This window comes from Haemaphysalis longicornis, unplaced genomic scaffold (genome assembly GCF_048455015.1).
Source record: "Haemaphysalis longicornis isolate Haplotype H1 unplaced genomic scaffold, Haemaphysalis longicornis Haplotype H1 scaffold_9, whole genome shotgun sequence".
NCBI classification, from domain to species: Eukaryota; Metazoa; Arthropoda; class Arachnida; order Ixodida; family Ixodidae; genus Haemaphysalis; species Haemaphysalis longicornis.
In genome coordinates this window covers 167,100,272-167,164,342 of record NW_027526460.1, presented here as the reverse complement: position 1 = coordinate 167,164,342, position 64,071 = coordinate 167,100,272, and the positions used below count along the sequence as shown (strand labels likewise).

The 64,071-nt window shown below is 49.9% G+C and overlaps 1 protein-coding gene across 2 annotated transcripts; it reads right to left on the bottom strand.

The window, feature by feature from the left end:
• Window positions 1-3,594: 3,594 nt before the first annotated feature.
• On the bottom strand, window positions 3,595-40,691 carry LOC144153037 (centrosomal protein 43-like). Of its 2 annotated transcripts, none has more exons than XM_077684669.1 (8): window positions 40,456-40,691; window positions 31,015-31,209; window positions 25,734-25,847; window positions 22,007-22,095; window positions 14,276-14,349; window positions 9,479-9,512; window positions 7,491-7,581; window positions 3,595-3,826 (listed from the first exon to the last, which is right to left on the bottom strand). In XM_077684669.1, the coding sequence occupies exons 1-8, from the start codon at window positions 40,555-40,557 to the stop codon at window positions 3,737-3,739; spliced, it is 789 nt and encodes a 262-aa protein (XP_077540795.1). In that variant the 5' UTR covers window positions 40,558-40,691; the 3' UTR covers window positions 3,595-3,736. The 2 variants fall into 2 exon arrangements, with proteins under 2 accessions (XP_077540795.1, XP_077540794.1); XM_077684668.1 differs by having other exon boundaries at window positions 14,276-14,352; window positions 40,456-40,685.
• Window positions 40,692-64,071: the final 23,380 nt, after the last annotated feature.

Below are 64,071 nucleotides of genomic sequence, written 5' to 3'. Positions count from 1 at the left end.
TTTTATTTTGTCAATTCTGTCAATGATATCACTTTTATCGCAAACTACCCGCACCGGGGATACTGAAGAGAACAGGTGAAGGAGTGGCCACTCTCCAGGCACTTCTCCGGCGAATTCCCTACGACGTCACAGAATCTCGATTGTGTGACTGGCGGCCACCGACCCAAGTCACCGCCAAGAAACCTGACTGGACGACATCGCTCGAATGCCGAGGTGCGCTTATATACACGCTGAAAATTCTCTGTTTAGTGCTGGCCTATGTGGTGTCACTCCTGCCCATAACAGGACACTGTAGCACGGAATTTGAGCGTAATTTCGGTTAAGAGACGTCATTTGTGGCTAGAATGGATCTGAATGAAGCGTTCTTTCGTGTTAAACAAAGTTGTAGTATTCTGTCTTCATGGCTCCTTCAATAACAGCTGCACCACATCAGTTAATAGATAGAAAAAAAAAAAAAAACGAGCTGTTGTCATGATCATACCAAAGGGGTTTGGGGTGGATTCAATTCAAAACACCTGCATCTTGTGATGCACCTAGTGTGGCCACACAGCTTGGTTTGATTTGAGGTGCCAAATCATGACCGCTACTGAAGGGCAATAGAGCAGTTGATAGCTTAAGGGGGGACACTGCTTTTAAAAACGCTTTTCTAATTTTTATGCAAACTCTGTGAAACATGCCAGTCTTGCTGCTTTTTTCCCACTTATTTTAAATATGCCATCATTTTGTCAGTTTGCCAATTAGGTCCCAAGATAATTAGAGATAATTAACCATTTTCGGAGGAACAATAGACAAAACGGTGCTGGTTATAGAACTGTAATCTGTACAATTTTCCAACACTATGAACAGAGAATCGGTTTTTTGGTGCACCACTTGGAACTAATTTCACAGCTCATTAAACTTTGGTGGCACCAGTGGCGAGAAACCATTTTGAATGCCCATTTCAAACACCAAGGTTTAATAGTGTTGGAAAATTGTAAAGATTACAGTTCTATAACCAGCACCGTTTTGTCTATTGTTCCTCCGAAAATGGTTATCTCTAATTATCTTGGGAACTACTTGGCAAACTGGAAAAATGATGGCATATTTGAAATAAGTGGGAAAAAAGCAGCAAGACTGACAAGTTTCACAGAGTTTGCTTAAAAATTAGAAGAAAAGTGTTTTTAAAAGCAGTGTCCCCCCTTAAATAAGCGTCGCAGGGTGATGGTGGAAATGCAGTTGCCATTTGCACAGTAGTTGAGAAAAATTCATGTTGCAACTCTGTTGTCTGGATGAATGTGGAAGACACATCACTCCATACACAAAGCTGCCACTGCTGATTGATTGTGCTAGTGAATGAATCGAGCAAAGCACAGGGACAGGTTAGGGTTAGGCGGCGAACATGGCACAACTGTCTTTTAATGGCTGCATTAAAGCGTTAATGCAGGCTGTCTTTCGTGGTTGTATTGCCACGAAAACCTCCAGCGCAAGAATTGCTTATCTGCCACGGTGGCTCGGTGGCCGAGGCTTTGTGCTGCTAAGCCCCAGGACGAGGTTTGGATGCGGCCACAGTGGCTGCTTTTCAGGCAGAGTTCTGCAGGTGGGCAAAATCAGGCCACAAGAGCCCTCCACTGTGCCGTGCCTCATAGCCCAGGGGGGTCTTGGGCAGGCAATGTTTGTAGCTCTTGGCAAGGCTGCACTGAAGCCCCTCTTCTGCCCTAATCCCTCGGCACAGCTCTGGATGCACCTTGGTGGAAATGGCAGAGCAGTTGTGTCCCTGCACGTCAGTACGTTCATCCAGTATTGATGCTGGCAGCCCAACTTCTACCGTAACAAGGGCTGGGAGGAGCGCAGAGGAGAGAGATTGATCTTACCAGACCACCCGGACGGTGAAGGAGTAAAAAAGCCCCTGCGCAGTATTTTGGCCCCGGTGTAAGCTCACAAGCTGTTGCGGCAGCCATGCTTTCCGTGGTCGACATAAGCCTGCTCGCCTTAAGCGCACTACTTTGCTACCCGGTGTTCAGACAGCATGGGCCCAATTGCACAAGGCAAGCTTCCGCCTGTCTGCCCTGACAGCTGCTGACTGTCCGCAGAGGCAGGGCCTTCCTCCTTCCCACGGTGCAGCTTGTTCTCTGCTGCACACAGGCGCCCCTGCCCAGGCAGCACGGGCTGTCAGCATGGACTCTGCTGCCCACAGAGGGGGGAGAAACGCAATTCGCCACACAAGGGAAGAGCTCCCCCCTTCTGATCTGGTGAAAGAAATGAGCAGCCATCCACACCAAACACTTTGCACTTTTCTGGCTCCTGGCAAGAAGAGAGGCTCCTGGCACCTGTCCCTGAAGGACTAGCTGTTGCCCAGCGATGGCTGCAGTTGCCATACTTCGAATGAACGACTTTGAAGCTCTGGCCTTCAGCCCACATTCTGATGAGCGACCAAGTACGATCCTTCCCGTACATCCACAGAGGCAGGGTAACTTGCACGGCGTGCTTGGAATGCTCTCGTTTCTGGGAGCAGAAAGCGGAGCAAAGGCGAAGGGCCTAACAAAGACTCTTGCCCTGCGACAGGGGGCTGGCACACAGGCCATCAGCAAACACGTAGGGTCCTTCCCTTTCAGGCTGCATGATTTGTTAAAGTCAAATGCAAAAATCAGCTGCTGCTTTTACAGTCACTAGCTTGCGAAAAATTGAAACTTTATTAACATCTTTCGAAAATTCTGCTTTCATTTTGCTAAATAAAAAAGCTATGACCCAGCCCTTTTGCAGTACAACTTTTACATGTCGGATGTACTCCAAGAACAGTGAAAAAAAAAATCAGGTTGTTGAACTCGCACAATCTTTGCATACAGTTAGGACCAGCAGTAGTTTACTTCACAATGTGATGACTGGGAAAACCAGTTTCAAATTGCAGTGAAGAATGACATCAATGTGGCCATTTGCTGTGGGTTTGCCCCAGGATGTTCAGGAACTTCCTCTGAAGTCTGCACTTGTGTTCTGGGCACTGGATTAAGCAATGGACGGATCAAACCCGCTTTGCCACCACACCTGAGAATCGACAACCAAGCTATTCACTGTGGAGACATTTTATATCCCGATTATTTGCTTATTCCGAGCGATTCCGCTTTCTGAGGACAATGGCGTTTTGGAAAAAAACTGAATTCTGTGACCATATATGTGGCACGATGAAAGATGTCTTTGACAGGGGTGGGTTTAACGCAACTCTCCCATCTATTGTTGGGGGAGATTGTACTGAGCAACACCTTGCTTTTCCTAAAAATGTACCAATTCAAGAACAAACACAAATCGAAGGCGGGATGTGCATGGGGGAAAAACAGCAGTAACTTAGAACAGGTGCAGGCTTTGCCAGCACCACCAGGGTTTAAAACACCCATGTTTGCACAATGTGTGTTGGTGCAGACACGAGAACAACATTTGGGCGCAACAGACGAAGTACAATTTGTCTACGTGCACTGCGAGCCCATGTGCAGGGAGCACTGCCACCCAATTCCAGCAGGCAGCATGCTTTCACTCGAACAAAATGCGCGGGCCCAGAATACGTCCCCACCCGGCCGCTCTGCCTCTGCCCTGGCTGCGTGCTCGAGCGACAGTTGAGGTTGTGCCCAGGCATCCGAGAGAGTAGCGTGAACCGGAGCAGTCCCACATGGCAGCGCACAGGCCCACAGATTGCGGCCTTGATGCCCCATCGGAGTGCCACAGGGCCTGGTTCTCCCTGGGCCCCAGGGGAGCCCCTGAGGAGGAGCAGTCAGGGGGGGGCTGCTGCAGGCTCGGCATAGTCGCACCCGTCCAGCTCACTGGACCGAGAGACGCTCTGGTCCCCCGTGCGGTCGTCCGCCTGCACCAAGGACAGCAGGGTCAAGTGCCGCTTTTCGGCCCCACCACTGGCATCGCAAGTGCCTGCCACAGCACAAACGTTCCCTTGCCCTTGCCACTCAAAGGCCAAGCACGGAGGGAATAAACCACCCTTCTGCTCTAAACAAAAGCTCACACATGTTCCCACCCTTCCCGCCTTCATTCAACAGCCAACTGTAGCGAGACTTCCTCTCTGCCCTTTAGTTTTTGCATGACACTTCAGTGCCCACTTCAGTCCATCTTCATGTGGCCGTGTACAGCAAAATTGGCCACCTTTTAACCCTTGGTAGTTCGACATCAGACCCTGCCCGACAATGCAACACAGCCGTAGTGGTCCGGTGCCAGGCTCCGCCTGACTTGAATGTTCAAGGTTAACTTTTACGGTTTTTCTCACTGCAATATGCCCACATTCTTGGTATACGTGTTGTGCCATCTCTTGAAAGATAAGCAAATTTTGCTTGCTGAAGTTTCCTTCTGTTTGCACAAGGGTGCACCATAATGTTCAACACAGCCCCCTCTGGATCCCACAGCATCTTCACCTGTGCACTGTTTGCTGAGAAGCGTGGCCGCTTTCTCACCGCACCAGTTCTACGGTGGTGCACTCAGTGAAAGCAGTGATGACGTCAGCAAGGAAGAGAATTCTGTGCCTCCAGCAGATAGTGATGCCACAGAAGCGAGTGACAAAGACCACGACAGCAGTGGAGATCATTACTGTGTCAGCTACACATTTGGTTGTGAGACAATGAAATGGTGGCGAAAGCTTATTTTTTTTGGGCTTCTAGAGTTTTTCACTGTCAATAGTTTTATTTTAAGGCGCACACAGCCCCACAATCATGGATAGGAATAGTAATGACACCTGCAGTACTGTCGCAACCTCATCCAGAAGCTGCTGGATGACACGAGGCCTCGAGCCAAAAAGCGGGGCCCATCTGCATGTATGGAGTGCGAGGAAAGGCTAGGTGGGACGAGCCATTTCATCTGCAAGCTCCCAGGCCAAAGCAGCAAGGACTGTGCTGTTTGTAGCGATGGAAAAACAAAAGGAGGCAGGAGGGAAACTGTGTTTCTCGGCAAAACCTGCAGTAACAACCATGGCCTGCAGCCAGGAGAATGTTTCAAACCATTTCACACGCTGCTCAAATATCGGTGAAGGAGTTGCAAGCAGAATGCAACAGGAAAAATAAGTATCCTGCGAGTTTTTCCTGCGCGGTTCGTGTTTTTATTCGCGGCACCAGAAGCTCGCAAAATAGTTTCGTACTGGGACGGCCAGAAAGTGGGTAAAAGTGAAGTTTTGGACCCGAAAGGGCTGTAACTGGGGCATGATGATGCCAGTGAAGCTCTCCTAGGCATTCCTTTGCCAGCTGTAACACCGCAACAGGATTCGCAAACATCGCAACTTGTTTCGTGTCATCTGCTTGGTGAAGGTGCAGGGCACATTCCCATCCATCGTTCCAAGTCTCTTGGATCCCGTCGGACCGCCCCAGCCACAGTGAGTCATGAACGGGACCATCCCCAGGCAATGACCAGCTGACATGACCAGCCACGAGCCAATGAGATGACGACGCCGATCCCGTGCCCAGTTCTCCGGCACAACTCTAAGGGCTTAGTTACACAGTAAGTGCACCGGTGACGCAACACGATTGGGGGTGTGCCCCTCGCTTGGCGTCACTGGTGCACCTACTCTTCCACTGCTTCTCGCTGGAATTTTCATCCTTGTCCTGCCCCTCAACCCAAAGCCCCAACCCAAGAACACATGCGTTTGCATACCAACACAGCGTCATTTCAAAACGACGCCCCTTTTTTGAAGAATTCTGCCCCAGAAGTACAGTTAAAACTGTGTGACAAATATTTTAGCAATATGTATTCACAAGTTCATAAAAACTTAACTGGAGGTTTTTGTAGTGTTGCATTTGAACGTGGAAAAGAAAGCTAGAAGCAATGTCACGGGAGCCCAGCCCAGCCCAGGAGCCCAGATCATGCGGCGACCCCAAATGCCAACAAGTTCATCTCGGTTTTGGTGCAATACTCAGCCAGATAATAGTGCAACCCTTGTAGAGCACAGTGTGCATAGCCACTTTTATTATGACCCTCTCCGGGCTTTTGCTGCGCTAAAAAAAACGCAGGAACGGTCATTTTGGCCAAAGTCAGTATTTTCTAGTGTACCTGATGTCTGGCACGCATGTCTTCCCTCACTGCCGCTGGATGGCGCTACTCGTCCACTTTTGTGGAAATACCACTATGCGAACAGGCATGTTGCGCATGAGCGGTTGGTTCAACACCAACTTTTGCGCGGCCAGGAAAGGACAATTTGTCACAAATCATGCATTCGGTTTGTTTATGTTTTGTTTTTACCGCCCAGCTGCGCCCGTTTGTGCTATCTGTGTCCCAAGTGAGGCACGTGTTCCACTATTTCTTCCTCATGCTGCATGGGTTATCTCATTTGATAGGGAGAATGCTTTGCCCTAGTGTCACTAGCCTAGAATAACCTTCTTTGATCGACAGTGTTCTCGACGTAATTCGACGGTTCGGGAAACAACCGCGCTGAAAGATAAATACCCGCAGAGCAGATGCCACGGCAGTCGATTCGCCGACACTCACCTGCACACGTCACTTTGTTGACTGCTGCTTTGCCGCCTGTGTATTCATTGAGTTGTTAAGGGAGCACAAGTTCGCTCCACTAAACTTGTTTTCCCTTAAAGACAGCTGCGTTGTCTTTGGCTGCATGACAATATGCCTTTCCCCAACAAAGTGCCAATGTGGATCAGTTTGTTTAGTGGACCGAAACAGCAAAGGACATGGCAGTTCGGGAAAGCACGCCTGGCTTGACTGAAACCGAGGAAACCACTTGGTACGTGGTGGCGGTGTATTCAGTCACTTCTACGCCGCTACGCATCACTGCTGCCTCGCTTGCTTGCGGTTTATCATGATGCAAACAGCGGCTGTTTGTGCCATGGAATCGATGGAAGGGAAACGATGAAGGAAAATGTGCCGTTTGATTAGCAATTTCTCAGCAACTAAGGCATCTCGCGGCACCGAATCAATAGTAAAATGGCTATGGGAAGGTCAGACCGTCATTTGAAGCCAACTTGCTGGTCGCCTTCAGTGTCCCTTTAAGCACACTGATGTGGCAGAACAATGCAGGGTGCACCAAAGTACCCCGACGAGCTAATCCTGGGGGGTGCCATCAGCCACAAGTGCCACAGAATCAGCTGGTCTGCAGGGCATGGTGACAGTACCGAACCGATGCTGTCTGTATGCACGCAGGTCAATCCCAAGATTTGGCTGCACCGTGTGGGTAGCGGCATGCAAAAGTAGAGGGGTTTGCAGTACCTAGCCTTTCACAAGGTTTTCCCAGAAGAGACAGCTTCACTTTGCCAAGCAGCAAAACATGTGCAGGCCAGATTAAGATCACCTTCCCCGATTCCCAAAAATAACCCTTTCCTTGGACACAAATTCCAAGCTGTCAACGGTGCAATGTGTTGGGCACACACTAATGGCTGTGCACTGCGAATGGGTTGCCTGGCAAGTACGGCCAGTGCATCGGTCTCCCATCAGTCGGGGCAATGGCAAAACCAGGCACAGCTGTTACCTTGGCAGCGTGCAACAGGGATAAGATCAGGGCCACTGCAACCGAGGGCCCCTGCACTCACACTGGTCGAGAGGCTGCTGTCATCCAGGTGGGACAGCTCCTCTTGAACGCTCTCTTCCGAACCGCTGGGCTCGGTCCGCCGTGATGCCGTGCTGCAGAGTTGGGAGGTTGGGGCCGCCAAAACCGACACGCACATTGTCAACAGAGAACGTGAGCAGAGCCCTCCCGCACATGTTCTGAGCCACGTCTGTGGCGACCGAATGCTCTGCTGGGCTGGCTGGTCCACAGTCGCAACAAGACAAGCGCAGCAAGGCCAAAACTTCCTTTGTTTCACCTGTACACCTGGCGACACCTTACACAAGTAACGCAAAGAAAAAGAGATCAAACACGAGTGAAACCAGCGATTTAACTGGGGCTTTCCAAATGTCGCCCAAGGAGCCTGCCAAGTAGTACATGGAGGGAGCCCTGTGGCTGAATGCACTCTCGATGTGCTTTTTGTTCCCTTGCACTCAGCAAGCAAGTGCACAGTATTGCGCATTTTGATTCTCTGTGCCCAAAATGAAGCACAGCCCGCACGGCACCCATCTTTGTGCGGCTTGCTGCCCTCCAAGTGCCCTGGTTCCTGCAACGAGGTGCCACGCTTGGCCACAAGCGGGGGCAGTGCTAGGCGCCTCGTCACTGGGCACCTGTCAGACACAGATGCAGAGGAGCAGCGAGGCAGGCCCCAACTGGCACAGACCATCGGCACGCACAGCATGGCCATCCTGGGAGCCATTTGCACAATTGCACCCGGGCTGGCAGCTGCAACGTGCTCACAACTGGCCACACCAGGCCCTTTATTTCGCAGCTACCACAAGGAGCATTAAAGGGCGCATCGAGACAAAAGGCAGGTTTGGCTTATTCAAAAGACCGTCCCATTAGAATGGCCCTGACGCCACTTTTAATGTACACTTCACTCAAATAAGCTACACAATGAGGAAAAAAGAATAGGCACGTGACCCACAAGCTATTTTTCCGCGCCAAACTTGAGGTGTATTATGGGCAGCCCATTGAAATTGGCTGAGCCCGGAAAAAATCGAATGGAAACTAAACAGGAACCTCCAAGGGTGCAGAATGAGCTATTTGCGCTTAAATTTAGCACATATCCTTTTTATATGCAGTAAGAGTGGCGGGGCAAACAGTTTAAGTTACAAAGAAACATCTAAACGCAGGAAATGGTTAGTGCGGCCCTTTGCCAGCCCACACTGTCTAAAGATAGCCGGTGGGCGTGTTGGGCTTCTGACGTGACACTGGCCAACTGGCACAAGCGGCACGGCCACTTGTGATCCTGTTTGTCGAGTCGTACCTGATCACGATCACTATCAACGATCACACATGAGCCCTATCACTAACAACGATCACTATCAACTGTAACAAAAATATGGCAGGTATACAAGTCTGGTCACCTGCTGAGAGCAAACAGCGGTCCTTGAGCATTATGCTGCACCACCTAGGAACGTGGGCAATAGAGAGCACGTGAGATAATGGCTGCCCTGGTCAACATGCTACCTTTTGTTTTAGCTCCCTGCCCTGCATTTCTGATGTCCCAAAACGTACAATTCAGCTAGAGAATTGAAATCTAGGCTTACAGTGTTTAATTTGTCCATGACTAAAGCGTTGTTTGTTGTGGGACAGCCGCTGAGGGAACTACACGAGAGCACATCCTTCGAATAAACCGTCCTCGCCTTTGTCCGGCTGGCCCCGCTAAGGGCTGTCCCTTGTGTTGTCGTCGGTAGTTTAGCGCCCCCTTCCTCAGGACGCCCCGCTTGACCTATGGCCCTGCCTACTGCTCGTGTGAGGGGCGGCTGCATGGAGCGGAGGCATCACAGCTCTCCATCAGGGACAGGCGGCACCAGTGCCATGCCGAGGCTGCACCCCAGCTCCTTGAGCGCCACCTGGGCGGCCGTGACAGCCTGCCGCCCCGGGCAAGTGGCCGCAGGTGGAGAGGCAGTGCCCCAGCCACCCCCTCACAGTGGGCAGTGCCGCAGCAAGGACCGGGAGGCAGCTCACCTCGGACCAGAGTGGGGCTCTCCCTCAACGGCCACTGCAAAAGGCAAGAAGAGGACAGGCCTGCTCTCGGCACACAATCACCACCCCAGGCAAGCAAGGGGCTAAGCTTGCAGTGAGCATTCACTTTGGCACCCGCATACTGTAGATCAGGTAAAAATTGGCCCTCCTAGATGGGTGGGATTTTATTTATTTATTTATTTATTTATTTATTTATTTATTTATTCGTTTATTTATTCATTCGTTCGTTCGGTTGTTTATTTATTTATTTATTTATTTATTTATTTATTATACCCTCAGGGCCCGAAGGCATTACAGAGGGGAGTGGGTAATACACAAATACGGTGAGTGAAATTAGAGGCAATATAAAGCACAAAACATTTCCTAATTATACAATGTTAGCTAAGTAACAAAGCAAATAAGTACAGTAAACAGTAATTAGAGGCAGGTAAGTACAAAAACATTCCTGATATACAATGGTAGCTAAGGTGTTTTTGAACAATACCGGATTTTGTATACAGGCAATGGAGTCGGGAAAGTGGTTCCAGTCTGTGGCTGTCCGCGGGAAAAATGACTGTGAGAAGGCGTTAGTCCGTGCATGGGGTATCCTGACTGAGTGGTCTAAACGAGCAGAAATGTAATGAGGTGCTTGAATGAATTCACTGTGTAGTTCAGGGTGATAGAATGTTTTGTGGAAAGACACAGACGAAGAACTTTACGATGAGACGCTAGAGATGGTAGGTTAAGCCTCAATTTCATGTGTGTGACACTGGAGGTATGGTTATAATCGGATAGTATGTACGGGCCGCGTTATTCTGAACTAATTCTACTTTCTGAGTCAGGTTGACTTGGCTTGAATCCCAGCGTGATGCCGCATATTCACGCTTCGGCCAAACCAGCATCTTGTAAAGTAGTGTTTTAGTGAAGAAGGTGCTCTTGAAAAATTACGTCGAAGGTATCTTAATGCCCAGTTAGTGTTGTTGACGACATAATCCGTGTGAATGTTCCATGTAAGGTCAGCTGAAAGGTGAACACCTAGGTATTTGTAACATGACACATTTTCTAGAAGGGAGTTATTAATAGAGTACGAAGGTAGCTCTTGACGAGTTCGGCACACACGCATGTACTTGCACTTGTTAGTGTTTAGCTCCATGCACCAGATTTTACACCAAGATGTTACAGTGTTTAGATCTGCTTGTAATGTTATGACGTTTGGAAAGAAAAGACAATCGTAGATCTCTGCAAAAAGCACTCACGTCACTGTAGCCCATACCCAATTTTAGAAGCGTCCAACAAGTTTACGTAATCGTTATTGCATCTAAGAACACAACAAATCTGTCCAGCTTTCGCTTATCCACACACACCCGCTCACAACACTACCAGAACATTCAAACCACTGAAGCAAACACGGCAAAATCAACGGGAGGCTGCGTAGTCCAATGCACCGGCTCATTCCACCAACGAGCGGAGCGCCGACTGGTGGCGCAACCCGTCCAGCTGCCCGGTCCCTATAATTGGGTTTAACTGTATTCTCATCTGCTGCAGTATATACACTGAAACCTTTTAAATCCCTCCGTTCATGGAACACGGGAAACTAAAGACTACCTGTGCGTTAAAAAGAAGAGCACAACCAAAATTTGCACAAACTAGTATGGCAAACACAGTATGTAGTTTCAGGCACCTGCAGCTGAACCTGTTTTTGTTCGATTGGTAATACGAGACAACGCAAAGAAAATTTTATGATTAGTTAAGAAATACTCGATCGAATGCAACCCACAACTTCTCTCAGGCCTCTGTGTATTCTTGTATTTTGCAGGGTTTTTTTCCTCAGGAGTTTGTTATGGTCATTATTTTTACTCGCAAGTGCGTATAGGGCTACACACGTATATACTCTCAATTTTTCCTCCGTGTGTTGCACTGTTTCTTATATGGTCTTTCTTTTTGCATAAAATATGTGTAAAAATGTACTACTGTTCTGTAATGATGTGTTTTCGTGCGTATTTACGTCTATTTTTTGTAGTTGCTCAATAACAGCTCCTAAACCGCTTCCAAACTGTAAACGGACCTGAGAACTTGTCAGGCCTCGTGACTATTTGCCTCAGCTTCCTCTAAATGCATAAACTCCAGGTCATGTTGGGTGAAGATATTCTCTTCAGCGCACATTTCTTTTTTTTTTTTTCTATGGCAAATATTAGGCGCACATCTATTTTCAATCAAGAGGAAACTACGCGGCACAACTAAGGAATTCGTTGTGCACGCAAGCATTAACACAGGGACTTGTTTTCCTTTTTACAACTGCAACTCAGTTTGTGCTGCAGAAACGCCTGCTGGCACGATGGACTCGTTCGCAATCAAGTGGCCCAACCCAGCGCTTTGGTTGTGTCACCTGGCCCCAGTTGTGTGCCAATGCTTCGCCTCAACTATGCCTGGCGCTTTGTGTTTGCCCAGTAAAGTTGACAAGCACGGTACTAGGTTAAGTGGTTTGGAAAGGTTTTGCCTCCATTAATTTCTCTGTACATAGTGCAACAAACAGGATGGAACGGAGACTAGGCAAACAGTTGCGCTCTGTTTGCCTGCAATCATCCTTAGAATGGCTAAAAGCCTGAACTGCAACGGCTCTTCCTTGATGGGGCTCACGTTTGGCGGACAGATGCAGCAGCCCCTGGCAGGCCACTTCTGCGCATCGCTGCTCTGCTCAGACGCGTGAGAAACGTGCGTGCTCTCGAGAAGTGTGCTGCCCTCTTCCCTCGCCTGCGGCCACAGAGAAAGTGCACAGCCGCCAGCCAGCAGTGGAGCAAAACTGCGCTGATGGAGCCCAGTCCTGCCGGGGCGAAGCAGCGTGCCCTCTGCTCTCAGTGAAGCCCTGGTCGTTCCCAGAGCAGCTTCGAGTGGGCCCCTCGTCAGCCTGGCTCGGGAGCTGTGCTGCACAGTATACTGTGCACGTGCTCTTGCAGTCGGCTGCAGAGCACTGCGGAGTGCACCTGTGCATCTTCCAGCGAAGGCCTTGGGCGGCCAACCGACGCCACCGACAAGCAGCACAACCAGGGCAAGCCTACTGACGGTGTCCGGACAGGCGAGCCTCGTTGCTACTGGCCCCTCCTTCTGCCGCAGCAAAATTTTCGTCGCGTTTCTGCGGGCTTTTCTTCCCCGGCACGCGCTGGTACCACCTACCCTTTCAGCCACTAAACTGCCACCAAGGACGCGAGCCTCCCTCCCCTCTCGACATTGGGCGCCCCGGTGTCGAGAGAAGTATCCCAAGCTGCCTCTGTGCGACCATGACAGTCACTGTGCTGGTCCGGGAGACAGGGAACACATCTCCAGGGCACGCATCTTGCAGTCCAGCAAATGCAGCGCCTCGCAAGCAGTGCTCGAAAGGCAGCACACCCTGGTGTGCACACGCACGCCTCAGCACGTGCCTCCCAAAGCTTGCCGGCCCGCTCCTGCCCACACCAGCTCAGTAGGCAACTAGGTTGGCCCTCGGGAGAAGTCTGCTGTTGTGACCAGGGCTGCCACTTGTGCCCATGGCCAGTCATTCTGGCGCCCAAGAGTACGCCCAAGTTGCCTGCAGCTGGAGCCATGCAGCCGCTCTTCCGTGGACGCAACAGTCTGCCTGACGCGGGTGAGCACAGAGCTGCCTTCCCCGCTGCTGCTGCTGCACGAATGTCGGGCACCAGGCCTCTTCGCACAGGGTGGAGCCGCATCCCACACCGTTGGGGCCGGCCAAATGACACCGCGGCTTTGCTGATCCCACAGCAGGGATGCGCAGTCCTGGCCTCGTGTGATGCCACTCCTGGGAGGCTGCCTAAGCACAAGAATTTCGGTCCGTCCGTCTCTCTCTCGACTCATCCAGCCAGCCAAAAGTTGTGGGAAACCTTGGACAAGTAGTTTACGGGCAGGCGAAACCTTGGCAGATTACTAAATCAGGTGCCGTACCTCACACTGCCCAATGCTCCAGAGCAAAGATGAGGCATTTTAAAGGCAAAACAACAATGCATAACTGCTGGTACTGAGCAGTGTTTTTTGCATTGAAAATGCATATGCACTTGATATTTGCGATAGCAATTAATTAATGCATGTTGAAAATGCGTGTTTCGACCCAAAAAAAGCCCACAACTGAGCCTAGAGCCTTGGTGGCATTCCAAGAAGTCCAACAGTAGCGGAAGTGTCCAATAGATGGTGCACAAGCAGCGCAAATGTGGGAAAATTGAATTGAGTTGAGCACGCCACCCTTCTGTGCTTATCGTGGGAGCAAGCAATACGGGAGGGAAAGAGTGCGACAGGTGCTTGGGTGACAACAGAGAGACATGTCACGGATGGCTAAGTGAGCTGACACGCGGCCAGTTCTCCTCCCCCGTGATGCAGTGCTTGACCCCGCATAGCCTTTCAAAAGCAGCAATGCAAGTTAAGCACCCTGTGCCTACTTGGAACAGCTTGAGTGGCCCTCTGAACAAGACAATCCATTTCCACTAACCTGGGGAAAAGTGAAGCATGCAGTGTACAAGTGTATTCTCAGCACCTTGGCTTGGGGGGGTAGAGGTATGCAGCTTTGCCATAAAAGCCTCTTGTCTTTGAAGCACGAAGCACAAACGGCTGTCCCGGTGTTTTGTCAGTACGCGCTACGTTCTAGCGCGAGGCACAAACGAGTTTCCCAGTTCTTCAGTACCGTGACTACATGAAACAATGATGATTACGACAGCAGCCCCCCAAAGTGCCCCCCTTGGGCCAGAGTGTGGGAGGCCATGTGGCCCCGCATCCCTCGGGGTCCCCCTCTCCCCCCGAGCCTGGTCCGAAGGAGCTCACCTGGCGGCGCTGGGGGGTCTGCCGGCAACAGCGGGGGAAGCCGGCCGCTTGCTGCTGCCACTGCTGGGCTGCTGCTGCTGCAACAGAGGAGGACGCAGGCAGGGCTGCTGGTGAACACATTCCCCACAAGGGCCCCTTCTGTAGACTCCACGCCCAACGCTTGCGGGACGGCGACACTTCACCGTAACTGGGGCTTCACAGCAGAAACCTTTCTCCACAAACCGTCGGCAGGGCCTTCCGCGTTGCACCTGGTCTGACTGGATGCTACAAGAAGCGCTTGACGGCTAACCTGTGATTACAGTGCCTAGGTGCACCAAACATTTCTCGATAATTTCAGAAGCCCAAATGACATAAGATAAACGGCATTATGACGGCAGTTAAAGCGTGCACAGAGGAACTTCACACGAGAGCAACCCCTGGACATTAGGTTCTGCACTCGTAGCCTAACCTTCAGCATTGACAAACATTTGTGCAGTAGCTGTGAACCATGCTGCGAGAGAGGTCCCCTGCCACTTGCCTCTGCACACTCAAGCTGACGAAAGGTGGTGCTGCCCACGTACCCTTTTCGAGCTCTCTGGACCCCCACTGGGTGGAGCCCAGCCACAATACCAAACAGACCCTGGGTTCCCCATTCCTCCTCCCTTGACGCAAGGGCAGAGAACGCTGTTTAGTGCCCCTCACAAGTTCTCTCGCTTATCACGAGCTCGCACCCTCTGAAGAGAAGATCGTGCCACTTGCAGCACCAAATCAAACTGGTTGACAGCGCTGGCTGCGTCTTTTCTTCCATGCCACTGCCCTGCAGAACAGTTTGCACTGCCTGTCTCCATCTTTTTGCGTAGGTGAACGGGCAGCAGGCAATACCACCAACTCGCCCAACCCGTCAAATGAGGCAGCTGCAAGTCCCCTGGCCGCCCGTGTGTGTTTTTCTCTCCCAGGTGTGGGCGTCGCAGTGTCGCGGGTTTTTACTGTCCAGAAAGAAGGGCTGCCCCTGCCTCCTCTTTCCGAGCATCGCAGATGGAAAGTGAGCTTTTAGGCAAAAACGACATAGTTCACACCGCGGCCGCCCCCGCCTGTTCTTTGGCGATGCGGACGGCCGTCCACTGGGTGGGGAGAGCCCGGCCCCAGGGCCACTCCCCCGCAAGGCGCCCCCCCGAGACCCGAGCGGGGCTCCCCACCTGCCCCCTCGCAGGGGCAGCCGTTTCGAGAGGGTCCCCACCTCCCAGCGCACCGGCCACCAGGCACTGGGAGGAGCAGGAGCTGCCCTCCTTCACACGCGCTCTGCACACACAGGATGCACTGCTTCTCCGCTGTTCTCGCCAGGCAACACAGAGACCCCTCTCGGTTGGGTTCGCTCAACACCAGAGTGCGTGCAGGGTACTGCCAACCACCACGCACCGTGGAATGAGGCGGGGAACAAACACCGTGTCACTTAGACAGGCTCACCAGCAATGTGTTCTCAGCAAGCGTGAACAGCTAGTGGAAGCTAGTGGACAGTAACATGCACTGTCAGCTAGGCTCTCCTACACTGTAGACCAACCGCTCATAGTGCCAGACCGGATGTAACGCCGGTTTTCCTGGCCCCTGGTATGCCTCCCATAGAACTCAATGCATGAGTGTACCACACATAATGCGCTTGCCTGAACCAAAATACCATTTATATAGCGGTGTTTTGGTGGGTCCACTGTATCATTTTAGGGTCAAAAACAAGAAAGAAAAGAGACGGATTCAGCCATCCAACGCAGCCTGTGCTCCCTTCTCTTATCTTACTTAGACACAGAAAAGATAAGAACTGGCACACCTTAGTTTGCGCATTCCACTCACATAGTAGCCACCACTGCCCTTGCTCTCAGCACAGCTCTGAAGATGGTGGTATTGAGGCACAGCCAGTTGCGATTGTAGCCTCGCGCAGATGAGCGAGCACTCTTTTCCTTTTGCAACATTTGGAGATAGTGAGCCAAGCCACAGTGCTGCAGGTATCCACTACCTGTACCTTGTGCTGATAAGCAACCCCGCCTTTAGCATCGTGAACGCAAGGCACAGATGACAAGAGAAAAAAGTCTGCATTGCGTTCCTGTTACGTTGTCTCACTGCCATTAAGCTACACTGCTTCCCTCCCCCTGTGGCATCTGTTCTAGATGCTAAGAAACGCGGATCCCTAAAATGTAAGGGTAAGTTAAAAAGCCCAGCTCGCAGCTTAGAAGGCCGTGCAGCAGCGTCTGATGTGGGAAAAAAAAGACAAAATAAAAACGATACCTCCGTTTTTAAGTGGTGTTCATTTAAGTGATGAATAAGGAGGATTGACTGAAAGGTAGCTTGCAATGTGGTTGAGTTGACACACGTTTTGTTTGTATAGTGTGGCACTGCTTATAGAGCAGATTTTCGCAGCTCCCACGACACACATCACAAGCAGTCTACGCTGTCCTTAAACTGTCCACTCTAGCGTTTCCTGGACAGGCAAAAGGTGTCTCTGAACACTACTCACGCCACCTCCGTGTTCTTGCCCCTTTGCCCGGTGAGCCTGCTCTGTTTCCCGCAGCATCTGCTTCTTTCCCGCAGCATCTGCTTCTTTCCCGCAAAGGTAATCAAAAAGTGCCTACAGCAATCACCTTGCTCAAAATGGCAACTTTTCTGGCTTCCTTTCAAGCATTCACTTTAACTCTTTCGTGACCGCGCCTTTTCAAAATCGTTCAATTTTAACGATACCTTGGGAGCCCCTTTTCATAGCGTTCTAGGTGTTGCTGGAACAAGTAAAGCTATTTGGAGTTAGCTCAGAAAGTGCCCTTTCAAGATCAGTTTTGTTTTCATTTTTGCAACAAAAACTGTGATTTTTGACACATGTTGGCATCACGTGGGTGTAGAAACGGGGCGTGGTCATCGCGCATCACTGCTACCAACGAAGAATGCGTGCCACTCGTAATTACTCTGCATGATTTCCATGAGTGAAACTTAAGCGCAAACGTTTTTCACAGGGACGAGAAAGGGAACGACACAGGCGCCTACTATCAACTGAAAGTTTTAATGAAAACGAATACACATTTATACCACCCCCAGACCGAACAACCCAGCACGTGTGCCCTTCGCACATGCGTACGGCCGTACAAGAGAACCGCCCCATTCCCTTCTCGTTTCTCTTCTCCTTTCCCTCATCCTCTACCCCCTCTCCTTGAGAAGTTGCACTTCTTTATCTAAAATACTCAGCGACGGGTGACTTATACAATCGGGACCCTTTATCCGGATATGGCACGGTCTCTGTGCTTAAAAACTACTACCGTGTCCGTGAAGTGTGGCTGACAACGTGGCTGATAACCGCATTTAGAACAGTGCTGCGCCAGGTGTGTGTAGGGCTTTCCTTTCAAAGAGGAATGATGCTCCCTCAGGCGTACATTTAGACAGCGGCCGGTCTGGCCGACGTACACCCGGCCACAGGACATGGGAATGCAGGCCTAGCTTGTTCTCGGCCTGTATAAGTCACCCGTCGCTGAGTATTTTAGATAAAGAAGTGCAACTTCTCAAGGAGAGGGGGTACAGGATGAGTGAAAGGAGAAGAGAAACGAGAAGGGAATGGGGCGGTTCTCTTGTACGGCCGTACGCATGTGCGAAGGGCACACGTGCTGGGTTGTTCGGTCTGGGGGTGGTATAAATGTGTATTCGTTTTCATTAAAACTTTCAGTTGATAGTAGGCGCCTGTGTCGTTCCCTTTCTCGTCCCTGTGAAAAACGTTTGCGCTTAAGTTTCACTCATGGAAATTGCGAACCAACTAGCTTGTCTCTCCATTTTACTCTGCATGAGCGCGTTTGGTTCTTGGTATCAGGGCACGAATGGTGAATCAGAAAATGATTTTTAATCGTCACGCTTGCACTATGACAGTAATATTGCTCGAAATCGCCTGAAAATGTCAAGCGGTGCCTATTTGTAAAGCTACTTTATGATTTTAGGCAGTTTTTATTGCCTTTGCACACGTTGTCCTAAGTTGTGTAGTAGTTCTACTTACCACAGGACCATTCGCGAACAGTTTACAACAGTTTCGGTTTCGTTTCTGCGTCGCGAAATTCATATTTGGCGTTACTACTAGTTGCCCAACTTCAAGCTTAAATGCCGTGGCGCCTTGAGCATCCGCGACTGATTCTCGAACAAAGCACGCCGCTCCTGACTTCCCCCAACCCTAACCCGATTTCTGCAATACGAACTCCGATGCAAGTCAAACGATAACACCCAGTCACCAGATATCTGTTCCGACGAGGAGAGCGCTTCAAACCTGCCTTACACAACGCCAGCTGTTCCCCTGCCAGTTTCGTTTCCATACGAGGGTACTATGTCCGGAGGTCTAGTGATGTTTCTTAGTTGAACTGTCTATTCGGACGACGGGGCAAGAATATATAGGAGAGGAAACGCCCATTGCGGCCAGCGCGATCGAGCGACCAGATAATGTCACAATGATAACTACGGCGACCTACCCAGCTCCGCAGCTGCGGCGGCGAACAATTTGACAGCAGCACCTGGTTGAATTTATTAAATGCAATACTGTTGTTTGCAGCATTCGCCACAAGGCGTGAATCGCTATGCGCTAGAGCTGCTGCGCGATGCAGGCATGGAACGCGAGTTTATCTCAGACATAGCGCACGCGCGTCATCATCCCGCAACGTCAGTGATGCTGGCACTTTTCAGTGCACTGTCGCATAACCACATTAAATTGGCCAGTGCACTCAACTCGCTTCGAGCACATCGCATGCGAGATAAGGCCGTGTGTTTACAGGTTTTACTTTTCTTTTTTTTTTTTTTGTGTTCACAGGTTTGTATTTTGGGCTTGCTGCTCGCGCAAGATTGTTTACGCATTAAAATAAAATGCCCCTTTTATTCGCTTGTACCGTCCGGCTTAAATTTGACAGAAAATTAATCGCGAAGGCGGGCTCTTCAGCCAACGGAAGCGCAGACACTCTTGCTTTGGCCACGGAATGTTTCGGCGGCCCGGCGAAATACTCACGTGATGCCGCGGCCGGGTTGGACTGGGCGAGCACGAACAGAACGCGCACTTGCCGTGGTGATGACCGCGCACTTCTTTCGCTTGCCGCCAGATGCCGGAAACTTGACGTTCGCCAAGTGCTTGTGACGTTATCAAGCTGCCCCAGGAAGCTCAGTTTCCCCTCCTATTTTATTCATGCTCCGTGATTAGGACGGAGTCTCCAATAAGTTTTGTACTGTTTCATTTCAAAAATGCTAGGCGACGCTGCAATGCAGGAGGCTTGTAGTGCTGATCTTTTTTATCGTGCAAAAGCTACTTGGCCAAAGTTTGCAAGGCACGATTCTAGCGCATCGCATTTCATTCCTTCAAGCAAGGCTACAATAGCGAGTCAGAAGATGATAATAAAGCGCAACGTTATGTTTTGAGAGATAACTGACAGTGAACGTCAGCAAGCACCATCCACAGAGTCCGTTTTGAACTTCATGCATATTTTTCCGCATCGCGTGCTTTTCCCAAATACTGTGTTGGCCATAAATGCAGTGAGTCATTGAAAATATGTTTTTACGTTACATGGGGGCAAATCGGTGCCTCCAATAGTGTTAAACTGCTAGATTTCTTCCAGAGAACCACCCGAAATTGCACATTTTGAAACTGAGGTTGGGCTTCACCGCATAGCACGAGCACCACGCGTGCCAACATTTTTTTATATCTGACAAACTGTTCCGTGCAAGTCGACATTTTTTCTAGGGCATGTTTTTGAAGTGTTTCTCTACAAAATGTATACTCTGATTTTCTTCTACTACCGGTGGTTTGTTATTAACAACTCCATTTTTATCATTTTCTTCGACAACTGGACAAAAATTGTGATTTTGATATTTTTTTCACAACTATGATGTATGAACACATTAAAAAATCTGGTGTTATTGGAAAGGCTGTTAAATAATCTGCATTTTGTGCTCCTGTAATTAGTGCCTAACCAATTTTTTAGCAGAAAAATATGTTTTCTTGGACCCCTAAAAATCTGTCAATTTTCCTGGGGTCACTTAAGGTGGCGACTTTTTTGGCTGCTCTCGGCATTTTCCTGGCGACTTTCCCTCCTCGAAACCTGGCAAGCCTGCTTCCAAGCGTGCCAGGTGCTCTCCCTCCTGCTCCTCCCTGTGCAGTGCTACCCTCGAGGCCCAGCCCCTTCCCGACCAGAAGAGAGCGCAAGCACAGCCCTCCTCCCGCTATGGCCAAAGCCCGGCCACACTGTGGCTGCTCCTGCCCGGCACCCGCTTCTTCACGGGCCCACTGGGAGGCTGATCCCAGTGTCGGTTGGAAGACGGGACTGAGCAAGTAACAGGCGACACAAGCGCTGACCAACAACTGTGCGATTTTAATTCGCAAGAACATGTACACACGAGAAACTAGGGGAAGAGAAGGAAAGAGACATAAAAACGCAAAATAAAATTTTGTCAAAAGAGGGGATAGCAACTGAACAGTGAGACGGATGGTTCGCTGATACAGTCGCTCCCTTTCCTCTTGATTTGGAAGGCCTCCCTCTCCCTTCGCCCACGGTAAGAGGTGAGTGCGGCGCATTCAGTGAACCGGAGGGTGCAGCCGCACGAGGCGCAGTGCGCCAACAGCGTGCCACCTGTAGAAGACCTGACTTTGTTGGCATGCTCCCTCAAACGTTCATTCAGACAGCGGCCTGTTTGTCCTATATAGGAGCGTTCGCACGTCAACGGAATCGCGTACACGACGTTACTCACACTGTCGACGTAACGTGTCTCGTGCTTTTTGACCACGCTGGTGATTTGCTGCTTTCTGCGTTAACGCGCTTACTAAGAAATGCCCTGAAGAGGTCCTGCCCCCACCGTGCACAACAGAGTCTTGAGGCGCAAGCTGGCCGTTTGAGGTGTGCCGCGTATCCGACGGACCTCCTGCGTGCCTTGGCAACTAAGCTGCTACGCGAACTCACTTCGAAGGCTCCGGAGAAGTGCCCTCAAGCAGAACGACCCAAGACAGCCGTCATCCCGTACGTCCATGGAGTGAGCCATGCGCTCAAGAAGATTGTTGGCCAGGTGGGCGTACGCCTTGTGTTTTCTGCTCCGAAGAAACTGAGCCGCCTGTGCAAGCGCGTTAACGCAGAAAGCAGCAACGTGCGTCAAAAAGCACGAGACACGTTACGTCGACTGAGTGAGTAACGTCGTGTACGCGATTCCGTTGACGTGCGAACGCTCCTACATAGGACAAACAGGCCGCTGTCTGAATGAACGTTTGAGGGAGCATGCCAACAAAGTCAGGTCTTCTACAGGTGGCACGCTGTCGGCGCACTGCGCCTCGTGCGGCTGCACCCTCCGGTTCACTGAATGTGCCGCACTCACCTCTTACCGTGGGCGAAGGGAGAGGGAGGCCTTCCAAATCAAGAGGAAAGGGAGCGACTGTATCAGCGAACCATCCATCTCACTGTTGGATAAGGAAATCGTCACGCGGCGAAAGATTGTCGTTGCCATACTCATTGTCGTTGCCATAATCACCTTTTTTGTGAAAATTTTATTTCGCGTTTTTATGTCTCTTTCCTTCTCTTCCCCTAGTTTTTCATGTGTATATGTTCTTGCGAATTAAAATTGCACAGTTGTTGGTCAGCGCTTGTGTCGTCTATTACTTGCTCAGTCCCGTCATCCGCGCTGCTTCCAAACGATATGACGTGCCAACCAGCCCTTCGGTTCACCCTTTTCAGTCCCAATGGTTGGGGAAACCTTGGCCCGAGGGAAGGGCCCTGCTCTCACCCTGCCGGGGGCGGCACCTCCTGGTGGCAGGGAGGGCTCTCCTTGTCCGCCCCGTCATCAGCCTCCCGGTCTGCCTGGCTGGCTGCCACCTGGACAGCAACACAGCAGGGGCACTCAGCCACCACACGCTGCTCTGCACGCGTGCCGCAGCCACCTCGGTCACAGAGACGGCACACCCCCGTCCCCGGAGCGCCTTCCCTCCCACTCGCTGCCCATACTCACTCCCGCAGCAGGTGCTCCACTACGTTCTAGGGCGCACTGGCCCACCCGCATCGCTACTGCGCACGCCGGCTCTCCTCGTAGCCCTGCTGCCAGGGTCAACAAGAGGGTGGCCCTTTCAACTGGCAGTCTCGGGTCAAAGCAGCCAGGAAGCATCGCGACCATGCCGGGGCCAGCTCAGAGGCACTCATTGCAGCTCCACCTCGCTGCCCTCTTTGGCGCCTCATGTGGGGGCTTGCCAAGGGGGTACGGTGGCATGGCAGACAACACTAGTGCCAAAGCCAAACAGCACTCAGAAAAGGAGGAGGCCACACACACGTGGCGCTGACTACCGACAAAAGGGCTTGTATGCCTCACAGCAACATAAACGAAGAGAGAGAAGATGCACCAAAACAATAAAAAATATTAATTCAAACATTTCGCAGCCTGCAGTTAATCTTCAATACATGCTCTCTCCTTTGGAGACAAGGCACCAGATGGGGTGCTAACACAATCGGTGCCACTCTTGTGTATCGTGGAAGCCTCTGGCAGCTCCCGCTTGCAGATCTCTGCAGTGCTTGGTGAATACTGAATAATTTGAGGCGCTAAACAACGCAGACCAGCAGAAACACGTAGACACAGACAGACAAGGCGCCTCTTCCAACTAAACTTTATTAGTGAAAAACCCTAGGTTAAACACACTGTTCTGATGTCATGAAAACGTCACACCAACAACGTGTGCAAACCTACACGTGTCCATCTGAGAACTCGAGTTCTTTGAGTGATGATGCGAACAACGGTGTACTGATCCACTTGTTTCCCGCCTTATGAATGAAGTACGCCTCCACAATCTCTCTTTCTTGCCTATTTCTGACCCATTTTAGAAATGTGGCCCGTTTGAAGAGCGAGGTGCAGTTTGTACCCTGCAGGGTGACCTTTTGCAGTGCTCTGCCATGTGGCCACCAGCGTTGTTCTTTACTGCCCAACAGTGCTCGCGCGCCTTGTCGTTGAAACATCTGGCTGTTTGGGCTTGTTACAACTAATTGTTAGAACTAATGGCGGCGGCAGAAAGTTAGATGGGCAGATGACATCGAGAAGTTTGCGGGGACGAATTGGTCGCAGTTAGCGCAGGACCGGGGTAATCGGAGTTTAATGGGAGAGGCCTTTGCCCTGCAATGGGCATAGAGAGCCCGGTGATGATGATGATGACAACTCATGGGAATGTCGCAGACAACTCCCATGGTACATTTTGCATATAGTAATTCGTCGTACTTCTTGGAGCACGATTGCCGCTTCATTTGCGTCATCATAGGGCAAACCTTTGCCAATTTGCAGGGCACTCTAAACACCACATTGACATCGTACCTTTGAGCAACTTTTTTGAGGTCATGCGAGATGGAGAATCCCGCATTGCTCAGCTGGGCAATCTGTTCATTAAATGCATCTTCTGCACTCAAGAACTCGAGTTCTCAGATGGACACCTGTAGGTTCGCACACACTGTGGGTGTGACGTTTTCACGACGTCAGAACAGTGTGTTTAACCTAGGGTTTTTCACTAATAAAGTTTAGTTGGAAGTGGCGCCTTGTCTGTGTCTACGTGTTCATCCGGCCCCCATTGTTTAGCGCCTCCCATTATTCAACCCCCTAGCCCTGGTCAGGCTTTAGTGCTTGATGGCTTGGCACTGCCCAAATTTCGGCGTACAATGGCCGGACAACACGCGCACAGCGAGCCAGCCGCCAGATTTTGCTGTGACACAAGCTGTGTGCTCCACTAGCCCCGTTTTCATGCATCGCCCAGTTTGGCCTTCACACCGCCAGCCGCACGTCGGTCTTGGTGAAGGGTCACCAGGGCCGTACCCAGAGGGGGGGTTTGGGGGTTCGAACCCCTCCCGAAATCTTTTCCAGGCAGCACGCAAACAATACTTACTGTTGCTTTCAGCAAAACTACCCCCTTCCCAAAATTCATAACCCCCCCCGAAAAAAATTTCTGGGTACGGCCCTGAGGGTCACACATGGGTTTTGCCCCACCAGGATGATGGGAATGCTGTTGTACACATTTTCCAATATGTGTCGGTGCATCTTCTCTCTTGGCACTGTTATCGTGGAGCAGCCTTTCCATTTGCACTGCTGCGAGGCACATAAGCCCTTTTGCGGGTGGTCAGTGCGTGCAGCCTCCTTCCTCCTTTTCGCCAGCCTATCGTGAGCGCTCTGGCGACACAAAGCAAGCAGATCACAGTCCCCCGCTGCACCGGTGGCCTGTTCGAGCATTCTTTCTCAGGCACTCCCTTGGCTGGGTCCCCACGAGCGACACACAATGCTGCAAACAAAGGCCATGCGCCAAAGGAGCGATGTTGGCACCAAGGTGGACACCATTCATGATGTACGTGCGGGGGCAAGAAACACCAAAGACTTGAGGCACGCACAGTCAACGTCTGCAGCATCATGAAACACCAAGGGAAGTTTGTGGAATCAGCGAACCTCAATGGCAGTGGGAAGTAGTGGAAGCGCTTACACGAGTTGACGTACAAGAAGGAGGCACAACACGTGCTTTGCGGAGGTCATCCCTATCCCTTGCTCCCACAGAGACACTCTCCTCTCCTCCTCTCCACTTGAGATGGATGCAAGGACTGCCAACGAGGAAGCAGGGGCTGTACACACACTCATGATATCTTCCGAGCGCAGCAACCAGGACAGCCACCATGCCGACGAGGCCAGCCTGATTATCAAGTGTTGCCTGACAGGATGCACTCGCTGGTCGCACACATGGGTGCAAGGGCTAGCAGAGCGCAGGTGGTGGTGCTGCAGAGCTGCCTTTCGCTACAGGCCCCGTAGCGGGAGGATGGGGCCCTTCCTGCCGGCCTGCCACAGGCACGACAGCAAGGTACGCATGACGAAGCTGCAGGGGAGAACAGAGGCTGTCATCCCTGATCCCTGCTCTGGCCACAACACCAAAACTATTTTCCTGCCCCCCAACGGCACTGCCAAATCGCAGCCTCTCGACATGGGCATGACCCGGAGCATGGAGGTGAGTTATTGCGGCCACGTGATCCATGAGACTGCCAACCTTGGTCCGCCACACGGCTCCTTGGCCGCGGATAGAGGTCAAGCGAACAGCACTCGCAGCAAGCAGGCTTCTTCACAAAGGCTGCCCCCCCTGGTGGGGGAATAGTGGGCCTGGCCAGGCTGTGGAGGCCCACGCAACCACCCTAGGTGGGCTGCAGCTGGCCCCGGGCCTACCTCGCTACTGTTGGACGACAGCACTGCTGCACTGCGGTGTGAGGCGACCTGGTGGCTCCCCAGGACCCTGGAAAGAGCTGTAATGGCTGCTACAGGGCCCCGGCTGGCCACCATCCCCACACTGCGCAGAGGTTGGCTCCTCTGCCGTGCTCCCACGCTGTGCCACCCCGTCTAGCACTCCCGCCTGCTTCCTGCTCACGTGGGCACCAGCTGACGAGGCACTGGCACAGAGAGGGCTCCTGCTCGGGAGCTCTTTGGAGGCCGACCCCCCCGTGCAGCGAGGGCCACCCACCTGCTGGCGGGGGGAGCTGGGCCGCTGCAGCAGCTGCAGCAGCAGGGGCCCCGGCCGCTCGGCTTCCAGGCACAGCTGGCCACTCAGCTCCTGCCGGCTCAGGAGCTGCTCCACCTGCACGGGCAGCACGCAGGGCCAGGCTACGCTCCGGCTCGCTCGGCTGCTGCACGAGCACTTCCTCCGAGCCCACAAAGCGTGCTCTTATTAAAGCGAACAAACCTACGGTTTAGGCCACGTTTACCTACGTCTCCAAGGTTTTTCTTTGAAAACCTTGACCTACGGCAGCATCCGCAAGCACGTGAGTACTGCTTCAACTTCCAGGCTAGTGAGCTTGCCCCTAAAGTCAGTGGAACTTGAAAAGTACCGCCACCTTTTTCTCTCCACCGCCGCATGAATCCACGTGATTCATTGGCCCGTTTCAGTCATGTGGTCAGTGGCGACCACTTTTGGTCCACCTCCTCAGTTATCCCTGTCAGCAACGGCTGGGATGTTGCGACAATCAAATTCCACGATCACTTTTCTGCACTTTTTTAACAGTAAAGCTCTTAAGCAAATCGCAATTTTTTTGTGTCACTAGTTAAAGGGACAGCAACTGATTTTTGTCGAGAAATGGCTTTGCTGATAACACCCTAGAACTTTTTAAATCAAACTTTTTAGATCCACGAGCTGTATGTGTCCCTCCCAAAAATAATGCTGGCATTCATGACATAGAGTAGCTCGGCAGCATACTTTTGTCTGTACGCGAAATGAAAAACAATATTTAAAAACTTGTCCCCAGCTGAAAAAGTTTGAATCGCAGGCTTTCCTTCTCCTTTATGTGTTTTTTTAATGCAACAATCTATTTTGCACGAATGCGCCATCTGTTGGGATAGGTGATAGGTAGAATGTGGCTTCACGTTGTGGAGGTGGGAAAATCGATTCTCCCAGGGTGTGACTTTTTTTTTTTTTAAAGCTGCCGTTGGCGTATTTGGAAACTGAAATAAAATATTTTGGCAGAACAAACACCCCTGACTCAGGCAGAATTGTCAAAGCTCCTTCGCTGGGTCTGTTTACTGAACGTTGCCGTTGATTCTGGGCATGGAGGCTCAGTTAGCCACACTGAGAGCAACCCAGCGACGGCGGGCGGCGTGTTTTTAAAAATTTCCAGAATAATGTTTAGAAATACATATACAATTTACCGTTGTACAAATACTCGCGTTAAAAGGTTTTCAACACGTAAATAAACGTTTCAGCAGTTACAGTAGCTGCTAAGTTTGCAGGTCACGTGACAGGGACACATATTGTAGTGCCAAGTTTCGACACTTCCGGTTTCAGGAAGCTTGCTGCCAAATTAAAACTATTTCCGCCAATTTGTTTAGAAATTGCTCGTGGTTACCGGGCTGTGCACAACGCTGCTTTCACATAAGCCAGAGAACATACTATACGCGACAAAAATCCCTTCAAGGACCCCCAGGAAGAAGAAAGCACATAAGAAAGTTGTGAGAAGCGACGAGACCCGCACATACCGGTACGTTTGCCACACCCTTGTAAAATTGCACTGAGTCCTTTTAGAAAGAAGAAACAAACAAAAACAACTACACTGCCCACAACCCGGGTGCTATCACCCATACATTACCGGGGACGTACTTTACACACGAGCAAGCGCCTGCGTGAATTGAATTAATGCTTCCCGTAACTTTTCCAAGATAAATACCATTTTTGGTCAGTCATTGCTTATACTGTGTTGCTAATTCTTGTGTATTATTTAAAGTACATATATCTCTGTGGATGTGCAAGAGTATTTCAGGGGGATTTCTCAGTAAAATTAGGCAGTTTCGAGTTTGTGTCTGTCCTGTGGCACTTCATGTTCCATTTCTATATATCCCATTTTGAAATCATGACATACATCGCCTTGTCCAAAAATGCGTTTCCCTTAGCATAAACAAATGCCTCATATGGTCAGGTCCGAAACCCCTAAGGTGTAGCTAAGTTTAAAGAATTAAAAATAGCACAATTTGATGCACGTTGTTGCTACGTGTGCCACGAAGCGCTGGATTTCTCTCTTTTTTTTTTTTCGCACAATGCAGGGTTTAAATTCCATTGTGAGAAAGGCGAGCACAGAGTTCTGAACAATATCGGGCCAAAAGGGGGGTGAATGAGTTTTCAAAACACTGGCGCTTACTTAAGTACTGCCTTTTCACCGCTATAGAACATGACACCTAGCGTACTTCCAATTGCAAGAAATACTGATCCCCAACGTTTGGTTTTTCATGCTGCATGGTTTCTCTTCTCGCTGCGTTTAGAACGTTGAAAAAATGAAAAGTACACAAAAGTTTTATCCATGCCTTTTTTACTAATCCTCGAGAATTACACACCTAGCCAAAAGCGAGGTTCAGTTTAAAACACAAAGCAGTTACCGGAAACCCATTGCGCTATTTCGTAATGAAAAATAAAAGGGAAAGTTTCACTACATCTGCAACTTCATTTGCCATCTTTATGGTTCGTAAGCAAAATTACGCAAGACCGCAAACACATCTCACTGTTGATTTTAAAAGGAACAGAAGTGGTCAACAGTGCAGCCGCAACAGAAAATCTGTGCTGACTGTGAGGTCCCAGAAGCATGATTTTAACACTTTGTGAACCTGCTTGTCCCTTTGCAAAACTGTAGCTAAACATGAGATGATGATTGTACTGCGGGCGTTAGCAATTTAATTCGCAAATTCACTTGCGATGAAAGCCTAAAGAAGTGACCCAACATCGTTACTCATCAAATCTGCCTTCAGTGTCGCTAAAATTTCATTTAACTAAAGCTGCGTGCAAAAAAAAAAAAAAAAAGTTGGAACGGTGGCATTTATATCTCAGTGCTGGTTAAAATTCAGTAATTTTATGTTGCCTTTCAAACACAAAAGAAAAAAAATATCGTAAGATCATGGAAAGAATGTCTGGGCTACTATTTCAGTGGTGCTACCAGTGGTGTTGCTATTTCAGGACATCCCAAAAAATGCAAGAACGCGTGCTGCTACCAATGAAAGCGATCGAAACTACTGTTGTAAATTGAATTCCAGAGATTGAGGCTTCCTGATTTGTTTCTATTGATGCTTTCGTTGAAGGCTCAAAGCCACACTCGGGAAAGATCGAGCTTGCTACGAGCCACTGCATACAAGTTCATTGTCACAATTTTGGCCATTCTGAGATTCCCGATGGGTGGCCGCTTTTTCGGCGTAGTGATGAAAACTCCTTGCCGCTTGAGGAACCAAACTACAGCATACCACTCTTGTTTGTGCCTTTCGTGCGCACATACATGCCCACAGTGTGCATTCCCCGCTACTGGAGCATCTACACTAGCAGCGCGATGCTGTCGCCACCTACATGTCGATCTCGCGGTGAATGCGGCTGCAGGAATGTCTTGGAAATCTAGGTTGCGTGGTCAACACTGGCAGTTCACAGCTGGTGTGTTGCCTCAGGATGACCAGTGCCATGAACAGCAACGTGTGGAAATTCTTTGATGTGCACTCTAGGGCATACAATTGCAAGCGCTTGGGCATAATCTCTAAGATTTCGACTGGCTTGCTCAAGCGCTTATTCAAAACATGGTCCATTGAGAGGCAGTTAACACCAGTGTTTAAGTGTCTGAATGTGACGACAATACTGCGTATTATAGGCGTTTTTGTACTCGTAATGAGGAGTTGCACAAAAAAGTCAATTCAGTTCCACTCTACATGAAAGTTGTCGAAAGTGCGGAACAGTGATTCACCAGAGTTTTTGTTACGGGTGTCTTTGGTGTCTTTGTGTGCTGCTTTTTTCTGTATATCTGTTTCAATCTACTCGGGTGGGACAACCCCTAAAATTTTCCAATTTCTGGCCAGTCTCCCACATAGGCATGCGCTGCGTAGCGAGGAACAACAGCAATCATTGGAGAAGGCTTCTGGAGACTCGCCTGCAACGCCCAAGGCTGCCACTGTCTCTTCCAGTCTTTTGGGGGCACACACAAAGAAGCTGCGCCACTGCCGTGGGGATGTGTGTCACGCCCTCCACTTGTTTGGAGCAGAGGCGTCTCGTCTGCCATGCACTGAGATCAGGTTAACTTTTATTTTGTTTTCCCACTCCTTTTTTTTCTCTCTCTTGAACTTTCTTACTGAAGCATATCTTCTGCTCCTCTATTTTGTGTTACATAATTGGTTTTCACCACTAAAACAAATTCCTCTTGGCCAATCCCTCTAAGTGGGTACGTGATGACACTCGCATGATGCTTAACAACATTGAATAGGTGACCGGTAAAAAGCGCAAAGGCTCATGGGTACGTCGTCTGCTGCCGCCACTTCCGGTTCGAGATCTCTCCTTCCCTCCCATACGCCTGCGTGCGTCGGCGGCTTTCAGGTGCGTGTGTGCGTGCAGTTTATTTGTCACAGGGTGCTTACCTGTCAGATAAACCCCTAGTAGGGTCAATCGTTGTTATTTATGGAATTCCCGATGCATGAGCGTCTTTTTTTTTCCGGTGGAAACAGATAAACAACCAGCACACACGCGCGTGAAAGCCGACAGTGTACGGGAAGCCAGGAGAGCTCCCGAACCGGAAGTGGCGGCTCTCCGCGGGAGAAAACAATGCACCCATGAGCCTTTGCGCTTCTTACTGTTACATATGGGCCCCTGTGGAAGTGACACAATGTTTGTGTGGCCAACTCTGGAATACGGAAGCATAATCTGGGATTCATACGAGAAGTGTCAAATAAATAAGCATGAGCGACTTTAGAGAATAGCTGCTAGGCTTATCGCAAAGAGCAGTTGCTCACTGCCTTACTTGCCAACGCTGGACTCGTGTTGCTGGCTATGCTTAGAAAGACGCGTGGGCTTACATTCTTCCACGAAATGCACAACAGCCAGCCGAGCTTATGCGCCGAGTAATTTCCCACACGAGTGTCTCCCCGCATCCATCCTGCTCTGCCTTTCTTGTTCTCCGATGCCTGTAAGCACGAATTAAGAGGGTGCCTGTAAGCACCCTCTTCTAGTCAAAACTACCGCGGGATGGCATAACGTGTAGCAGTGAGTTTTTGTGCAAGCTTTGTAGAAAATTCTGGAAGGATTCCTGAAGCAGTGCGAGTTACTTTTTGTTGCTGTTCCTTGCACTGTGACTGGTGGTCCTTTTTGCTCATGTGAGCACTGTTTGTGCTCCACTTCCGTAACAGAGCGTGTGAAAATGAAACAAGTCAATTGATAAATGACAGTGCGAGGCAGGAGTTGGGCACCACGGAAGGGGCCCTGCTGTAGGCCGGCCCGAACAGGCGAGGCCTTCGCCCCCACTCACGGTGGCCAGCAGAGGCTGCACCTCCGGCTCGAGCACGCTGAGGGTGAAGCGCAGGCCCGAGGCGTGCAGGAAGTCGTGCACGAGCGAGGCCGCCAGCAGCAGCCGGCCCTGCTCCTCCCCTCCTAGCTCCCGGGCACCGCTGGGGCTGGGCAGCTGCTCCTCCAGCGCCAGGTACACGCTGGCCCGAAGCTCCGCCTGCACGCACCACCTGCTGAGGCCCCTGCCAGGCCACGTGCTCCTTCTCTCCAGCGCACAGCTGTGGCAGCACGCGCGACACCCCACCCTTGTGGCCCCACTCCTGTGTTGCCTGGGAAGCCCTTGGCAGCCATAGACAAGCATTCGGAGCTATTCTGCCCTCCCTCAGTGCTCCCAAACTGGGCCATTCCACAGCTCCCCAGCAGCATCCCAGAGCTGGTGCCACAGATAAGAACCGCACTTGCTGGCAAACAGAGCCGCATCTTAAGTGAACAGAGCCCTTGTTTGCGGCTCAGGCCCCGCCTCCCCTAGTCGGCCCTCCCCCGACCGCTCACCTGCCTCTGGCTCAGGTGTGAGTTGCAAACATGCCGACACTGTGCCCAGTTCAGTGACGACTCACGGCTGACCGCAGCATCCCCCCGAGAGCCCTCAAAACGTGGCCCCTGGATCCTCCTTAGTGCTCCATGCACACCAGATTCTGACAGCGAGCCACTCGAGAGCACTGGGTCGTCTGTTACTTCTCACTTTCCGCATTCCTCAGCCCACCTTGACCAGCCCTGCCCGAGCGAGGTCCTGTGCGCTGTCCGCACTGCAGCCACACCTGGAGGCTGTTCCCCACTGGCTAGTGTGGGGGGACGCAGTGCACAGTGCGCTAAATGCCGCACCAGCAGCAACTACACCAGAGTACACGACGAACACTGCCAAGCCCAGCCAAGCAACGCCACACTTGGCCCCCCACATGGGAAACTTGGCTCACATCAAGCGCTCTTCAAGCAATCATTTATACTGAACTGATGACTATGTCAAACAATTTCCAATCCCGTTTGAGCTCTTTCTACGTGGGTTTGACAGTGGGCACAGCCGACATGCATCGAGAATTAAGAAACCAAGCGCTTCTAAACAACTACCACTAGGAAAATTTTGTCCGTAGAATAGAAAAAACATTTTGCCCAATTCAGTTACATTACTCAACCTTCAACATCTAAATGCTAAAGTGTCACATGCAAGCTTCAGGCGCATTTTAAAACACTCCAATGTGTTCCCAAGAGTGCCGGTTTAGGCCTGTTGGCACGATATGGCAAATAATGGAACAACTAGCACAACGAGGACAAAAGAGTACACACGCACAAGGCACGAACTTCCAACAGTATTATTGGCAGACAACTTCATACATGAAAAACTGGCCCATGTCATAAGGCATATTTATTCGCATCACATTCAATTGCTAAAATCCTACTCTTTCTTTGGTAAGGCCACAGAGGCAGTGCTAACGCACTAATCTTTTGCATTTGCTACCAACTGAGCCTCTAACATTTCTCGCATGAGCTGACCTTTGTGTTTGGCATAGTCAAACAAAGACTTGCTACGACACTGCTTGCAGTGTCGTAGCAGCCATCACCCCGTGCTGTTCTTCACATTGTTGCTGTGCTCTGCAAGGCATCCACTCATGTGCCTACTTTCCCCACAATCTAACGGGGGGCTGTACACGACGCCTTCTGCGCGTGCTACAATGCGATTTGGTGTTTTTTGTGGCACGTAGGCTCGGAGATAGGCTAGGGTTTGTTAGTCTGCAAAGCTTGCTCACTTCGTTTGGTGCCAAAAACTTAATTCCTTCCCGCGCCCACACACCCATCTTTTTCAAATTGTGGGCGAGTTTTTGCAGATACAGTATGACCGCTGTCTTTTGCCTTTCCGTGGGCATTGCCCCAATCTCACCGTTACCACCTCTTCTCAGTTCCTTGAGCAGTGCTCAGCTCCAAATATTTGGGATGGCCAGCTCCAGACAGGCTTACACCTTGACTGCTGCAGCTCTGGTTCATTACATGGAGGCATGCTTTATTTGAGGCATTCGTCGAACATCCTTTTGCGATTCCTCTTTTCAGCACTGAACGTTACCGTGCGCTGCATATTTGGACGAGGGACAGCGGAAACGACAAAGCCAGATGATGATGTGTACACTAGCAACTGTTGCTTGCTTTTGTCTTCCCCACTCTCCCTGTGCCTCATCCAAATGTGCCGTGCACACTGATGCATATTGAATTCTAGGCTACACCAACTAGCCCCAAAACAAGCCTTTGTTATCCTCTTTTCACCAGCTTCGAATGCGCCAAGTTGAATGGTAGGAGTGGCATATTGGCTCGTGGTTCGTAACACCAGCAGACATATTTATCTCTAAATACAAGACTAATATCCAAAAACGGACTGACCCCCTTTCTGAAAGTTTGTCAATTCAAGCGGTGCATGGCACTGCTGGCATTTGTTAGTGCATTACGAGCCTCTGTTCCAAGCCTCTCACAGCAGCAGTTAAGGACAATCAAAAGATCAACAACGAACCAAAAGATCTTGTCAACCGGTGTCCCTGCAAGAGTAGAGGAAATCACCTCGTCAAGTTTTGAAAGAAATAAATCGCTCAAAACGGGGGCAATGCAGGAGCCTATGGAAATGCCCAACCTCTTATTTTGTATTTCTTATTTCGTAGAACTAAGATAAAAAAAAATCAAAGCTCTAAAAACTGACCGCAAGATAGTGTGGTAGCGTTTCAACACAAGTTAGTATGTCTATATCTAAATGATATGAAGTGATAACAAGATGGTGCAGACCAATCAAAACCCCTCTCGCTCAGCTCCTCTGAGCATGCGTGAGCATCTCAATGTCGCTATCTGTGAGAGTCACTTGATTGATTGGTTGTAGGGTTTAACACGCCGACACAACGCAGGCGACGAGGCGCACCGTAGTGGAGGGCTCCGAATTAATTTTGACCACCTAGGGATCCTTAACGTGCGCCAAAATCTCATACACAACGGCATTTTTGCTTCTCGCCTCCATCAGAAAAGCGGCCGCTGTGGCTGTGAGAGTCACTGATGGCATGCTTATACAATCGCCTTTTCTTGTGGGCGAAGGCTTCTGCAATCTCTCATCTGATCTGTTCCTTTGCGCGACCGATGAAACTTGCCTTGGTAAAATCTGGAATGCTGGGGCATCGGCGGCAGTGCTCAGCCAGCACACCTGGGCAGTGCCCGAAATGGAGTTAAAGACAGTGCCAAAGATGGGTAGGACAGCAGAAGGTGAGGAGACAACGAAGAAAATGTGGCCGGTCGTTCTTTCGTATGTCCACGAAGCCAAAAAAGATTGCTGGCAGACACGAGCTTCCAGTGGTTTTCACAGCGCCCAAGAAATCGATAGGCCTTTGCAAAAAGATCAACCACGAGAATAAATTCATAGAATGTAGAAAAGCGATTGTGTATCATCTGCCATTGCCATGCGGACAGTGTTATGTTGGACAATCGGGCCACTGCGTCAATACGAGACCAGCCAGCACATTACACACCCAGGGAGGCTAGCTACCGTATTTTCCAGTGTATAAGTCACGGTTTTTTTCTGGAATTTTTGCTGGTGCGTCTTATCCACTGGTGCGACTTGTGTGTGGAATAAACCCAGTACCTGGCGGCCGCGCGTGTTCCGCGCCCAAAAAGGTACCTGTGTGCTGCGTGATGTCAGCGCATGTTAAGAGACGCAGCTCTATGGTCTAAATCAGGGGTTCTCAAGCATGTTGGTCCCAGGGAACCCAGCTAAGCTCCATTAAGTGCCAAGGAACCCCCCCCATCCACCCCTCGCCATTTTTCATTACATCCACGTGCAATAAATTCAAAAGGAAGCAAGCTTGCTTGCTTTTGAATTTACTGCACGTGAATGTCGACTTTACGCGAGTGCGTACGCTAGCGGCACCTATCTCCAAACATAAGAAATGCGCATGGGGGTTATATAAAGCCGAGATTCAAGTGCAATAGTTTAACCACGTGACCTGTTTTCGGAGTCTGTCTGCTGGCGGGATTTATTGAGCAGCTCGCGCCTTTCTGTTATGCACTGACATGTGCTTACTGACACTCGGGCATGAGTAACGGAGGTTGCTTAGATCAATCGCACCTTGGGTTCACAATCTAAGTTACTTGGCGAGTGCGGAAGGGAAAATTTATCAGTAGCTCGCGGAACCCCGAGGAGGGGCATGCGGAACCCGTAGGTTCCGCGGAACCCACTTTGAGAAACCATGGTCTAAATGAATGAATTATTTGTTAGCAGGTCGGAGGAAGAAGGCTTCGATGGTTTTGCCTAAACGCCGTCTGTAGGAACATGCTGTGTGTGTATCAATAAACCATTTTTGAGAAGCTTGTTCTGTGTAGACTTTGGACGGTAGGTGCACGTGTCTAGCACTGCTTACCGGGAGATGCATTCAGAGGCGGCGGCCGCCGCAACCATGTACTTTCACCGCACTTTCTAACGAACTGATCCTATGAGTTTACCTTATAGTAAGTTTTGTACACCGTGAGTTTTGTACACATGTGCGTCTTATATACTTTTTTTTTTTTCAGGAAAACTGTCCTTTTGAGGGGGGTGCAACTTATACAAAAGTGCGACTTATATACCGAAAAATACGGTAATCCTTGCCATCATCACCTGGCGCCCCAGTGTTCTAGATTTAACCAAGACTAGTGTCATCGGCTGTGCAAAGGAAAAGGAGATTTTGGAAACCTCCACCCTTGTGAAAACAGGTGATCGTATAAGCATGCTGCCAGTGACCCTCACAGATAGCGAGGTCGAGAAGCTCACGCACACGCAGACGAGCTGAGGGAAAGGGGTTTTGATGGGTTTGCACCACCATTTTATCACTTCATATGATTTAGATTTTGTACCACGCAGTGCGTGTTGTGAAAAATGAAATAAGCTCATAATTTACGCATCATCCAGTCTCTGTGTGTTGTTCCTTTTCTGTTTAAGTTTTAAAACAGTGCGATTCAGCCGCCAAATTTTTTAATAATATCGCGGGAGCGTCAACCAGCAGGTGGGTCAGCGTGGTAGAAAGCGGCGAAGCGAGCACAGTTCGCAAGTGCAGAACTGTCCCACCAGTGCAAACGTCGTCTGCTAGGCTGTCCCCACAATGACAACACAACCCCTTCCCTCTGGTAAACAACCAGCTACCTTCCCTGCCGGTGGTGACAGCAATTTCTCGTGTGCCTTGTTTCGGAAATGAAGACAGGTGGCTGAATTACAAGCAAAAGTGTCGCACTTGTGGAAACACCCAAGCAGATGAAAGTTGCACTGGCGGCTTGGTTCTGCCCATGTGAACTGCGCGATCTATTCTCGCTCGTTTCTCCACTGTCTGCCGTAATAAGATGCCGACGGGCGTCGCTAATATTTAGTGATACTAACGCCGACCTACCCGGCGGTCAATGGTCACACGATATTGTTACAAATGTTAAAGGAGTACTGACACGAAATTTCAAAGCTGAGATAACTATGTAAAACGCTTCCTTTTTATCAGGAGATATCTCCCAGCAAGTTTCAACAGCAACCGTTCAGCGAAACATATTCAAAATTCATTTTAATCTTCGCCCGCACGAGAAAGCCCAGAGCGGGCCGACGTGACATCATCTGCTACGTGCCCCAAACTGGCGACGTCGGGGCTCCCGTGACGAAGCCGACGCGCTGGCTGTGGTTGGCGCGCGCTGCCCGGGCGTGTGTACACGTCATGGTTTTGGGACTGACGTCATGCTGCCCGGGCCTGTGGGGACGGCGAAGACCTCGGCCGGTCTGGGCGCGCGCGTGCGCTCGCTCGCGCTTCCAGAGAGGCAGCGATGCGGCAAGAATGTTGACGTCATGTGATACATCCTGTTATGGCGGCCGCTCGGCGTTTTTCTGTCGAAACCGAAACTGGCACGAATAAAGGACGCCGTAAATGAATGTTTACGCTGCGCTCGACCTTCTAATCTGTCATTCTATGATTAGTGGGCTGGTAGGCACGCATAGCAGCGAAAAAAACGTGACATAAAAATTTCGTGTCAGTACTCCTTTAAGAAGAATCTCTCTCCTGCTCATCCCTCATGGATTGCCAACTAGCCGAAACCCTCAGGCTTTTAGATTACTGCCTCCTTTTAGCCTAGTGCCCAGTCACAGCATCAAGTGTGCACAAGGCGAAGGACAGAGGGAGGAGAAAAGTCAAGAGAGGGCCTCGGCACCAGAGGGCAGTGCCAAGTGGCCCAACAACACGTCTCATTGGTGGAAACGGGGGCACAAAGAGAAGGGCCAGTGAACACCAGCTGCTCGCCAAACATTAAATACCAACAAGCTGAATTTCAAGGATACACGGAGAGAAGCCGCTCGAGCACAAGAAATAAATAGAAAGTGGATTTTTTGCAGCAGCCGGCATTTTCCACGGCTGTTATTTTGGCAGCAGTGTCGTCCGGTTGGCTTGCTGCTTTTATGATGTCAAATTTCCGGTTCTGGGGTTTTTTATTGTTTTCAGTGTGTGTGCCTGCTCTCTCTAACGGCTCGACCACAAGTCCACAACCCATGTATTCTCCATATCTCCCAATTAGGAAAACTTTTCTTTCCTCCACGGCACTTCCCATTTGCGTGTGAGCTCGGACTACCACTCCACTTGACAACTCGGCAGAAAGGATGGCTTTATCAGAGTCCTTCAATGCTTTACTGGTCACGAAACTTCGGCGCTTGTTTCATATAAGGACCGCGGGCGCCAACTACAGGCGCCACCGCCGCACGAAGGGCATCCAGCCGCTGCGCGTGCGGCATATTGGCCAGCTCTTGGCGTGCAAACGCTCACTGCTTTTGGTGTCTGCGCGCTGGTTAAGTGTGCTTTTTTTCGTAGTAGTTAGCGATGAATAGTCCAGTCATTGTGTATATCACCTGCCTTCAATGGAGTTTTATTTTTCCAAGTAAATTACCGTAGACATCGGCCGCGAACGGCAACTGCTTCTGCGTCCTCTAGCACACGCGCTGCGCTGTCGTGTTTGCGGAGTTTTAAATCTCTATTGCTTCTTTTCTTAAAGCAAAAGTTGTAAATACCACACATACGGTAGCTCCGTAGTCATGGACTGCTGCGTGGCTATCGATAATACAATAAAAAAATGAAAGAAACCACGTGCGCGTCGTTCAGACTACGCTATAAATGAATCCGTTGATTGCTCTGGAATGCATGGAACGCTAAAAGAGACAGCCCAATAGTATCGTCGTTTCGAGGAGTTGGTACATACTTGAGAACATCTAAAAACGCTGCAGAAACACGAAATATCAAAACACGAAGAGATATATGTTGCACCGTGTGCCTTCCCACTTCCGCGCTTTGCAGTCCTTGCAAAAAAAACGAAGCGAAAAAAGAACAATAGACCTGATTTTATCACACGCCACACAAAATTTTTAATATTACGAAAGGAAACAAAAGAGCGCGGTACAGCGTACAAAAATATATTTTTTCGCGCTGCGATGTGCAGCACACGGAGGAAACAGAATATTGCGAAGTAGCCAAGAACGACGCAAAGCTTTTCTGAACGACGTTTATTAAAGCGACCTCCTGCTCTACAAATGACTAGAATGAAACACAAACGCCGAAGAAGCAGTCCGCAGTGTGACGTGCACAGATGAATGTCGATAAAGTGAGTTGCGCGGCGTTTGCTATGCATGCATTACTCTCGGAACATTATTAATTTGAGATCCCTGGAAATAGGATCAAGAACATTGTCGAAGAAACAAAAAATCAAGTTAGCGACAAGGTGACGTCCTTTCGATATCAAACAATATTGCCCGACGGGACGTACGACAAAAAGAGTCAACGGGCGCTCCGGTTGAAACGGCAGAAAAGAAAACCGGAAGCAGCCACGCGTGGTTACAAAACAATAAAAATGAACCCTAAGGGACAATTCGCGGAAATATGAAAAGTAAAAGCACAAGGACGTCCCAAAGCTTTTTTTTACATGCGAGCCTGAGTGCAAGGTAATACAAGTTTGCAAACAGGTAATGAAGCACCGCTACTACCTGACTGACCTGACAAAAATCCGGCTTTAAGTTAGCCTTGTACAACTCCAGGTCCAGGATGCTCTCACACACAGTGCATTCCCACATACTGTCACACACTTATAATCGAAGCTGAAATCTCCCATTTCTTGCCTTGGAATGGTGCGCCTCCATTTTTCACGCAGCTCCCCGTCGCTTGGCAAAGAGAACAAGGAAAGATTTTGTGTTGTATCGTTATGCAAGGAACGAAATCCCGGGACGCAACACGTGTTCCGCACAAAACCAACACAACTCACCGCGTGTCCGCCGTTCGAGCCAGCGCAACGCTGCCCGACGAGTGACCTCAGTGAGATGGTGGCGCCACCGCACAGCGGCCAAACGCAGCATATGAAGCTCTCCCATTGAGTTACGGAGCAGTTTCATGACCAGTAAAGCATTGAAAGACTCTGGCTTTATCGAGGCTTCCACATCAGAACCTGAGTGGATTAGAGAAGGGCACGGAGACATTTGACGGCCCGCATAGGAGACCTGCGGTGAACTCCTGCGACTAAAGCAGGACTAAACATTAGCAGGACTAAACCGCTAAACAGTTCCGGATCTCACTCCCCATATTCTGATATCATCCGAGAAAAAATAAAAACCTTAAGAAATCTTGAATTCGCTATTCGAAAATCCCAACTACTGCACAGCAGGCGCTGCCAATTCGAGAGTCGTCAGGGCGGACACAGTGGGGCACGCGGCTCGGAGCTCGTGCTGCAGAGCACAGGTTCCAATGCTCGATGTCCGCGCACGCCCGGTTCATGCGCTCGTGCAAATATCCGGCATTATGCTCAAATGCAATCCCAGCACTCAACCATTTGCAACGGCGGAACTTTCGTTGTGTTGGCTCTGTCTGTGTGATCAGTGGGCAGCATGATTGCCAGGCGTGGAAACTGCCGGCGAGTATTGTGCAGCCGGTGCTTTAGTCCGTTGCCGGCAGTCAATTCAAGACTCCTGCTCCCGGCCGGTGCCACAGTCGAAAAATGCCGGTGCCGGCATTTTCTGCTCCAGTAATTTTGCGGCACTCTGCAAGTTGCGACAGTCACGCCACCGTTGTGCTGGCATAATTAACGCGATAATCAAAGCCGACTGCCAGCACAACGTGCACTACCAATAGCCCATTTTCCTACGGAACTTTGACAAAGCTGCACCTTCGTGCGATAAACGCGGGCGACTTCCAAACACACGCTCGTTACGAGTTAATTTTGCGGCACTCCTCATTTGCATACGCTGTTTATGGCACGTGAAGCTGCAATGGGCCAGGCGTGCCTTTTTTTTTTCCAACTTGGAGGACAGCGCTACACGGCTGGCTCCGTCAGCTATGAGCACAAAACTGTTCCTGCCAGACTTCAGAATGACGCATGCCAGTCACCAGAATTAAAACTCCGTGATCCCCTTTCTCACCTTTATACGGTTAATAACTCCTCTTTTTTCAAGTGCTCCGAGCAGCAAGTCACGTAACTCGATGTCTTCGTCCGCCGCCATTTTCAAACAAATAGTACACATGATGCGATGGTCGTGCAACTGTCAGCAGAAACTGGAGCTCATGATTCAGTGTTATAACAGTTGTAACAGATTTTTTTTTAAATTGGAAATGTTTCACAAAATGAATTGCTTTAGATAACTTTTTAGGCACTTTTTGAGCATTTTTTGTTGTGATTTTGTTTTCGTTACTTGGGGAAGAACATGGGTATGGGTGGCTAGAAGGAGATGCCCGCTCGAGCCCCCGCGCCTGCCAGAGCGTAGCAGACGCCTTTCGCCGCAGCTATTTCACGGTAGTCCGGTTGTAGCAGGTCTTATAATAAAGGCGAGTTGGCACACTTTCCCAGCTGCTTGCTGCAAAACGTGTATTGGCGCTGGAAACTAACGTCTTGAACTTCTTCCCTTGTATGTTAGCTGCATGGGACGCTCGCATCGTGAAGCGCTGGAGGATGGCGAATCAAGCTCTTGAGCTTGTCACCAAAATAACATCCGTGCCGTTTTCGCTTGGGTGCCAAAGTGTTCAAGCAACGTCTTAGTTTAGATTAACACGCAGCACGAACCATACTAGAAACGGTTCGTTTGAAGGAATTGTAGGTCGAAAAGTAAGTTCTCTTTCGTACAAGCTTTTATGTATATTTGACACAGACTCCAAAGACTTAATTGGCTAACAACACCCCCACGAGGAAACGGAGGTAGAAAATGTGCATCAACATTGCAAACTAGGCTAGCAATCAGTATTTAATTAGCAAACACAGATCAAGTCATAACATTCAGCGTCCGGAAACTATACCCATTTCAAACATCACCAGATCGGGATATCAAATATGCGATCGAGACCACTATATTATAATGTTAATAAGGGATCAGCACATAGGCCACAGAGTAGAAAACGTGTAGTCGGTAAAACGTTTTGTTTAATTGATATTTCGACTGTAACTATAGGTATCTAAGAATTGCCGAGATATTCTTTTTACAAACAGATTTGAGACAAGAGGGGTGGGCTTAACTTCAGAACACCGCAGTAGTTCTCTTCAAATCCCGCTCAGGCGAGGCAGGATAAGGCTGAAAGTACGAAAGCTGAGGCAAGCGTACGTTTTACCGACTGTATAACGACACAAGAAATTACTCGTGATAATATTTTCCTCTGTGGACGCGACCAGCGAAGATGTATGCAATGCACATCCAAAACATGGTTAGAGAATGTGCACATATATCTACAGGGGCTCCAGTGTGTGTGTGTGTGGAAGGGGGGGGGGGGGAGGGGGGGTCGTGGGAGCAGCACCCGCCCCCCTCCCCTCGCCCACCCTTTTTAAAATGAAGGAGCTTAGTTTCCCCCTCGTGGTCCTCGCATGATTAGAAAAATCATGACTCTAAATCAAGAGGAAACAAAAAACTGGCTAAAGTGGTACAAAGTGCTAGGCTGAGCTGAGTCCGGGCGCCGTTCGAGTCATTAGCCAGGACATCCGACCATTTCGCCTTGTTTGAGATCTTCTTGGAACTTGTTACTGACCCATTCCTATCAGAGTATTGTAGTTTAGTAACGACGAGCACATTGTTTCCTTACAGTAATTTAATTTAGGGCATACAGTGCAGTTTACGTTTCACGCAGAGGGTACTACTGATAGCTTCCCTAATCAAACATATAATAAATTTAATTATTAGAATAGGATGTTTGAATTAGATAAAGCGCTGCTTAAAATATTTGGTGTTTGGTTCAAGACAGTGTAAATTGAAAAGCCACGGCATGCCTTAAAAAAGAAAACTTTCCATTTCAGACGCCGAGAAAGAACCACAAAATATTCATCATTGATTGATTGATCGATTGATTGATTGATTGATTGATTGATTGATTGATTGATTGATTGATTGATTGATTGATTGATTGATTGATTGATTGATCGACTTGAGTACCCCCCCCCCCTCACGTGAAAAACCCTACCGAAGTATCTGCGTATCTATTTTATCCATTATTGGTTAATGGTAGTGACTATGGCTTTGCAATTACTTCATAAAACTTGTAAACTTCATCCTATCAGACAAGCAAATATGAGCTATCTTTGCGGCCAATCGTCCAATTATTGCTTTCGGTAAAGTTCGGATAAAACAATAAGAGCTACAGCCGTTCAAATGTTGACCGTACGCGATAAAGTTGGCTTTGCCGCAATGCGTTTTTTGGCTCCCCAATACCCAAGCCCAAGCCCTAAACAGCTTTTTGAAATTCACGGACCATGTCCATAAACAGCTTCGATGTAAAAATTTACACCATCTTCCCGCGAGGGGAACCATGGGGTAGGTGCGACGCATCGGGGGTTTCCGTTGCGTTTCCGTTATGTTAGCGTGTCCATTGTTGTTGTGTGTCCATATTTTACGCAGCATGTTCACCCCCGAAGCGTCGCATCTATGATCTACCCCATGGTTCCCCTCGCGGGAAGATGGTGTAAATTTTTATCGGGGTGGCCGGTGCTTGTTACGGTTGCGCCGACCATCGTGATAGCAGGCCTGTTAGTCTCCATTCAAATCATCGGTGGTCATCGGCGGAGCGGCGGCGGAACGACTGAGCGGTGCGGCGCAGTTACCGCGTTTAATGCAGCGGAATGAGAGAGAGAAGCGCATAGCAGCGCATGCGCATGTGTTAACCGAGCCATAGCCATGGAGGAAAGAAAAGTTTACAAAGTTTAGGAAGGAGCGTCACGTGACTATCGTGAAGCCTAGTCATAAAAAATAAAAAGGAAAGACTGATGGGAGATACCCTGCCTCACGTGATAGGCAAGCGGTAGTTCTTTGCGCCTCACGCGGCCGTCCGCCTGCCCGCGCTATGCTGCGTGTTCCGTTTGGTTGCCGGGCCGTCCGTGCTTTCGGGTTTCGGCGACGAGTCCCCGTCCGGGCGTTGCGCGCCGCGCTGCCTGCAACCCTAAACCTGCAGCGGGCTGATCGTGCAGGCAAAGTGTTCGGACGGGAGAGACAGAAAACATCTTTATTTATTGAGCTCTGGGATCCGTCGAAGTGCGCCGCAGTCGAAGTGTCGTGTTCCGCCGCAGTGCAAAAGTGGAGATGTCAGAGTACGACATCCATGCCTCACATTTTATTTCACAAACACACCTCACTTCCTTGATTCTGGTAATTTTGTATTTTCACCTCCCAGGCGTAATTTAGCGTTCGTTACCCATATATCTATCGCACGGATTGAGCAGTACTCGGACAACCAGCCCGCGTTCTGCCTGCGACGCGAGGCGGAAAATGATTTGTTCTTCCCGCGCCCGCACCCAACGTCAGTGGTTCTGCACCTTTTCTTTTCAAATGCACTGAAGGAGACAGCAACGCAAAACAGACATCGTCACGACAATAGACCCTATGCAAAATGAGCCCCGCCATCTCACGTCGACTCCGGTAAATAGGTCCGCCATTTTGGTACGGTCGTTTGAAACCGAAATCAAGTAGCAAAACATAGAAGGCGGGCATTGACCGCTCTTGGTGATGGACTACAATGCCGGAGCATTGCTGCGTGCCGCAGTGCACGCAACGAGGAAATACCGGTCCAGATGGAGAAAAGGCACGGGAAGTTCCACGCTCTTGAACGAACTTTCTGACGCGAACTATGCCGGCGCGAGCAACTTTCTGACGCGAACTATGCCGGCGTGAGCTGAGCGCGGTGCGCTGGGAGCGAATATTTGTCATTGGTTCGCTAAGCGCGGGATTTCGTAGTAGCTGTCCGGATGAAAAATACAGCTGCGTTGGAGTTCCGTGGTTCAGCCTTTGTATTATAAATGAAGCCTGAGCGTGCGTCACCTATTTATGACTGACAGCGGCGCTCGAGCGGGGAAACAGTACCACACGTTGTCAAAATTAGGCTTTATTTCTTCACTCGTCCCTGTGGCTCTACGCCCGCTTCATTTCATTGTTAAATGGTACCGCTTAGCCCCTAAACGAGCTTTTATCTTACCTAGGGCTGTAAACTTTTCTTGCCGCACTACGCCGTCACGGCGCGGTTGAAAATTTCCTCTGTGGCGGGCGCGCACGGTATCGGAGTATGTTGTTAGTTTCTTTTCGGTGCATTTAGCCGCGTGTCGTTGCGGAAGTGGCGTACACTGTTTTATGATGATCTTACGTTGGAAAATTCGAGTTTCTGCACTTGGTTCCCGATTTGCCGGGCTGACAGGTTTGTTTACGTCAAGTTAACTTGTTGCCCATTGTCATTTCAGCCGCGATGTATTTACTGTCGAATATTTTCCGTCTACAATACACTCACTCCTCTAGTTTGTCACATACTGCATGCATGCCTCCGACGTAATGATAGTGGCCATTGATGTAGGTAGCTGAAGCAATTTTCAAGTTTTCATCAAAAAAAAAAAAAAAATGAAACGGCCAGAGTTGCATCAGTCCGCCGCGCATCAGCTTGAGTGCTTTTGCTTTTTTTGTATCCACAGTGAAAATCCAAGTAAATTAAAATACTTCGCTGATTTATAGCGCGTGCAGTATAGCAAACTGTGGATATAAATGGAACAAAGGGAAGCATTCGCGCACCCCTGCATGCAGCGGTCTAGTAAACACGACGTTGCCCAGCCTCTGCGTGCTCGCGAGATGACCACGGCGTGATGTGGCTTGAATGCTTGCTGGTAGCTCATAGGTGACCCTCCAGGTGCCATGTCAGTCCTTGTTTCTGTTACTGTGGGGAGAGGGGGGGGGGAGGCCAGCAAAACTGAGGCAAAAAACCCATTCCAAAGGCTACCAAGTTTTCTCCCGAGCGCTTGCACGGCACTTTATTGCTGCTCGCATTGCTCCTGCACTCGACGTGCGCCGAACAGAAGCATTGGCAAGGGAAGGGAGGGGCCATTTTCTTGCGGGCTTCTCCAGTCAATGTCTTGGACACTCGCTGGCTTGATGTCCTGCTGTCTCAGACGTTCCCACTGTTGTGGCAGTTGTGCATGCAAGCTCCGGTGGCGCCTCTGTAAAACCTTGGGCTTGCAAGAGGACGAGTAGGTGCACAGCTGCCAGGATGTGACTGCATGCTCCACTGCAACCCGCCGGGCACTCGCACGCTGCCTCCACAATCTCCCCACTGTCCGTCTCAGAGGTGAGGCACACAACATAGGGCCGGTCAATTTTTCTCTGGGAGCGAAAGCAGCTGCTGACCACATGGATGAGGCCCAACCTGCAAGAACAGAGAGAATAACAGTAAATAGCACTCAGGGAAGAACAGGACTAGTCCGCTACAGTTTATGCTAAAGGGACAGAGCAGAAAGCAGTGGCCGCAAGGAACAGACTCAAAATGACCAGATTTTGTGTCTTGCTTAACACTGTTGTAAGGGCAATAATCTACACCTCAAACAGCAATGATGTCAAAATTGTTTTTCAAGTTCCAGCGTGCAAGTATCGCTGCATGCTTTAATGTACTTTCAAGAGAACCTCACTGTGGGTAATGATACCAGTACCCGCATATTCGTGTTCGTCATAACTTAAGCAAGCAATATTATGATATCTGCAACTCACATCCAAAACCTTTCGAGATAAACAGGTAAACATTCTGGCTATACCGATGACCCATCGAATTTGAAAAATTTTTTTCTAGTTCAGTGAGGTCGAGCTAACGAGGTTTTACGGTATTATCTGTTCGGGCACACTCAAAACATGCGCTTTAGAAACTACCACAACCAACCACTGCCAAAAAAGGACAAGCCAGACGCACAAACAGATTTTTTCGGCAGGACATGCGCAATAAATAATGAAAACACACACAAAAAAGAAAATTCAAGGCGCATGTGCACTTTTGTAGTTGACTTCGCCGCAAAGCACGAATGCTTTGCGGCAAACGCGCGGGCGGACGACCGTCACGGAAAACGGCCGCAACCTTTCCGTAAACATCTTCGCCAAAAATCGTCCCGTAAATTCGATGTACTATCTTGATCACACTTAGGGTGAACACGGCCGCGCGCTTCATTCCGTCCGCGGGAGCCGCCTGTCGGCGTTCCGGGAAACTTCGCACGCTTGCACACGGCCGGACTCGACTCTCCTCCTCCCGCGCTCCCCTCTCCCGCGGACTCGACTCTCCTCCCGGAGCGCGGGAGGAGGAGAGTCGAGTCCGGCCGTGGCTTGCACAGTTCGTTTGCAACGAGGCTATGTTATGCGCGTGCGAAGATACCCGGAACGCCAACAGGCGGCTCCCGCGCACAGAATGAAGCGAGCGGCCGTGTTCACCCTAAGTGTGATCAAGATAGTACAGCATTTGAAAATACCTAATCCATTCACTAGCGGTACGGTCTGGCGATTGTCGCTTTCCTCTTTCAGGGTTACTGCAACAGGGTCCCCGCTACGCATTTACATGGTAAACAACGGTGAACAAAGTGCTATACAAATGCTCATACCGGTTAACTCGCGTCAAGGAAAAAACAAAGATTTACTTACTGCGAGGCGCACGTGTTTGTCCGCACGGATGAAGGCGATCAATGCGACTCGGTGGCTAGGCGGCATGCCCTGCTGCGCTGGGCTCGGATGGGTCTTCGGCGCGGCACCACGAGTGGTGTGAGTCCTCAGACACAGTCGGCAGCGCAGACGAGTCCTTCGTCCACAATCCGTGGTCGGGACCCGGAAAACGCAGTCCAGTTTGAGCCATACCGCGTTACCATCACCTACTCTTCCACAGTAAACAATACGAGACTTCGCGATCGTCGCCCGTACCAATATGGCGGACGGTCTTGTTTACATCAGTGTTGCTAGATCACCAAGCAATTTCGCATAGGGTCTATTGTGGCATGTACAACGTGCCACCATGCCGGAGCACCGATAAGGCGAATGTATGCAAATGCGCACGCGAGCGAAACCAAAGCTTCTCGCACAACCTCTCAGCTGATGGGACACTCGTTACGGCGCTATGATGTAAAGGGAAGGTGGCGCGATAACTCCCAGCAAAATTGGAAACGCAATCGTCAAAGCACACCTGGCCAACACCACGCACCCGTAGGCCGCTCCGTGCTTGTGAATGTTTACAGCGGCGCGTTCGAGCAAAGCCGGTCGTGGTTCCAGCGGTAATTAAGCGTCAAATTCGGCTCGCAGCTCGTGAAGGTGCTCCGTGAGCATGGGATCTACGTATCGTGTCGCTTTGAACAGCGACAGTACTTCCACGATACGAGGGATACGAGGGTGGGAGCGCAACGCTGGCGAAAAATCGCGCACGGCGCCTTCGGTATGGTGGCTCACCATACCTTCGGCAACGCCACTCGCCTCCTCCTCCACCGGCAGCCAGCCGGAGCCACTAAATGCTACCGTGGGCCTGAGAGTGGTGCATCTTCCATAATGCATTGCGCGGGAGGAGCCCGAGGAGAGGAGAATGAGGCGTCAGAGAAGGTTGGCTTGCCAAAGCTGTGCCGCCTGACGTCATGCTCCCATGCTCCCTCCTAACATTTTTCTTCGCAGTGCCTATTCTGTGGACCAGTCCACAGGATAATGTTCAGCTTTACTCTGTGGACCAGACCACAGGATAATGTTCAGCTTTATTCTGTGGACCAGACCACAGGATAACATTGGGCTTTATTCCGTGGACCAGACCACATGATAATGTTCAGCTTGGTTTTTGGACCAAGATTGCCAAAATCGTGGTAGAGTAGGCCACGTACACTTAATATGTTTTGTAGGTGGTTGGTCTACAAACATTTGTGGGTGGCAGGCCAACTTAGCGCTTTCTGCGTGGTTTGTCCACAGGTTTGTGATCTGGTTTACAAAAAACCTAGGCTATGAACCTAGTAACACATATTTTTGATGCCGATTTTTAACGTACCGCAACATTTTTTTTAGCAAGCCTGCCCCAAAGTCAACTGAAGCCATGCCAAGCTTGTTGTTCTATATTAAACATTGCGACTAGAGTCCTAGAGTGAACTAGAATACTCTAATTGCGACAATTGCAAAGTTCGCGCGGGACAAATACGGCGCAAACTGAGCGTCCTGTAGCGTTAAAACGGTCGGCATCATGTCATCGGGAGTTGAAGACGTTTCTTTGCCCGCCTAATTTTTGTGAACGTGAACTCGGCCGCATCTCGCCGCATCGTGGTGTGGAACGTAGGGCTCGCCGCTTCGGACGTCTGTTGATTTCGTGTGTTCTGCGTACCAAATGCCTGACGACGACATTACGCTACCTGCATCGCTTGCTGTGCGTAAAGGGGAATGCTGTTCTGATTAACGGAGATGAAACCGTCGTGGGGGGTAGAGGTATACAGCTTTGCTGTAAAAGTGTAAAAGTCTCCTGTCTTCGAAGCACGAAGCGTTATAGTTCGAGGGGTAAACGAGAGTCTCGGTGTTTTTCTTTTTATTTTTTTTTACCACGCTTTTTTTTTCTTTATTGCATATTGAACAAACAGTCACGTCAGTGACTACGACGCTGGTTTAAAACACATCAGTGTCGGTTTAAAACCCGCTCACCGAACTTTGGTGGGCGAAAACTATCATACTCATCGAAAGAAGACAATTCTTCCAAAATTGGTAACCACGTAAGCTCCGGACACTGCATATTAATTACGCGTTACGAAGCGCTCTAGCGCGAGGCGTAAACGAGTGTTCGGGTGTTGTAGTACCGTGACATGAGACGACGATTACGACGACGGGAGATGCCAACAGCCCCAGCCCCTAAGCGGCTTGGCCCCTAAAAAGAAGTAGGTGCTGTCAGAAGTAATTGGAGCACGGGAGCTGTGGCCGAACCACATAGGAGCGCCGTGTAGCTGCACCGGCGGTAAACGAAAGGAGCAGAACACGCATGCGCACCTGCCGACGGTGATAGCATTAAGAAATTTTCGGTTTTTCTTCATTAGGCTGCTTGGTTTTATTAATAGCTTTTTGGCAAGAGATTTTCTCCTCCTCCTTACAGTTGTTCATTTCGTAAAGGACATAAGCATGTACCCCATGCACGATTCATGTGCTCAGCCATCTCACAAGCATCAGCTGCTTAAGTGGGCTGGGAAATTATATGTACTGTTCCTGTAAATAAAGATTCCTATTATTATTATCCGCTCGTACAGCCGGCTGTGAGGTAGGTCGGTGCGCCAAGACAGCACATGAAAGAAAACAGCGTGTTGACGGAGTCACGAAACGTTTTCGTCCGCGGCCGTACAACCGAATGCACTGAAGAGGCAAGGTTCTCGTACAATGGTAAAGACAAACGCAAGCGAAAAGAAGCAACTTGTAGAGCAGACACGCAACTACACACCGAAACTTAGAGCTCAGCGGACCGGCGCACGCCGTCAACGCTGCTGCCTAAGGTCCCTCCAACTCGCGACGAGAGCGCCCACCCGGGAAGGCCCATTCGGCGCAGTCCTGAAACTGAGAGAGAGAAGTGATTTGGTGGAAAAAAGGAAAGGAAAGTGCACTGGGGATATTATTGAGCTCAGTAGGGAGCTCACCTGCATACAACCCAGTGCGGTGGGGAGGGGAAGAGGGGATAAAAGACCTGGGAGGAGGTTAGGGGTGGAATAGAAAAGGTGTGAAAGAGAAAGACAGGAAGAAAAGAGAGAGAGAGAGAAAAGAAAAAGAAAAGAGGGGGGAGGGGCATTACATAGGCGACAGCGGCACGAGTGTTCGGCGCGAGTGTTTGTGCAGTAGCCTCAGCTACAGGCGCTGGGTTAGTCCAGTGGCCTCGAGGAATGCCAGGAGGTGTCGGAACACTTCACGACGGGAGCTGGCAGGAACCTTTGGGAACAGCAGGTCCTGCAGGTTGTGTCTGGGTCGTCCGAGACGCTGGAGTGCAGCCTGCAGCATTGCTCTGTGTGCTGCGTGCTCGGGGCAGGACAGGAGCAGGTGCTCCAGCGTCTCGGGTCCGGGGCAGTCGGCACAGGCGGGGGAGGCGCGTCGTCCTTGGTGGTGCAGCAGGGCCGCCACCTCGCAACAGTTGAGGCGCATCCGGAGCAGCAGGCTTCGGACGTCCCTGGTGAGGTGCCCTGCCAAAACAGGCGGGGCCTGGTCAGAAACTACTCGAGGGTCCGGGTGTCTGGTCAGGGCCATTCGGGCCAGGATTTGGCGTGGGGCGTCAAACGCCGTCACGTCCTGGGAGGCAGGGGTACCTGGTTGGTGGGCACCCTTGGCCAGAGCGTCGGCCGCCTCATTGCCCGGGATGCCCATGTGGGCTGGCAGCCAGTGTAGCTGCACAGTGCAGCCACGGGACGCCACCGCATGCAGTTTGGCCACCAGCGACCGCTCCACGTGCCCACTGGAGCTGCCCGGTTGGTCAGCCGACTGCAGCCGCAGGAGGGCTGGCCGGGAGTCCGTGAGGACGAGGGCCTTGCAGTCTGGGCCTGCCCGCTCGAGCAGCAGGTCCGCAGCCAGGTGCAGGCCGGCCAGCTCCGCGGTGGTGGACGAGGCAGGGAAGGGCAGGCGGCACACCTGGCTGGCGTCAAGTGCCGGGGCAGTGCAGGCGGCTGCCGCATTGCCCGTGCGGGGGAGCACCGACCCATCCGTGAAGACGTGGAGGCTGGTGTTCTCCAGCAGGGCAGCCACCTCCTGGTAGATGGCCTGGTGCGGAGTGGCCCTCTTGCTGCGCACCCCAGGCAGCTTGGTGTTGATGTCTAGGGCCTCTCCTGTGCCGGGCGGTGGAGGCTCCAGAGGGGGTCGCTGCGGCACCACAATGTCCTCCTCATACATGTGCAGCAGCTTGCCCATCTGTGAGTTTGGACGGGCACGGAACCGGTGCAGCAGGGCGGCCCCGTCCGGGCTTTTTTGCAGGCGGTCTATGTGGCGCAGGCCTGCCTGGAAGGCCTGTAGCTCGATTGGCCAAGTGGCTGCCTCGGTGTACGTGGCCGCCACAGGAGATCGGCGTGGGAGGCCCAGGCAGAGCCGGATGGCCCGGCGTTGGTCGAGCTCGAGCGCCTTCCACCGCAGTTGCTTCAGGTTGGCGAGGGGCAGCGCGTACAGCACAGCCGAGGAGGCCATGCTGTGGAAGACACGCTGCGCAACCTGGTGGGAGCAGCCGTTGCCTCGTGCCAGCAGCCTCCGCACGCCCTGCTGCACTGCCGCAGTGCGCTGCCGCAGTGCCCTCACAGCTAGCAGCCACACAGCCGGGAGTCAATGAGCAGCCCCAGGTATTTCACCTGGCGCTGCCATGGGAGGGGCTGGCCATTGAGGGTGATGGGTGGCGCTGCCCTGCGGGCCCTGGCGCCACTCGGGTGCACCATCATGGCCTGCGTTTTGGCCTCCGAGAGCTGCAGGCCACGGCTTGACAGAAAGGCAGCCACTGCTCCCAGCGCCTTCTGCAGGCACGCCCTCACGTGCTTGCCCAATCTGGTAGGCCCGTGTGTCCAGATGGCGACGTCGTCCGCGTAGACTGCTATACCCACTGGATACCGGAGCCCAGCGGGAATGCAGTCAGGGAGGGGAGCCAGCACACGCAGATGGCGCTGCGGTGAGAGCGGCTCGCAGGGAGCTAAGAGTTGCGCGACCCTTTTCCACGCGCCGCCGTGATGACGACACTCCGGTTATCCATGCCGCGCAGGGAAGCCCCCACTACGGCTGCGCCGCAGCCGCCGACGCGGGCGGCACCGCGCCCCGCCCAGGAACAGCAGCAGCAGCATCAGCAGCGTGAGCGACATCGCAGGAATCCAGCGACCTGACGTTCAGGAACGGTGGACGAGCACTACTGCGCATGCGCCAACTAGACATCAAAAAACAAAAAAAGCCACTTTTTTTTTGGCCGGATGTGACGTCATGGTTTAAGAAAAATGGCAGCTGTTGCGCGGTCATCTCGTTGCGCTCTTCTCGTCGTGATTTTTGCCTGCCGTTGCAGCGGTGCATAGGTGTTTGGCTTACGATTGTGATGAAGGTGCTCTCGAAGAACTTCTGGAGAGCGCTTACGGTGCTGTGCAGCGTGTGATCGGGACTCTTGAGTGTGTGCGACTGCCTAATTTTCGCGTAGTACGTTGCGACGATGACCACGGGCGCTCTGCATCAGTTTTGCCGCCTCGATTTACCACAGTGCTGAGTTCGTTCCCGTCGAACTTCTGCACTGTGTTTTATTAGAGCGCCGTGTTGAGGCCGCTGGGCGTTTCGCCGCCTACGTGCCGTGGCGAGAGGCAGCAACGCCGGTCAGACGAGGGCACTGGGATGGCGCATGACCACTCCCATCGTAACCAAGCTAGCCACTGCAAACGTAGAACACTTCTGCGTAGACCACAGGGCTGTGTTTTTGTCCCAGTACAATGGAGTTAACCTGTGCGAAGGTATAATTGTGTGTTCGGAGTCGTGAGGCAGGCAGGTAATGTTCACCACTGCGAATCTCTAGTAACTACCATAGTCTGTCTGCTAATCACTTTGTTGGTCTGAAACCTTAAGCCAGCTGATAATAGGACATTCAGCCCGGTGGGAGGCAGGGCTGCGCACAGGACAAAGGTTTTTTTTGTTGTTGTTACCAGCTGTAGGAACCAAGCCTTAAAATACACATCCAGGCCTCAAGTAGTGAATGAGAAAATATTAACTATATTAACTAGTTGCACTTAGCCCTGGTGCCAAGCATTTTTTTTTTTCGTGGGCCCTCTCAAGTTACGGTTTTTAAAATTATCCCTTCTAAGGCACGTTCAAGCTGGTCTACGCCTCGAGCTTCGCGATCGCTGCGCCGCCTGCCGCAGCTTCTCCGCGGCCTTGACGGGATGCGCGCTGCGTGGCTGATAGGGGCTCGTGCAGTGTTTTAGTTCCGTTTCGCTTCTTTTCGCCTTTACGCGTCCTAAAAAAACTTGGAATGGTGACTTCTGTAAGCGAAGAGTACGTTCAGGCCACTTAAAAAGCAGCTGAGTCTTCGTAGAGCACGCGATCGCCTGCAAGAGCTACCCGGGGACGCGGTTCTGCACACATCGTCGCCGCTCTTCCGGGCGCCTGCGACGGTAGCAGTTTATCACCCCTGTCACCTCCAAATACGTCAGCCACAAATGAAATTTACTGTTGCCTCGTTTACACCTGATACTCGCACAGTGAGAGGGTGGCTTCATTTTGCAGTGTTAGGACAACGAATGCGTCTTTGTTTCGAATACATACGTCGCAGAAAAATATGTTTCGGGGATATGATCAGCCAATATCTTATGCCTTTTGTAAGAATATACACCACGAGAAAATTGGAAGTATATTCCAAGCCCGTACGTCGTTAAATATATGCCCACACACAAGGCATTCTAATATAAAACCACGGAAAAATACATATGCAGTGCAAGTGCGGAAGAAACATAATAGCTCTAACGGAAATGAAAAAAGAATACAATGCAGCTTCTGACATGCTAACGACGCTGGTTGAAACTTAAGCCAGGTAGGGCTCACCAGACCATACGCGAAATGCACTGCTATTTCGCGAGACATAGGTGGGGGGTAGGGGGGGTAGAGGAGGGGGACGCTGTGTACAAATGCGGAGCGGAATCAAGCAGTGGACGTTTTAGTAATCACACACACAAATCTCTCGTTCACGGTCGTTTTGTTTTTCAACTTCAACGAACAGCTGATGATTCGGCGGACGCATTTTGGGAAGTATACAGGTTAGGCAGTTCACAAGCGATGAAAGGTATCGTTGGAAAAGTGTGGTATGTGATAAGGCCCTGTGATTTCAGTTTCTCCTTTATTCTGCAGGCGAAACTTCGAAGAAGCGTTTAGTTGCGGACGCCGAATATATTCTGAGGCCATCTGCGCGATGCTGGCATAGGATATATTTGCGGATATGTTTGCGGGCGCTCACCTCACGACAAGACGTGACTCTTTGTCGTGTGCTGATCCCCGAGTATAATTCTGCATTATCCATCGTACTTACGTTGAATATTCCCGAAATTAACACACACTGGCTTGTAAATGGTGGTGCTCAATATCTGAGGTGTATTATTAGCAAAAGTAACTGGTGTGCTGTCAGGTATGAGTGTACCGCTGAATATGTAAGCGCACAAAACTGATTGACATCGTAGTGTATACCCGTAAGTTCCGTAACATGAACATCCGAGGAACCGGTGGTTACGGAGGCACTGCTAGTAAATTGGGGCAGTGTAACTACAAACAGCTCTATGCATACGCCGCTTCCGCGACGCTGGCCTGTGACGCACACCTGGCGCTTATACAGACCGAATATACCACACTAAGATCCCATCAGACACATTTACACTCTCGTAAACACCCCCATTTACGAACAGAGTGACTGCTCCACGTAAACATGAATTTCTAACGCCCGCAAATGCTAAATCTCAGTCGTGAACATGCCGCAAAAGCAGCGGCGACAGTGGGGAGCGGGACGGATACTACGGAGACTCCCGCGACTGCTTTCGAAACGGGCCGCTAGGGGGATTTCAGTGGCGCCCCTACAGGCCGCGCTCGAGGCGTATAATGTCATGCATTCAACAGATGCTGGACAGTTCACCGAATATGTCCTTGATCATGCCGAAAAACAATATTGTACATCAGTTGGTACTTTTAGGAACAGATCGTATGATGTGCAATGCGTTCAAGTTCATTTCTTCGGTGTTTAGCGTGATTGAGGACTTGTTTGCAGTAATCTTACCGCAAATAAGTTATAGCTTGTCGAACAGCACAAAAGTACCACTACAACTTAAAACTGAAATTTGTCAGGGATATGAGGTTTGCTTGTCAGTTTTCTCTCTCCAGCAGTGATGGCAATGGCAGCTGAGCAGTGGCGTTGCTGGGTAAGTGCCCAGACAATTTGTCTCCCCCTCACATATACAAAACAATTATTAATAATAAAACTAGTGTGTTATTTAGGCAATAATAGCTACACTAGCTTGGTTTAGAGAACCCCAGACGACGACTCTGGTGCAGATATTGATATACAACACCGACCTTTTCAGTGAATTAGGCATCGATAAAAATCCTAACAGTAAGGAGCATCATGGTGTGTCACTCGTGAGCACGAAAACACCATTAGCAGCCGAGAAAGGAGTGGGCAAGAGCTACTTGCGGCAGCACAGGGTGTAATGCGCCAAACCAAAGTAGGGTAGCGGAAAAGTGAAGGCTGATATGCGGCAGTGTGAGAGTACCACATCTTGCAGTCGATACCAAGCGAATGGATGCCTGCAAGAGCAATGAGAGAGTCTCGGGCCTCGTCAGAAAACGACACTATAAGGTGGTCGCCAGAGGCGTTCGGAAAGCTTTGCAGCCCGCTGTGCCGACTAAATCATGCAGACGTCCCGCGGGCCTGGAGGAGGGTGGCCAGCAATGATAGGGCTGTTTAAAGGCAACACATGCAAGACAAATAGTCGCTTCATTCGCATCAATTTTCCTGTGTATAGGAACACACTTTGAACAAATTATGCTTGAAGGACCACAGGTAGAGCCTGGTGAAAGAAGGCTGGGGGAGAAATAGAAGTTTTCCCAGCAAATAAACAACAGCCGGACTTTAAAAAAAGCTATTTCCAAGTATTGTGCAGGAAAAGTGGTATAAAATGTGAAAGAAACGGCCGCCCCATAACTTCAGAAAAACCGCCTGCGCCTGCCCGTTTGTCACTAAAGGCACCCTCTGTGGCAGCATGCAACTGCTGGAAATTTCTCTAAGTGAGAATTTCAGTACGTTTGAAATAGATACATTGTCGGGTCTCTTTATTTCCATGGTTATGTGATTACTGAGAATGGAAGCAGATAGAAAGGGAACATTTAGCGAGGCCGTACATGACGACATGACGTACATGACATTTAGACGACTGGCCGTACATGAGCCGTCTAAGCGGCCAGTGCACGGCTAGTCGTGTGGATGTTTGTCTGCGACAATGTTGTCGTTTCCTTTCGTACTTTGTAAAAAGATTCCACCACACATTTGCAAATAAGTTAATTGACATTGGCGTCTTGGGAAAACGAACACAGTATAAAGTATAAAATGTGAGGTTCGGGCTTACCAGTGAAGCAGCCACCAGCCAATGGAGGAAATCTGCATCGAAGGAGGTTACGAAGCGACAAAGAAAGAACTCTTGAGTAAAATATCAGATTCGTAGGGGCCCGAGTGTATCAGTGCCACACGCCGGCTCACAACCGTTCGATTGCGCCCGTCCCAATGTATTGGTGACAACGATTTCATTGACGTCGTTGTACAGTCGACTAGCTCAAGACAGATCCTAGATGGAACAACCTTTTCCCAGTAGCTGGGGAAATATCGCCCTCTCCAACCAAAAGTAACAACCAAGAACAAGACGTTTGGGACCCATCTCGATTCCCTCTTCCTTCAGGGGTGACTGGGGTCACGTTGTAGCGCCGGTCACTCACAAAGCGCCTCGCTGTGGAGCGCGGTGCCCGCACGTACACAAGTGGGAGGGTTTGGAGGGTAGGATTTATGTTCTTTGCATCTTTTCCTCCAGTTGGTCACGCTTCTGGAGCGTTTCACCGAAGTCTCTTTTGCGGTCTGATGTTTTACAGTACTGGGCGACGGTTTTGCAGCCGGACATCGTCGTTGTGCTGCCTGAGTCGTTCCAGTAGATTTTTCCTCCCCAATACATGGGGAGGGGTACTCAGCTCAAAAATCTTGTATACTACACCGGGCGTCCTGTCTTTTGTCGCACAGTCTTCAACATTTTTTTTCTAGTAATGTTTACAAAGCACTCAGCAAAACGCTTTCACCAACACAGAAACTGCCCCTCATTCCCACCTCAATTATCGTGGGGTCTCCCGACCATATTCCGGGATGGGAGCACTCAGCGGATCGAATATGGGTGACGTACCTGGTGTTTAACTTTTTGTTGTGCACTTAATTTCGTTGTCCTGTCCTTTTTTTTCTCACCCTCCACCTTGAAAGATGAACCTACCAGAGCAAAATATTTAGGTCATCAGCTTCAAATATTTCTTCACTTAGAACTCCTTGGGACGGCCACACGAAAACCATGATAAAATGTAAAGAAGATGAACACACGGCTATCCGCTTTATTTATGTGCGCAACGCAGATACTCATTTATATTGCTCTTAACTTACAGGGGAATGAAATAAAAAAAATGTAGATTTACCTGATTAAAAGTTAGGTAAATAAAATAAATGCCTACATAACTGTTCTATTTCTTGCATAATTTGTTCGACAAGCTACTCGTCCGTTGTTCTTTTAGTTTAATTACACGGGGCCGCATGGGATACGCCCCTTCCATATAATGCCATCTTCGTACAATTGCCATGCGCTGGCTGCATCGCTGGCACGATGAAGGAATGTCAACATAAAAAATATGAGCTATCAACACCCGATATCAGATCCTTCGCGATTGCTTAAATCGCGAATTGGTTGGTTAGTGCAAGCACTGAAGGAATCTGGTGCAACCAAGGGGAAATTGCGACAACCCATTTGTCTCGCCTAATGTTGGACACCTGAGCTCCCACCCCTCCTCTTCCACTTGCGCCCCTCCTCCCAACACAGGCTTAATTTGTACAGTTAGCTCCCCCGCACCAACCTTCATTGCATGTTTCACACTTACTTTCATTTCGTTTTAATTATCAGTCCCCACTTCCGCAAGATTCAATCTTTCCCATTTTTTTTTTTAGGTCATTTTCACCTTGGTTTCCTTCTGAAAATATGACAACCGGACCGGGGTACACAGTCTCCGACGCGTCACTGCGAAGACTCCAGAAAATGCTAAACATTCACCATGACCCGTACACAACATCTCGTGTGTAAAAAAAGCCACATAAATAACCGCCGCGGACACATGACCAAAGTCTCGTAGGCTTGGATGCCTTCCCCTTCAATCCTCCCCCCTACTGATCTCGTCCGCCGCCCCAACAGTGGTCCTGGACGTGATGAAGGGGCTTTGTTAGGCCCCTGTCGTCCCATTGAAAAGCAAACTCGCTCGCTACACCCCTCCGAGCGTCGCAGTCGTATACCGACGCACCCGCTCTCCAGGAATCGTTCCTTGTTCGCCTCCGCTCACCCTGCAGCCAATTAACTCCTCAAGCCGCACCCATCCTCGACTACTGCGACATTCCTGGATGCCAAAATTCTCCTCGCTTTCTTCCATTGTACCAGGAAACAAATTTGAATAGACTGGTGGGGACGTAAATTGAACAGGTTAAAGCTGTGGTCTCGTTACAGTTGTTTTCCAGTTTTCGACGTCAGCATTACACATTGTAGGGGCACAAGTGGCACCCCCCCCCCCCTTTACCGAGGGGCTGGTACACGGGGCCCAAGGACCCCCGGCCCCCCCTTAGCGATGCCACTGCAGCTGAGTGTTTTTGGTCACTACAAACAACAACTTACCTTTTGTATATATATTTAGAGGTGTGTGATTATCAACTTTATGTCTGTGAATTGAATACAAGTTAAACTTGGCTGTGAATTCAATAAAATATTTTTGAATACGAATAGTAAAAGCTGGCTGCGAATCGAATATTTTCAAACCCCACTATCTTTGTTTTGGTGTTTCTAGAGTGTATAAAACATAACTACACCAAAAAAGACAGCTTAGGCAGTCAGAACTACACATCTCTGTTCAGGTACTTGCGCTTGACATACAAAAAATTTAATGTAACAGAGAAAATAGAACATAGACATGCAAACCAGTTCAACAATAATTTTGCATACATTGCCGTAAAGAAATATGGGTTCCTCAAAATACTGTGAACACAGTAAGCATATTAGGTATATTTTATATGATAGGCAGCAGTCCCCCCCAATCTCCTCAATGATTGAAAGGAGGCTGGGGATGCTAGTTGCCGGTGGGACCTCACCAACAAGCCAGCAATAACGTCTTATTATATTTATACGAAACCTATTTTAGATTATAAATTTTGCTTTCGTAGTGTTGCACTTGACCTAACATACACCACAGTTAGTGAACACTTGCTTGGTGCAAGGCTTCTGCATTAGGCTTTTGGCACGGCTTTGGTGTCATGCAGAAAAACCAACCCGCAAGGTCTTACCATGTAGTGAAGCTTGAAAGTTTGCACGTCTTCAGATAGAGCAAACATTCTTTCCTCTATTATTTGTAAATTTCAAATATTTGAAACAGAGCTGCAAATCGAATATCAAAAAGTACTCGCACAGTATTCTGAGTTGCGAATGTTCACACACCTTCAAAATATACTGCCTGGTCACTTCAGGATAAATGTATAATTTATACAAATTTCATGAATGAAAGTTAAAAATGCAGTAAGGTGTTTCATGCAAGTTTGACGCATTTATGTGAAATCACTGATAAGCATTGGGTGCAGTTGATTGGATGGTTAACCTCTCTGTCTTCCCTGTACTATCTCCTACATCCCCTCAAATTCAACGGGCATGGCTTCATTTCTCCTACTCCCTTCTTTAGACCCTGCTATGCTTTCCTTTCTTTCTCCACCGGATTCGACCTCCCTCGAAGAATACGCCAATGAATGCCCTTGCAATAGAGCACGCTACTCTTAATGTTCCTACCACCACGCCAGTATATATCTTCTCCGACTGTCAGTCAGCCCTTCATAATTTCGCTAACCACGAGACCCACCCACATACCACTGATTTCGTCACTCCGAGACTTGAATCGAATCCTCGGCCACGCTTCACACTGGTTTGGGCTCCTGGCATGTGCGGAAACGCCTTAGCAGACGCGCTCACCCGAGTACCTTTCCTGGGTTCGCCCATGTCCTGGCCAACCTTGTACCACCCGCCGACGGTTCGTACTCAACACCGCGCTACCCGCCATTACTAATTACACACCCAACGCCTATCACGCACCCTGTACCCACCCCCCAGTTCCCGTCTAACTCATGAGGCTGCGTGCCTCATTCGACATGCTCAAACCTCTTCACTCCCCTCCCATCACATTCTTCACCGCATCTATCAGCGCCCTGGCCATCCTTGCTGCCCCAGGTGTTCTTCCTACCCATCCATCCCTCATTCTAATTGGGACTTCACCCCACCATATCTTACCCAATCCCTCACTTCCATCACTTCCTGGGAGCTCTGGCTGTCTCTCCCGCCGACAGTGAACATCCAGGCTGCCCAGGAAGCTCTCTACAAACACGTGCACCGGATCCACACAGGCATTCACGAGTACTGTGTGGATCCGGTGAATTGAACTTTCAAATTAGGACCTGGACTTAGAAATAAGTGTTTGTTCTCTCTCTCTCTCTCTGCTTCCTTCCTTTACAGGGTGGGCATTCATAGGGGCACGTGTTGGGTAATATGTTGTGTTGTAGTATGTGTGGGTTTGCAGACATCTGTACAACAGCTTTGGACTTGGAGGTTGGTGAGGGAGTCTGGCAGGTCTTTTCTGCTTTCTACAAAAACGTGGCTAGTAAATTTGAGGGCAGCAGTGCGTGCCGCCTCATTCCCTTGTAGAAAGGCGTGATGTCCAGATGAGGTAGATGATCACTAGCTTTTGTATGCGTCGTAGTGTATTTTAGGTGTGATGCATCCTTCTTGATAAAGGGACATGCTTACTGGGAAGCACGGTGGAATCTGTCATGGCTGTGCTTGCATCTGTTTTTTGCAAAGTTGTGGAAGTGGTAGTGGTGAGTGTGGCGGGCATCAAGGGTTTCTTATGAGTGATTAACGGCAGACGTCCCAGGGTTTTGTGCTTAAATATGCATCAAAACAGTGAACTGAATAAAGGTGGCTACGCAAGCTAGTGGAGACTTCATCGTGGAAATTTTGGTCAAATGTCAGGCATGACTCAAGGAAAGGATAGAGACAGGAATGAGCTTCATCAACGAAGCTTCATTTCCCTCTGAGAGTGATTACAAAGTAAACAAAACCCTCATGCGACACTGCTTTAACACCACATGTAAAAAGCAATCACAGCTGCTGCACACTTCACACTAATTATTCACTATTCTATAGTGCATCTGTTTCCCACCTTTATCACATGGGCCTCAAAGATTTCTCGTTCCTGTTTTGTGCCATACAACTTCAGCACTCTCGTCGTATCAAATTCTGGCATGCAGCCACCTGGCGTGCATTGAGTCTTGGAGTGGAGCACCAAATCGGTTTCTGTTCCAGTCGTCAGCAATGCGGCATGCTCCCACCACCGCCTGTTAGGGCCTTGTCTGCCCTATCTACAATTAAGATACATTGAAATAGGAACAACAATGCACGTAACTTTTAGTACATGCTGTGCATCATGGTGACGGGCTGTGTAGCCACAGGAGGAACAAAGTTACAAGAATTCGTGTCCAACAGTGTTATGGAAATAGCATTTGAGAATGTTAATTTGGCCCACTGCCGCATGTCGTGCGGGGTCCTGCTACGGTTATCAAACTTTGTCACTGTGTAGGATCAAGCAGAACACGACGAAGGCTGATAGCAGAAGCACAAACGGGCACCAAATATGGTGGTGGGCGAAATAAATATTTTCACAGACCGAACAGTGCCTTCTCCACACCCACGTGCAAGTTGGTCGAACTGGAAGTACATAATACCTTAGATAAACTGCACGAAGCTTACCATCACTCCCAAACCTCCCGCCTCAACCACCTATTAGACGAGACACCCTTGAACTCCTCGTATATCCAGCGCCCCAAGAACAGCTACAAAGAGTGCCCGTCCACATCCGTCAACACATTTGTACAGCTCCCATACCGCGATATACGCATCAATACGCTCGTCAGGAAAGAAACCCTCTGTACATCAACGAAGCTAACATGGATAATTACAAACTTTTCATTTCTGCGCGCCAAGAGTCCTCTGCAATGATTTAACAAGGATATGCAGCAGGACCATGACCTCCTGAATATAATGTCCTGGAGCGATTACAAGACACGGGATTCGACGAACCAAAGCGACGCGCAGGAATCACCTTTGTAGGTCGCAATAGTCTTGTCTTGTTATTTCTTAGTCAACGACCCTGTGGTGAGCGACAAGAGTTTCGTGCGAACGATCGTTCGTGGCTGGCCGGTCGCAATTGGCGGTGAGATGTTTAAGTGGCGCCCCCTGGATCTGACGTCAGCTTAGGGACCCGCTCCGCTGTCGTCTGCTACATTCGCCCCGCTGCTACACCCGCGCCGCAGTCATCCGGTTCTGACTGGCAGCAGTGCCTTTGCTAGAAATCGCCCGCTTTGATGCTTTGGTGCTTTAAAAAGCGTGTTTTCAATCAGATTCTGACGGCTCTGAATAATTTCAAGCTTTGTCCCGCACAATTTTACAACACACGAGGAGAGAGAGAACGACTTTCAGAGAGCATCGCTCAGACGTAACTCGCCCTCGTCCTATCTAGCGTATTTGCGAGTTTCAGCGCTCAGAGCTCCTCGATAAGTAATCAAAATGCGTAGGCTTCCCTTAACTATTTCTGAGATGCTCTTATGAAGACTCATGAGTCTAATGCTACGCATCAAGCAGCGGGTCGCACAGCAGGAAATAAAACGGGTGTTTTCTCTTTCTGTCGTTGTTGTTAGATGAACTTTTTTTTTTTTTCTGTGCCCAACGCATTCACTTTCTGCACCGTCCTAAACGTGCTAGGAGGTTTGGGGATGTTTGCGAGGCTCACAAAGTTCGTGTGAATATTCAATGCAATAAGATCTGTGCTACGGCGCAGATAACGTTGTCCACAGTACTCGAAGGCGGCTTTTGTGCACCTAATTTCTATCCAACCATCGATATCGTAACGAACTCAATCTGAACCCGAAAAGTTCTGACATGATTACGGTGTTGAAAACTTGATATACTTGCTAACTAACGCAATAAATAGTATACATGCCAATTTTGAGTATAACACAATTCGAAACCAATGAATATGTCCAGACAGCTCTTTATTGTTTTCCAACCCCTTCAGTCGCAAAGAACAAGTCCTGGCCTACCCGGGATGACGTTCTGTGAATTGAAGAATGAATCTTACTCTCTCGTCTTGGACTGAGGAGCCTGCCCACTAACCAGCTCGATTTTACTGTTTTCTCCTCCTCCTGGTCCTCCCCCTCTTCAGTGCAGTTTTACTATAATGCCTGTCTGAATATTGGGATGATATGGTTGTGGCAAATGTACCGAAATATCCCTCCAAATATGAAAAAAACATAGTCTTACTGTATGCTTGCCTTACAGGTTTCTCGTTTTGCTCAATAAGCCTGCATACTGGTTAGAAGCCAGGTAGAAAACCAGCACGCGCCTATACACACAGCAGGTTATTTGGAAATCAAACTACATTATTTGTGCCCCATAGTGCATGTCGGCACACTTTCATGCCGTGACAACGTAAAGTGACTTGATACAATAGTTTCGAGTGTTAGGCAAGATTGCCAAATCTGTTTTACCTGACATGCGATTAGCTGGAATCGTAATGCCTTCCGCGAAAGCCGACAGCCCCGAAGGCCTGGAATTTGTTTTGGTCTTCCATTTTCGCTGTTATCGGTTGCCAGCCTGCGGCTGTTACGTTTGTTCGAAAGACTGCTGAACACAGAGGCTGACGCCTAGCTCCGACTCTTCGCGCTCCGCACAGGACCAGCTTCGCAGCAATGCATGGGCGACGCCGGCAATGTTTTTTTCTGGAGCGGTATCAAAAACTATACTTAAAATCACGCCTTGAGCTAGTTTACGCTATTTTAAGTCTTCTGTAACGAAAAAAAAGTTGCGCATTCGCGAGATCTGCTGCGGACAAGCACAAAATCTCAACCGCGCGCAAAGAAACAGCATAGAGAGCGAGCCCGAGTGAAGCAGACGACAAATGCGA

Bases quoted from the DNA above. Each gene is read 5' to 3' on its own strand.
- LOC144153037 (XM_077684668.1), bottom strand. From the start codon at position 40,557: ATGTGTACTATTTGTTTGAAAATGGCGGCGGACGAAGACATCGAGTTA. The intron at 31,210-40,455 runs GTGAGAAAGGGG...TGGTGCGTGCAG, and splicing joins GAGTTATTAACCGTATAAAG to GCGGAGCTTCGGGCCAGCGT. The intron at 7,582-9,478 runs GTGAGCTGCCTC...CCAACTCTGCAG, and splicing joins GAGCCCCACTCTGGTCCGAG to CACGGCATCACGGCGGACCG.